The following is a 72,089-nucleotide window of genomic DNA, read 5'->3' as shown; positions in this document are numbered from 1 at the left end:
TGTAGCCTTCAAAGGCGTGGGACACATCCAAGCAGACGTTGCGAGAGCTGAAATAGCCACTATTCTTAAGAATGCTAAGAAACCCATTAGTAACATCAGCAAAAATGAACGCTCTGAACTCGCGAATTAAAAAAAAACAAAAGTGATATAGTCATCCTCTCAGCCGATAAAGGCAACGCTACTGTTATTATGGATAAAGATTCATACAACAACAAAATCCAGAATCTGCTCAACGATGGAAGTTACTCAAAAATTAAAAATGACCCTACCAATAGCCTAGCGATGAAAACCAACAAGATCATCACAAGTTCGACCTCCCTAATCGACCCAACTAAACGTCCCTCCCTAAATCCTTCTGCTGCAAGAATTCCTAGATTCTATGGTCTTTCCAAGATTCATAAAGAAGGCACCCCACTACGACCCATCGTATCCACGATCAACTCCCCTACCTATAGACTAGCCCGTTTTCTGTCAGATACCTTGCTGCCTTTCACTGGCAAGACCGCCTCAGCAGTACTTAACTCAGCCCAATTGGTCTCTATGGTCAAAGACGTTGTACTGTCCCCTGACGATATCCTTGTCAGCTTCGATGTGGTCTCTTTGTTCACCAAGGTCCCAGTACCTGATACCATTGAAACAATTGAAAATTTGGTCCAACATGGACTAGACGCCGATACACCTGTACCGGTTAGGCACTGCCTCAACAATACCTACTTTACTTGGAATGGCTCCTTCTACAAAAGATATGAGGGTACCCCCTGCGATCCCCCTTGTCACCAGTGATAGCCAATATTTTCATGGAGAAATTTGAATCAGACGCCATCCAGACTTCCACCCTCAGACCTTCCCTGTGGAAGAGATATGTGGATGACACTTTCGTCATTTGGCCACATGGCCTCCCACCTCTGAACCTTTTTCTACACCACATAAATTCCAGACATCCCGCCATCAAATTCACCATGGAAGTGGAGAAAGATGGCAAGCTACCATTCTTAGATGTTCTGTTTGAGAGGAGACCTGATGGCTCATTGGGGCATTCTGTCTACAGGAAACGCACCCACACAGATTCCTACTTGAAACCTGATTCCCACTACCACCCAGCCCAAAAGAATTCTCTCATCATAACTTTATACCATAGGGTTCATTGCACTTCGGACCAACATCACCTGACCAGTGAATTAAAACATGTACACCTGGCCCTCAAAAGGAATGGATTCTCTGACCGTACCATCCGCCAAGCTGTTTCTCCCTCCATACAGAAACAACCACTTGATACTCCGGTCAAAACCATCACACTAACATATATAGCAGGCGTTACTAAAAAGATTTCCAATATTCTAAACAAACACAAGATCTAGGTCCGGTTCAATACAGTACACAAAATTCGTGATCTTATGTCATTCCTGACTTACAGTACCCCGGGGTTTACAAATTGAGTTGTACCTGCGGTGATTGCTATATCGGGGAGACAAAGCGACATGTCTCTGGCCGAATTCGCGAGCACAAATCAGATTTGAAACACGGCAGAACGAATTATTCTGCCGTAGCTGATCACTGTTACAACGCTCTGGGTGATCACGATATAATTTTCTCCGATACCAAAGTTCTTTGCAAACCCACGGGTTTTTATCAGAGATTTGTTCACGAGGCAATTCAGATCTACAAACACAGACACAATTTCAACCGAGAAGATGGTTTCAAATTAAGCAACCATTGGAAAGATGTTCTAAATCGAACCAAACATTAAACAAATTTTCAATGGTATAGAATATTTTTTAAGTAGTGGTACCCCAACTTTCGCAGCTCTTAAAAATTCCCTTTTCACACCATCAATAGGTAAACTCCCCCCCCCCCCCGCGCCAACCGGCATGTGCACCCGCATGTACACCACCTCTACACCGTTCATCATGCTAAGTCGGCCAATCAAATGCTAATTTTTATGCTACTTCCTTTGTCAAGGCACCTTGTTTCCTCGCACACAGCTTAAAGGTCGGGGTCTGAGCGTGGCTGTGTTTCACTCCAGCGCTGTCCTCGAGACAGCCTGGTTCCTTCACCTGATGAAGGCCGCTTGTGTTGTGGCCGAAACGTCGTGATTTTTGTTGTTTTATTTTTTACCTACGTGATGTTACCGAATAGAACCAATGGATTAGGTTACTCTGATTTGAACTCGGTAGTTTAGACAGGACTTTCCTACAATCTCATTTAATGCTAACACAAAAAATAACACTTTATGATTGGAACCACTTTGATAATATGACTGTTTCTTCTGCTGATTCACTATCAGTCAAATGCAAGGCTAACCTAATTGCTAAATTCAACCACCTATCAAAGAAAAACCCAGTTCCACAGATCACAAAACTAGACGTGAACAAAATTGTTATCAATTAGAGTTGCACCCCGATTTCGGACAATCTGAAAACTGTATTGGCTAAAGGGCTAAATTTTGCTGTCACCCCAAAATATATACCAATAGATGATATCATTTGTCAGGTCGATGTAGCTCTCAAAGGTATAGGACACATCCAAGCAGACGTCACGAGAGCTGAAATAGCCACTATTCTTAAGAGTGCTAAGAAACCCGTTAGCAACATCAGCAAACATGAACGCTCTGAACTCGCTAAATTAAAAGAGAGAGATGATATAGTCATCCTCTCAGCCGATAAGGGCAATGCCACTGTAATTATGGATGAAGACTCATACAACAATAAAATTCAGGACCTACTCAATGATGGGAGTTATTCAAAAATTAAAAATGTCCCTACTAACAGCCTAACGATTAAAACCAACAAGATCATCACAAATTCGACCTCCCTAATTGAATCAACCAAAATTCCCTCCCTAAAACCCTCTGCTGCGAGACCTCCTAGATTCTATGGTCTTCCCAAGATCCATAAAGAAGGTACCCCACTATGACCCATCGTGTCCACGATCAACTCCCCTACCCACAAACTGGCCCGTTTTCTGTCAGATACTCTGCTTCCTTTTACTGGCAAGACCTCCTCAGCAGTACTTAACTCATCCCAATTGGTCTCTATGGTCAAAGACATTGCACTGGCCCCTGACGATATCCTCGTCAGCTTTGATGTGGTTTCTCTGTTCATCAAGGTCCCAATACCTGACACCATTAAAATAATTGTGGATCTGGTCCAACACGGACTAAACCCCGAGGTACCCACGTTGGTTAGGCACTGCCTCACCAACACCTACTTTACTTGGAATGGTACCTTATACAAGCAAAATGAGGGTACTCCCATGGGTCCCCCCTTGTCACAAGTGATAGCCAATGTTTTCATGGAGAAATTTGAATCGGACGCCATCCAGACATCCACCCTCAGTCCTTCCCTGTGGAAGAGATATGTGGATGACACTTTCGTCATTTGGCAACATGGCCTCCCAGCTTTGAACCTTTTCCTGGACCACATCAATTCCAGACACCCTTCCATCAAATTCACCATGGAAGTAGAGAAAAATGGCAAACTGCCATTCTTGGATGTTCTGTTTGAGAGGAGGTTTGATGGCTCGTTGGGACATTCTGTTTACAGAAAGCCCACCCACACAGATTCCTACTTGAAACCGGATTCCCACCACCACCACCCGGCTCAAAAGAATGCTCTCATCAAAACGTTACACCATAGGGCTCATTGCATCTCGGACCAACACCACTTGACCAGTGAATTAAAATTGGTACGGCTGGCCCTCAAGAGGAACGGATACTCTGACCGTACCATCCGCCAAGCTGTTTCTCCTACCACACAGAAACAACCACTTGATACTCTGATCAAAACCATCACACTACCATACATAGCAGGCGTTACAAAAAGATTTCCAAAATTCTAAACAAACACAAGATCCAAGTCGGGTTCAATACAGTACACAAAATTCGTGATCTGATCCCATCTGTAAAGGATGTCATCCCTGACTTACAGTACCCCGGAGTTTACAAATCGAGTTGTACCTGCGGTGATTGCTATATCGGGGAGGCGAAACGACATATCTCTGACCGAATTCGCGAGCACAAATCGGATCTGAAACACGGCAGAACGAATTCATCTGCTGTGGCAGATCATTGTTACAACGCTATGGGTGATCATGAGATTGTCTTCTCCGATACCAAGGTTCTCTGTAAACCTCTAGGTTATCACCAGAGATGTGTTCACCAAGCCATTCAGATATACAAATACAGGCATACCTTCAACCGAGAGGATAGTTTCAAATTAAGCAACCAATGGAAGGACGTTTAAAATCATACCAAACGTCAACTAATTTCTAACAGCAATTTCAAGTAGTGGTGTACCAAGCATATTCCTTCTGAACTTTCAATTTCCCTTTTTTCTACTTCCCCCTGACAGCACATTCTTGCCGATCTTAAATTTTTCTATTTTTTTCCGTTTCTATTGCACACACACAGTGACCCATCCCCCGCACCCTCTACACAACAAAAGACGGATTAACTCAGCCCCGCACCCCACCAAGGTCCCCCTACATGGCTCCTCCCACCCGCCCCCCCCCCCCCCCTTAACCTGCATTTAAGCTTTTCTATTTCCACGGTTTTCTACTCCGCATCTTACAGCACATTCTTGCCGATCTTTAATTTTTCCGTTTCTATTGCACACACACAGTGACCCACCCCCCACACCCTCTACACAACAAAAGACGGATTAACTCAGCCCCTCACCCCACCAAGGTCCCCCTACATGGCTCCTCCCCCCCCTCCCTTAACCTTTATTTAAGCCAGAGGTTTCCAGAGCCTCGCCACTTGGTGCAGCGATTTTTTGCTGTGACTGTTTCCACCTGAAGACGGAAGCTTGTGTTGCCTTCGAAACGTCGTGTTTAATTTTTTTATTTAATTTTAATTTATTTTTTACCTACGTGTCTTAACAGAATAAAACCAAAGATTATAAAATAAAACCCCAATTCAGGACCCTACTGTGACTCAGTGTGGATTTCTTGGAGTAAGTCTTTTATTATTATAAAGAATTACAGGGGCTGTTTGATGACACGACTAGGGAGCTGGCTTGCAATGCGGAGAACTTAATATTCAACTTGGATTCTGCAACCCTCAATGGCCTTTTTAAGTTCCATTTGTGCATGTAAAACTCGCACAAACAACCATACCCAGAAACCCATAGACTCCAACAGAGACCCACACATTCCTACAGACACTCAGACTCACACGGCAACCCCATAGATTCACACAGAGTCATTTTGACATGCACAGAGACCAATAGCCTCACACAGAGATCCATACACTCAAGAGACCCAAAAACTCACACAGAAATCCATAGATTCGCACAGAGGTCAATAGAATTTTAATCTGAATATTTATTTATACTGGATGAATCTGATGAGCTATAACGATCTGTTTTCACAGACGTCCAATCGGGCGGGTCAGAACATAACAAAAATACAATACAAAAACACGACAGGAAAGGTAAACAAATTGTTTAAATATATACAAATTAAACTGAACTGTTTTTATCTTACCATAGACTAAAATAAACCTGTTGGACTCGCACAGAGACCTTAACCACTAAACCTCGAACAAATAAAACCCTCTAAACCTCTAAACCCCATAACTATCTAAATCCCTAACCATTTAAACCCATAACCATCTAAACCGCTAATCCTCTCAAACCCTTTACCCTTAACCCTAACCCTCCAAAAACCCCTCACTCTCCAAACCCCTTAGTCTTTTAACCCTAACCTTCAAAGCCATTAAAAACCAAACCCTCAACCCTCTGAATCCCTAACCCTCTAAACCTTGAAACTCTATCCTTCTAAAACCCTAAATCCCTAATATTCAAAATACCAACCAATCTAAACCACAACCCTCTAATGAACTAACCCTCTAGACCCCTAACCCTCTGAACTCACAACCTTCTAAATCCTCAACTTCTAAAACCCTAACCCTCAAAACCCTAACGTTCTAAAACCCTAAATCCCTAATCTAATCCCAACACATTTAAACCCCAACCCTCTAAATAACTAACCCTCTAGATGCCTAACCCTTAAAACACCTATACCCCTAAAATGCTAACCCTCTAAACACATAACCCACTAAACCCCTAACCCTCTAAACCCATAAATGTTTTTTGGGGGTTAGCTTGTGTAACTATAAATGTGTCGTTAAACCAGCCACCACCCGACACAGCCAATTAGGAAAATTTGTCACATCAACAAAAAGTGCCATTTAGTGTTGGAGACTAACCCAATATTAGTTGTGAAAGTCTAGGTGTTAAACCCTCAACTCTCAAACCACTAAACCCCTAACACTCTAAATCCCTAACCCTTGAAACCCCTATACCTCTAAATCCCTAAACACATACCCTTATAACCTCCTCAACTCCTAACCATCTAAACCATTCAACCTCTAACAATCGAAACCCATAAACCTCTAAACACGTAACTCTCTAAACCCTCTAAACTCAAAACGTTCTAAACTCTAACGCTCTAAACACCAAATTCTCTAAAGGACTTTACCCTGAAGACTCCAACCATCTAAACACCTCACCCTTTAGAACCCTAACCCATAAACCCCAAAAACTCTTAACTGTCTAAACCCTTAACCTTCTAAACCAGACATGGGCAAAGTACGGCCCGTTGGGCTTTTTAATCCGGCCCGCCGAACGTGTACAAATATTATTATTAAATTAAATTTTACCTTTCTCCTGTAATGCCCCCATTTCCCCATTAGATGGTGCACTTTGACCGGGAGTTACGACATGTTTTTGTATTGTTCATGTTGGTGCAATTTGTTAAATTGCCTTGCAAATAAATGCTTTGCTACCTGTTAAAGGCCAAATCCTTTCATGTTATTATTTTTACATGACATTTATATTAGTTCACACAAACACTCCATCCATCTGTTCCTGGCCCGGCCCCTCTGTCAAATTTTAGAACCCATTGTGGCCCGCGAGTCAAAAAATTTGCCCACCCCTGTTCTAAACCCTTACACCCCAAATTGTCTAAACCCATAAACCTGTAAAACCATAACCCTTTAAACCCCTCACCTTATAAGCCTCTAATCCCGGAAACACCGAAACCTCTAAACCCATAACCTTCTCAAACTCGTAACCTTGTAAACCAAAACACCGAGCAATCAAAACCCATAAACCCCATAAACCTCTAAACACCGACAGTAACTCTAAACCCTTAACCCTCTAAACCCATAACCTTCTAAACTCTACCAAATAAAGACCTCAACCCCTTCACCCTTAAAACCCTATCTGTCTAAACTCCTCACCCTTTGAAATCCTAACCCAAATACCCCAAAAACCCCAACCCTCTAAACCCCTCACCCTCTAATCCCCTAACCCTCTACACCCTTAACCCACTAAAACCCTAACCCTCAAAACCCCTAATACGCTCAAACCCTAAACATCATAACCCTTAAAACCCCCCAAACCTCTAAACTGCTTACCCCCTAACAACCCCAAAACCTCTAAACCCCTAAGCCCATAACCTTATAAACTCCTAACCCTCTAAACCACTAACCCTTTAACAATCAAACCCCATAAACCCTCTAAACACCTAATTCTCTAAACCGAGAACCCTTTAAAACCATAACCTTCTAAACTGTAACCCTCTAAAACTCAACCCTCAAAACCTCTTTACCCTTAAAACCATAACGGTCTAAACCCATCACGCACTAAAATCCTAACCCATAAACCCCCAAACCTCTAACCTACTGAACCCCTAACCTAAACCCTTAAACACAAAATCTTTAAACCCAAAACCCTCTAAATCCTAACCCTCTTAACCCCTCTACCCTTAAAACCATAACCCTCTGAACCCCTAAACCCCTAACTCTTTAAACCCCTATACCCCTAATAGCCTAATCCTCTAAACACCTAACCCTTTAAACCCCTTTACCCTTAAAACCCTAACCCTCTAAACCCCTAACTCTAGAATCCCCTAAACCCCTAACACTCTCAACCCCTAAACCCTATAACCCTCGAAATACCTAAACATATAAACCCCTTATCCCCAAAATACCCCAAAACCTCTAAACCCATAACTTTATAAACCCCTAACCCTCTAAACCCCTAGCCCTTTGTGTAGTGTGTGGTGGGTGTCATGGGGTTGGTGGGTGCAGGGTGTGTGTGGTGGGTGGTGGGTATCACAGGGGGGTGTATGTGTGGAGTGTGCATGTGGTGGGTGTGGTGATAGTGGTCGTGGTTCACAACGATCCATGACCACCACCTCTACTGTGTGGTGGACCGGCCACCACACAGCAGCGCGCGTCGGAGGAGTGAACGGATGGTTCTCCCTATGCGGGCCAGGCCCCCTCGCTTCCTCTTCTCCTCCTGCATCACCATCGCCTGATCCTCTTTCCTTGTCATCTCCTTCTCCTCCACCACTATCTCCTGCACCACCATCTCCTCCTCCTGCTCCTTCTTCATCTCCACCTCCTCTGTCTCCCCCTCCATCTCCTCTTCGTCCTGCACCACCAGCTCCTCCATCAAGGTCTCCTCCTCCTGCACCACCAGCTCCTCCACCAGACTCTCCTCCTGCACCACCAGCTCCTCCACCAGGGTCTCCTCCCCCTCCTGCACCACCAGCTCCTCCACCAGTGTCTCCTCCTGCACCACCAGCTCCTCCACCAGGGTGTCCTCCTCCTCCTGCACCACCAGCTCCTCCACAACGGTCTCCTCCTCCTGCACCACCAGCTCCTCCACAAGTGTCTCCTCCTCCTGCACCACCAGCTCCTCCACAAGGGTCTCCTCCTCCTGCACCACCAGCTCCTCCACTAGGGTCTCCTCCTCCTCCTGCACCACCAGCTCCTCCACCAGGGTCTCCTCTTCCACCACAAACGTCAGCATCCATTTAGAGGCCAGGGCAAGCGCGGAGGATGGGGGCAGCGCCGGCTCCGCTCTGTAAAGAGATGCGCACGACACCGTTCCAACTTCCTGCTACAGCAGAGATCACAGCCCCCCCACCATCGTCCGCGTACGGACTAACTGTGTGCAGAGATAGATTAACCAGGCTAATAACGATGCTGCAATAATGCAGCATACCTTTGCCCATCGTGGGTCTGGTTACAGAATGGGCATTAGTCTTACGATATCACAAAGGATGAAGGGCTACATGGCAAAGATATGGCTGTCTCATTATTTGTCCTCACCCAGGAACCAATTATAAAAATACATCCGTATATAACCGAATGTATACGTGGGGTTTGAACTGTACATGTGTTCGTTTGCAGGCGGCAGGGCTGGAACTCATTCAAAGAGGGACCTGGGTTTGATTCCCATACTTGGGCCACTTTCTCCGTGTGGAATGTGGAGTGTGTTCTACCCCCTCCCCCCCCCCCCGTTTTGTCCTGCATTGGTTTCCAAAATCAGAATACATTATTTAGACTGGATGAAGAGGAATCCGATAAGCTATGAAGCTCTTCTTTCACAGATATGCAGTCGAGGCACACGGTCAGCAAGTTACAACAACAAACAAAAGGAGTGCAACGTGTAAAAATGTAAGCAAGTCACAAAAAATTGAGCACATAAGCACAAAGTACATAAAATCCTGCCAGATTTTCAACACTAAATGTAAACTTGGGCAAGGCAGCAAAACATCAACAAAAACAGCCCCAGACCCCTCCAAGACAACACACAGTCCCTCAATAAAATTGTACATTAAAATGTAACTTTCATTCCTTTGGGTTTGGCATTTTCCTCCACGTAACTGAACCCTGACACACGCCACGCAACCAGTGTTGGATGGACATCCTCGCCAGTGTTAGAAATTGAACCTCCAAATCATTCAATCGGGATCGCATAGCAGCAGTAGCAAAAGCAAATTTGTTCTGTACTGCAAACAACTTGGCAGGACTCTACTGAAAAAGAGTCTTGAGACTGAGTGAGGCTCATGCTGGCTAAATAAGGGTAGTAGTAATAAATATAAATACATTAACAGGAGCAGAGCCGTCCCCCGGGTACGGTGTACTGGGGAAACCGCCCCAGGCACCGTGCTTTTGGCGGCCCTGTGCTTCGATGTCACGGTGTCAGACGTCAAATGTCTTTTTAACACGTAGGTTTTCGCACCAGATTGGCTCACAAATGATGACATCACATTCACATTTATCACTATTTACGACCGAAACAGGAGTATTTCTCCACAATTCTGGCCGTCACCTTATGAGGCTGGTTGCAATCCCCGGCAAAATGTCGAAATCGAATAGTAAATGTGGTGGGTTTACTTTCCAACACTGGCGTGCTGATCTAGTAACTAATTGGCACATTTTGTTTACATGATACACCTTACTAATTGGCTGTGTTGGGTGGTGGTGAGTTTAACAACACATGTATATCTATGCGATCTAACCGAAAAAACCCCTGTATTGTTGCTAATACTTTCGATTTAATTGTGACTTGCCCCGGGCCCCACACCTCCCTATGGACTGCCTTGAACATTGGACAAGCAGCTCGTGGCTTACCGTCGCTCAGCAGCTCCAAAACACTGTACCCTGCCAGGAGCAGCAATGGTGGTGGCGGTGGCGTTGCTGTTGGTGCTGGTGGCCACGGTCCGGAGCCAGCTGTGACCCAGCGCCTGCGCTGGCGTCATACGACAATCCGGATCCCATCTGTTGAGAGACGCACGGGGGTCACACGCAGCGCACATGGTGAGAGAGGCGTGGTGAGAGGATTGACGTTCCTTCCCTTCTCCCACGAGGTCCAGGAATGCACGGCAGCAGCGGTAGTCTTGGTAGCAGCGTCAATCCTTCAATACGCAGTACTCTAAAAATGCCCTGAGCCTCGCACTGCCGAGGATCATCTTTAACGGACCTCCAAAGAGGGCGATCTTAACAAGGGTGGTACTGGTTATCGGCAGGTTAACTCAGCTCCACATCTTCCTGGTGATCGGTGGAGGGCGATCGTTGATCACCTTGGTGGGAGAAATCCTCATGGGGAGGGGGGAGGGAGTGGGGGATGATTCTTACCGCAGGCAGGAGCTGACAAAGTCAACAAACTCCGGGTCGTGGCTTTTGAGTGCCCCGTGAAGTGACAAGCTCCCTGGCACCCTTCTCTTGACTGGGCAGAACATCATGCCCAAACGATCTGCAGGAGACATGCACAGCAGGAGAAACACACAGTCACCAACCACCACTTTGCCCACCTACCCACTCGCCCACGCCCCTATTTACCCACCCACTCACCCAAGGAATTGAAAATACAAAGAGACCCCCCCCCCCATGGCCACCCCCCCAAAAAAACTACAACAGCTCCAGGCCACACCCTAACACTGAATCCGGTCGGATGCTCGCCCCACCCTTCAACTCACCAAAGTAGTGCATTCCGTCAGGAGCTGCATCCATCATGCATTTTGGAGGCAACCCGAGGATCTGCACATGGTTGAGATAAAGGCAAAAGTCACCCATGTAGCCGCAGCAGACTGTAGGGGCAAGTGTTTTTAGTAGTGAGTAGAAACAGCAGCAGCAACAGTAGCGGCACCTGTTGAGGGCTAGGACTGTGGCACACACAGAGAGGGGATGGTTGGCCATATTGAAGCAGGTACACACGGCACCAGGTACTCATTTGAGGCTGATTTGTACTAGGGGATGCCCAGTACCGGTTCAGATAATCCTCACTGATGTTGGCCGTGAATTGGAATCAAACTCGCATTAGCAGGTTTGTAGCTGAGCACGCTAACCGCTACACCACTGCTCCCCCCACACGTACAAGACACACACGTGTACACACATAAAACATACGATGGCTGCCATTCGCCAGATCACCAAGTAGCCAATCGCCCCCCCCTCTCCTGGCTCCCCCCCATAGCCTACAACTTCAAGAAAGGAGGGGGGAATCACGAGCGGGTGAACGCCCAGTTGGAAATACCTCCATGCAGCACGGGAGGTGGTCGTCGCAGCTGTCCGACTGGAATAAATTCCTGCCGGTCGCCAACTTCGCCACTGTGCAGCCCAGTGCCCACATGTCCACTGCACACGTTAATCTGTAGCCCAGCAATACCTCCGGAGAGAGGTATTGCAGGGTCCCACCCACATGCAGAGCTGCACAACAACAACAAATATATATGTAGGTGTGTGTGTATACTCACTGTGTCATGAACAGCATCGTTATCACACACTGTCACATGTACAGACACTAAGAGACTTGCACACACACACACACTGGAACACAGACACACCCACAGGCAGAAACTCACACCCAGGTGAGGTTACTCACGTTGCCTTTTCACAAAAAAGCTGGTGCCAAAGTCCGTGACCCTGACGGTGCCGGTTACGGGATCCTTGAGTAGAACATTTTCCTAAAGGAAGAAAGGCAGAAGGAATTCACACTCGGAGGTTACGCCGATAGCATTCAGCCAGCAGTGGATCAATCACGTACCACGGTACAAGCTAAACAGGGGAACTAGGTGAGGCGTAGCGCCGTCATCAACCTTGAGTCCAGTGCAACATTCGCTGTTTTCTGACAGCTGCCACTGGGGGTGCCCCTTTCAAATGCGTCAAGATGAGCGATGTTAGTCGAGGCTCTATAGACAACTTATCCTAGTTGCTCAGCTGCCCGATAACGAGTTACGGACCAAAAACCACGCTCGAGGGCGCATGGATTTCGTGACGCCTTCCACCGCGCGTTTGTCTTGGGAAGTTTTCCATTCACAGCATGGAAGCTGACAACGGGCAGCTGTCAGTTCAAACGCGTGTTTGGCACGTTTTGAAAATCATTCTTTTCAGCTCCGGTTTGTGTTTCCCAAAGTTTGGGGCAACGCTGTGATCTACATTGCTAGTTTTATCTGTGGTGAGTCCCCCAATAGCGACATGACTCTACACAACAGTTTAATTCATACCAGATCATCACCAGAGGTAACGTGACCCTGCTTCCTTCCAGATAGACGGACAGAGCTAACACATCGACCCTGTGACCAACGTGGTTAGTTTTCTCTATGGACCGAGTCCCCAATAATGACACAACTCCGGAACAAAGTCACGCTGAATGCTGTGTCCACTCACTGGCTTGATGTCCGCATGGATGATGCTCCTGGCCTTGGTGTGGCAAAGGAACTTGAGGATGCCCCTGGTGTAAGTTTTCACCATCCCCATGTGCAATTTCTGGAACCCCGCTTCCGTAATCACATCATAGAGGCTCTCCCTGTGAAAGAGGCAGCAGCAGCAACAACAATGACAACAACGAAGCAGCGTCAGTGTCATACCCTGCAATACTGCGTGGATTCTGATAACGACAATATTAATATTATATTTGCACATTCACGACTAATATGATTCATAGCTCAGTGTGGGTTTAGGTCATCGGTTTGCTGATGAACCAAATCAGTTAGCACATCTGTCCACTTGCTTTCATTGGCTCTGTTTCCGGGTGGTGGAATTATCCATTAGGAGATACAAACTCCACGCAGAAAGGCGTCCGAGTTGAGAATCGAACTCAGGGATTTTCACCGAGGGGCACAAGCGTCACCACTGCGCTGCAGCCAACCTGCTGATCGAGTGGAGGCGTGGCTATATAAAAGTGGGCAGGGCTGATTGAGAAAAGAGGAGTGGCCTCGTGCACCCGGGACACATGACAGCTCCACAGTACCGCAATGCGTGGGTGGCACAGGAATCCCAAAAGTAACATCTAGCCCCGGTGGTGTGACGTTACCACCCTCCCCTGGTGTGGAAGAGATCGGGGCTTTGATCCCGACCGTGACGCATGTATATTTTGAGTTTGCATGTTATACCCCTGGTCACGTGGATTTTTCTCCGGGTTCTCTGGTTTGTCCCTCCACATTTAGAAACTTGTGTTTAGAGTATTTGGCTGCTATACATTTCCACATAAGCCACTTTTTTTAGCTATAATTTGTAACCAGGCCGCTTGTGAAAAATAACTGATAGGGCAGTGGGCTTTACCTGTTAAATAAAAGTTTTAGTTTAGCTAATGTAGTTAACCACGCTATGGGGGGTGGGGGGGCGGTGGGAACACATGGTACGTACTTCAACAGCTCCAGGACAATGCAGTGGTGTCCTCTGAAGTCAAAATGGTTCAGGACTTTGATAACGTTGTACTCCTCATCACTGCCCTCGCCCTGAAGTTCCAGAGCCATCTGGAGCTCCTTTCTCTGAAATTTATCATCCTTGGAGCTGTGCAGAGAAAATCCACAAATGAATCATGACTTAGACTTGCTAAAGGAATGACCAGAAACAAATTCTATTCCGAATTAAATAAATAAATATGCGTTCCCCAAGTGTAATGGCATTGTGAGTTCCGATAGCGCGCTCATGGAAGGTTCCAGAAAGGATCGGGAAGAGGATCAAATAAGCAAGGGATAGAAGGGGGTTTGGGGTGTTGCCTGAACGTAGTGATTCCCTAATGTGTGAATTGAGCCGACTCCGAGCATGGCCCCAGCCACACTCAGGATTCCCAGAAGCTGAGCCAAGCCACGGCTGAGCCACTCATGTATCTTTAACAGCAGCTGAGCGGCTCAAGCCTGAGCCAAACCACGGCTGAGCGAGAGCTGAGCCTGAGTTTTAGAGACTGAGCCACAGCTGAGTCGTGACTGAATGTGGCTCTCACAGAGCAAGGCATTATAATGTGGAATATCATGGGACCTCCTTTGCCAGTACCAAAATATCAGAATAGATTTTCCATTTTTTTCTGGCAACAAAACAGGTGTTAAGATGTTAAAACACCAAACTGAAACCTTTTACAAGGAATCATGTCTGCATTAACCATAATACTTGTGGTCAGAATGCAAACAAAAACATACTCTGATAATATATGCATTGTCTTTGAAACTGATTGGTCCACACCAGAGACAGCTTTCTTTTGAGCCTCGTCTCAAAAACGATGTTAGACCAGAGGACGCCAAAAGGCGTACAGCACAAAGACAAGCGTTATCAGAGTAATGAGAGCTCAGGGTGAACGGCTACATCATGGACCTTCTTTGGGAGTATATTTTGGTATTGGCAAAGGAGGTCCCATGATGTAGCTGCTATAACGCAGAACGCACACGTTATAACACGGAACACGCCCGTTATGACATGGGACAACCCCATTACAGCGTGGAACACGCCTTTTATAGCGTGGAACGTGCCCATGATAACATGGAAGGCTCCCGTTATAACACGGACCGCACCCATTATAATCCGGAATGCTTCTGTTCTAATGCAGGAAAGCGCCCATTATAACGTGGAATGTGCCCGCTATAAAATTGCAAAGCTGAGCGGTATGACACAGTAGGCGGAATGCGGAATGATCACGTGACGTGACAGCATGCCCTCCGTTATTGATCTCTTTACATCACTGTGTGCGTGTATTTTATCTTGCAAAACTTTATCGTTACATTATATATGGGGATATTATGTTTGCTTAATGTGCTTTCCCTTAATGCGGCACTTTTCAGGAATGCATCTACCGGGTTAAATGAAGACTTAATGTAATGTAAGAGTGAACTGATCCAGAACAGGGGGAGAACATACAAACTCCACACAGGAGGAGACCCGAGTCAGGAGTCGAACCGGGGACCCTCTACGTGAGGCACGACTTGTCACCACCTCATCACACGGCCGCCCACAGCACTTGACGTAACAACAACGTCGTCCTTGTGACGACACCACTCTGAATTCTTACCTCAATGGTGATCTCAAGATCTTCACTGCCACCAGGGTGTTCATCTTGTGGTCAAGGCACCGGATCACCTGGCCTTGAGCTCCATCCCCAATCTTCTTCAGCACCTCATAGCGGTAGTGAAGGTGCTCATGGTGGACCTGCACAAAATTACACAAATTTAGACTGACTATATTTTGAAAATCACAACATGTGAGCATTATTTTACGAAATAATTGCTTTTATTAAGTATTTGGTTTTCTTAAATCTGTAATTGTGGAATGCTCTGATGTCTGCTGGCCGAGTCACCCTAAAAAAAGCTCTTTAGCTCAATGGGCTTAACTTGGGAAATAAACTTCTGATTGTGAAGTGTGTGGGAGAGTGCATGTGTGCTTTCTCTGGTTGGTTGCTGCTTAAATTGCAATGACAAGAAGCCACGAACCCCGCGACCGCTGCGCCCTGTGACCGCCCCCACGGCGGGGGCTTTGTGGCGAGTCTCACCGGAATGTAATGATGTTCGTGGTCGTCGTATCCATCGTTGTTGTGTCCCCGGGATCTGTTACGGAGCGCAAAGTACCATACTTCCTGTATGGCGACAAGCTCCAGCTTCTCCCGGTGGGTCATTTGTGGGCCAAAGAGAGCCAGGATTGCTGCAGGCAAGAGAATAACAACAGCTGTCGGTGATCTTTCATTTAAGCAGCACTGCCTCAAAAAGTCTCAAGATTCCTTTTCAGGAGGTTCCTGCAGATGCTTTACAGAGAATGGGGGCGACGCTGCTGCCATTACGTCTGCTGTGTGATCCCAATTTGAGGAATTTGCAGGGGATTTGGATGTTTTGGCCAATACCAGTTATGTCCGTATGTTAAACCGTGCTTCGGCAGCCCTGCTAATCAGAAGTGAGGGGGAAAGGCAACAAACTAACAAGTTCGCAAAAATTATTGATTTAAAAGTGCATCGCTCCAGTGGCTGCCTAATGTCGGAAGAGCATTCCAGATGACTGCAGAAGCACATCTGAAAGCGTGCCATGCAGTGATCATCTTTGTTCGATGTCCAGCTATATGCAGCTCTGAGGACATCTTAGGTTGCTTGGGTTTGAAAACGGGGTTAACGAATTAGATAAATATAACACAGGTATGCCAAGAAGGATTTTATGAAATAAGAATAGCTTTTACCATTTCTGGCACAAAAACAGGTGTTAATATGTTCAAACACCAAATAGATACCTTTTGCAAGGCATCAAGTCTGAATTTACCACACGTACTTGTTGAAAAATATGCAAACAAACATGCTCCGATAATATATGGGCATTGTCTTTGAAACTGACTGGCCCGCACCAGAGACAGCCTTCTTTATGACCTTGTCTCGTCGGTGTTAGACCAGAGAACGGCAAAATTCGAACGGTACATCACCCATGCAACATGGCCACCATGAAGTCCCCCATGCATCATGGTCACTGTGACGTCCCCCTTGAAACATGACCGTCGTGATGTCCCACCATTCAGCGTGGCCATCTTGACGTCACTCATTTCTATTCTTACCTTGTGGCGATTTGCTGTGGATGGAGCCGGTGCGCGCTGAGGACAGCGCACTCCACGTGGTGCAAGACTCGCCGTTACTCCGAGCCTCTCCAGCTCGGCTGATCTACACACACAAAAACAAAGGTCCACCACATGGGCTTGATTAAGATGTTGGAGCAAGTGCAGTGGGCGAGCACTGAGCCAGCATCTCTGACATCCTGGGCTCCACATTCAGGAGGGTCCTGCCGAGATGTTGCCAGTTCTCAGCGTTGGGATATTTGGCCAATATCAGTTGCCATGCTTGGATTTACAATGAAAGACGTGTGGATTTCGAGGTCACACGCAGGTCAATGGGATCGTTCAAACTGTTAAGAGGAGTGAGTGGGACTCGGGCCGGACGAGCCATGGCTAGGAGGGACAACAATGGCTCACGGTCAAGAATAATAACGGAGCGACAACCAAGGAACAGAACACATCAGAGAGGAGAGCCGCCAGAGAGATGGTGCGACGAAATCGGCGCTTGGCGGATTATTCCATCACAGGATGTGAGGGGTAGTAGGGTCTCAGGGAGGGAGGCGTTCATCCATCAGTGGATAGATAACAGCGCTGTAGATGCTCACGCGTAGACGGGCACGTACACCAACAGGATCTCGGAGAGACACTCTGATAGACCCGCACACACTTAGGCGGGCAAGGAGAAGCACACCCAGGTATACAGGTGACAGGTAGGCACACGCAGAGGGGAGAACACACGTCCACCCATACTTCACCACACGAGTCGAGGAGCCACATGTACCTCCATGGTAGCAACTTGCAGACGAGGGTGCTCAGAGCTCACGGTGTCTCTCGCGCGGTCCGGGTCTCTGCGTGGAGAGCGGCAGACAGAGGCAAGGGACACGCAGAGTTGAAGGGGCATGACACACCCACGTCTAAACCCACGTCACGTCACAATGCGGACTCTCATCAACACGGACTCACATCCTCACCAGTCACACAATACGAAAAATACAAAAAACAACAACTGCCATTCGCCACTAAGTAGCGGTGATGTGACCACGGCGCCTGTGCCAGGCCAGGTGCACTTTGAGACCACGTGAAGTGCCGAAGGCTCACTGACAGGCGGTCACAGGTCAGACCCAGGTGCCATGAGTTGTCTGACTGAGATGACTGTGCCAACTTGCTGCATTTTAGATGCCCGGCTCAAAGGTTGTTGTCGTGAGCGTTGCTCCTCTGTTCGGACACCACTACTAACACTACTCCTAACACCACCAACACCACCACTACGAACACCACCACTACGAACACCACCACTACGAACACCACTACTACGAACACCACTACTAACACCACAATTAACACCACGAACAAAGATCCCCCGTATAGCCTTAACAGACTGTTGGGGTAAGTGCTGTCCGCGAGCACCTATGAAGGCCGCCACGGCACACGAGGGGGTGGGTAGCCAACACCACGCCCGGCCGCCTTTGTCTCCCCAGTGGCAATGTTTGCACCTCGCACCAGATACTCATTTAAGGCTGAGTCAATCTAGGGTGAGGCCCAGGACCAGTTCAGATAATCGTCACCAATGTTGACTGTGAGCGGGAATCAAACCCAGGTCGCCAGGTTCTTAGCGCAGCGCGCTAACTGCTACACTACCCCACTAACACCATCACTAACACCACTACTAACACCACCACCAATAATACCACCAACACTAACACCACCACTAAGACCACCACGAACACCACTACCAGCACCAATAATACCACCATCACTAACACCACCACGACTAACACCAGCAACAAAAATTCCACCATCACTAACACCAACAATAACAATCGCCATTCGCCACTAAGTGGCGGTGATGTCACCACGACGCTTGTGCCAGGCCATGTGCACCTTGAGGCCACGTGAAGTGTCGAACGCCCGCCCGCTGGCAGGAGGTCACGGGGCAGACCCAGGTGCCACAGGTCGACTGAGTGAGATGACTGGCTGATGCACCACCTGTGCCCCTTACTGTGCCAACTTGCTGTGCTTTAGCCATCCGGCGCTCTGCTCGTTGTTGTGAGCGTCGTTCCTGCGCTCTCCGTTGTTGTTGGAGGGCGACTGCCTCCAACTGCCCAGTAGCGTCCTTCACGAGCCTCTTCCACAGAGGCCGATCTTGACACAGCTGGTACCAGTTATCGGCAAGTCCACTCAGCTCCACATCCTGCTGTACCACATCATTCTATCTCTTCTCTAGCCCGTGCTGCGTCCCTTCAGCCCCCTCGATCCGGCCAAATAAAAGCTGCTTGGGCATGCGGTGATTGGGCATGCGGGCTACATGGCCCAGCCAACGCAGCCTTGCCTGCCGGAGGAGCTCACTGATGAGGCTTTGTCCAGATCTTTCGAGGATTTGTGAGTTCCTCACACAATCCAGCCTGGTTAAACCCAGGATTGATCAGAGGCAGGCCAGCCTCAACGTTTCTAACCGGCAAAGATGTTCCATTAGGGGGGTCCACGTTTCACAAGCGTAGGGAAGGGAGGGAATGACTGTGGCTGAGAAGACCCGAAGCTTCGTGTGGAGCGACAGACCAGGTAGCTTCCACACAGCGTTACGCAACTGCTGAAAAGATAATGCCGCTCGACTGATTCGGAGTGAGACCTCTGCTGTTAAACCGGAGATGGTCATGAGCACACTGCCCAGGTATGGGAAACTTTCCACTCTCTCCACAACTGCCCCATTTACCGATTGGGAGTTGTGGAGGTGGAGTGCCCGATGGTACAAAATACTCAGGCAGGCGCTTCGTTTTGGTGGGGCTGATGGTAAGGCCCCACCTCTTAGTGGCACACTCCAGTTTTAGCAGCAGCGCCTCCAACTCCTCCTCTGAGTGAGCCGCAATTATCACGTCATCGGCATACATAACGTGGTTGACCAATAGGGAGCCATCCCTTGACGGCATCCGGGCATTGATCAGCCTCCCACTGTATCTGTACCAGATGGAAATTCCTCCGGTACAGCTACTGAAGGCCTCATGAACTACGTGGTCGAAATAGATGTTAAATAATGTTGGAGCCAGAGGACATCCCTGTCGCACCCCAAGGTGAACAGGGAATGGCTCCGACTCCCGGCAATGTAGTTTTACCCGGGTCCGCTCACCATAATGAAGGTCCTTAAAGATCGTGAGCAGCGGGTCAGGGACTCCGAAAGCACGAAGAACCCAGAGCCCAGGCCTACTGATGGTGTCATAGGCCTTTACCAGGTCAATAAAGCAGAGATGTAGGTCTTGTTGGAATTCCCTACACCTCTGCTTTAGCAAACGGACAGAAAATATGGCATCTGTGCAGGACCACCCTTTCCTGAAACCACATTGGGGCTCCGCAAGCCTCTCCTCAGCATGCCTGGTAAGGCAGTGTTGAATAATCCTTGCCAGGACCTTTCTCAGCACACTGAGGAGTGAGATGCCCCTGTAGTTGTTACAGTCTGTGCGGTCTCCCTTCTTAAAGATGGGGACCACCATGGCATCCAATCACCTCACTTACACCACCATCACTAATACCACCAACACCAACACCACCATCACTAACACCAGTAACACCACCACTATCACCACTACTAACAACCACAATCACTAACACCACCATCACTAACACAACTAACACCACCACCATCACGAGCACCCCCACCACTAATACCACCAACATTAACACCACCACTCCTCCCCCTGCCAGTATGGGACACCAAAGACAAAGATCCCCGTAGAGACTTAACAGGCTGTAGGGGCAAGTGCTGTTAGCCAGCAGTACGTATGAAGTCCGGCACGACACACGAGGGGGTTGGATTGCCAGCACCACGCCCGGCCGCCTTTGTCTCCCCAGTGGCGATCTTTACACACCACACCAGGTACTCATTCGAGGTTGAGTCGATCTAGGGGAGGCCCAGCACCGGTTCAGATAATCGTTACTGCTGTTGGCCTTTAGAGGGAATCCAACTCGGGGTCGCCGGGTTCATAGCGCGGCGCGCTGTCAGCTCTACGACCGTTCCACACACACACAGACTCACACAGAGACTCGCACACATACAGACTCACACACACAGAGACTCACACAGACTCTCACACACACATACAGACTCACACAGAGACTCACACACACACACAGAGACTCACACAGAGACTCACACACACACAGAGACTCACACACACACACAGACACAGAGACTCACACACACACACACAGAGACTCACACATACAGAGAGTCACACACACACAGACTCACACATACAGAGAGTCACACAGAGAGTCACACACACAGAGACTCACACCGAGAGTCACACACACAGAGAGTCTCACACACACACAGACTCACACAGAGAGACTCACACACACACAGACTCACACAGATAGACTCACACACACACAGAGAGTCACACACACACAGACTCATATAGAAAGCCTCACACACAGACTCGCACAGAGAGACTCACACCACCACCGCCACCACTCACCCTCAGCCCGGTTCCACTCCTGCTCTGGGGTCGGTCCGCGTCTCTCTAACGGCCAAACTGCCAGTCGGAAGCACGTGGCGCGAGACGCGGGGGTGGTCCAAGGTAACCACGCCCCCGTGACGTCAGAGCCATGAGCTCCTCCCCCTCACACCTGAGCTCCTCCCCCCCTGCCCCCCCTCGCGACCACGCCCCATGGTCCGCCATTTCCCTCCCCCTCGCTACCCCCCTGCCCCCCCTGCCCCTCCTCGTGACCCCCCTTCCCTCCCCGCCCCTCCACATTCGCAACCCCCCATGCCCCCTCACAACCCCCCATGCCCCCTCACAACCCCCCATGCCCCCTCACAACCCCCCATGCCCCCCCTTTTTCTCCACCTAACGAACCCCCTCTATGCTCCCCCTCACCCCCCCCTTGCCCCCCCTGCCCCCCCCCTCGTGACCCGCCCCCTCACCCCCCATGCCCCGCCCCCCTCCCCCGCTGCTACTTCCGCTTAGGCCGGGGCCGAGTGGAGGCGGCGCGCGCTGTGGATTGTGGGTGGCGAGCGGCTGATTTGGATTCCCGCTCACGGCCACCGTCAGTGGCTCGCGAAAGCTTCTGAAGCGGCGGCTCGCTGGGCCTCCTCTACGTCGACTCAGCCTGAAGGTGAGAACCTCGCGCGGTGTGTCCACATCAGCAGTGGCGGCGGCGGCGGTGGGGGGAGACAAAGGAGGCGCCTGGCCCACAGCCGTCACGTTCTGCTGAGTTCGCGGCGCTGCTTCAAGCAGAGCTCGGCCCTGCTGCTGCTGTTGAGAGGCACTCCCAGAGGGCCGTGTGGCTGATGGGAATTATAGTTGTGGTTAAATTATAGTTGTGGTTACAGTTGTTGGTCGTGGTTATTGTTGTGTGGTTGTTATTGTGGTGGTTGTGCAGGTGGTGGCACACGAGTTAACTCATAGCACCAGGGTCTAGCCCTCCTCTTGTACCTAGCCAGGCAGAGCAGTCAACCCATGGCACCTGAGTCTGGCCCGTGGCCTCCTCCTGCACTTAGCCTGGCACAGCCGTCAAACCTTGGCACCTGAGTTATTGTGGGGACATCACCGCCACGTAGTGGTGAATGGCGACTGTTGATGTATGTGGGCTTGTGTGTGAGTATGATGGTGAATGCGTGAGTATGATGGTGAGTATCATGGTGAGTGTATCATGGTTAGTTAGTAATACTGAGTGTGAGTTTGACTAATTCTCCCTCTCGCTGTCTCGGCTTTCCCCCCTAACTACCTCGCCTGGTGTACAGGAGGTTGTGGGTTCGACCCCGACGCTGATGCCTGCTGTATATTTGGAGTTTGCGTGTCTCTGTCTCTCCCCGTGGTCGTGTGGACTTTTTCTCCGGGTCCTCCGGTTTTTCCCTCCACATTTAGAAACATTCGTTTAAAGTTTTGACTTAAAACTTTAGTGACTGTGATGATGAGCCACTTCGTTGAGCTATCATTGGTGCCAAGTCGCTTCTGAAAAAGAGATGTTTAGCTGAGTGGACCTTAGTCTAGTTTTCTCTCTCCTTCCCGAGCACAAGAACAAGCAGGAGCAGGGGTAGGAGCATTCTCCACTTAGTGGTGGTGACGACACCACGGCGCTTGTGCCAGGATATGTGCACCACAGATATCCATCACATAGAGACCCATAGAGTCATCACACATAGACCTATACACTCACCACGCACATACCCTCAGACTTGCACAGAGAACCATAGACTCACCACAGAGACCCATAGACTAATCAGACAGAGAACCACAGACTCAAACAGATCCACAGACTCGCACAGAGCCTTATAGACTCACCAAACAGAGACATAAACTCACCAGACAGATACCCATAGACTCAATCGTACCCATACTCACACAGAGACCCATAGACTCATCACAGAAACCCATAGACTCAGAGAGAGACCCATAGACTCACCATACAGACCCATAGAATCACCACATAGAGACCCATAGAGTCATACAAAAACGCATAGACTCACCACACAGAGAACCACCGAATCAAACAGACTCGCACAGAGCCCTATAGACTCATAAAACAGAGACACATAAACTCACCACACAGAGACCCACGGACTCTCACAGAAACCCATAGACTCACCACACACAGATCCATCGACTCACAGAGAGACCCAAGGGCTCGCGTGTGTGGTTATTTAGTTGAAGGTGGAGGGGGATTACCAGCCCCTTGCACCCATCCAGAACTCCCTGTTGCCACTGTGTGGCTGCGAGGCGACGTGAGGTTTACAGCTGGTCAGGTTTGGCGCCCCCCCCCCCCCAAAATAGCATTTCTCACAACCACCACTGCGTTATCGACCGTCGCCATTCGCCAATAAGTGACAGTGACGTCACCACGGCGCCTGTGCCAGGCCAGGTGCACTTTGAAGCCACGTGAAGTGTCGAAGGCTCGCTGACCGGAGGTCCTGGAACAGACCCAGGTGCCATGGGTTGGCTGACTGAGATGACTGGCAGATGCACCACCTGTTCCCTGTACTGTGCCAAATTGCTGCATATTTATCATCCGGTGTTCCGCTCGTTGTTGTGAGCGTCACTCCTCTGTTGTTGGTGGAGGGCGACTGTCTCCAACTGCCCAGTAGAAGCGTCCTTCACGAGCCTCCCTCGCAGAGGCCGATCCCGACACCACTGGTACCAGTCGTCGGCAAAGCCCACTCAGCTCCACATCCTCCCGTACCGCATCAGTCCACCTCCACTCCAGCCCATGGCGTGCCCGCCCATCAACTCTCAACCACTTACACCACATATTCGTTAACGATGCGCACCCTAATCTGCCACTACAGTTGTGTGCAGGGTGTTGTGATGTCACGTAGTTAGACGTTTCTCCTGGTCCCCCCCCCCTCCGTTATAACGCGCCGTCTATCTATGGCCTCGTCGCATTGGCCTTCATGGACGAGTGGTGATGGTGTAAGATGATTCAGCGGTGGACACTGAATTACCGGGGCCCCATTTAACGTTCAGGTGACACGGGGCACGGTACGTGAAGAACCTCTTATCTGTCCTGTAAGCAGACTCCTCTGCGTGGGATATTTAACACCTCTTAATGCACAGACAACAGCCAACTCAGCCTTGCCTGCCGGAGGAGCTCGCTGATGATCGGACAGTGTCCAGATCTCTCAAGGATCTGTGAGCTACTCGCACACAAAGATCCCCCTTGTAGCCTTTAACAGACTGTTGGGGCAAGTGCTTTATAACATCATCAAAGGGGCGCTGCAATATGATGCAATCAAAATCACCGATCAGAGATTTTCCTATATATTGTCTTTGTTGATCGTGAATCGAGACTAATTGTATTGATTCCACTCAATCGATCCTGCAGCAAGCTCAAAATGTCCGATTTTATCTGCAATATTCTGCATTTCACAGATCATTCAAAGCAACGGTATTGATGCCCGATTTGTATGAGTGGGTGGGTGGCAGGGTGAGTGGGTTTGTGAGTGGGTGAGTGAGTGTGTGGGTGGCTTTAGTAGTTGAGCGGGTGGGTGAGTCAGATAATGAGGCACCGCAGTGGTGAGATGTTAACTCCCTCGCCCAGAATACAGGATGTAATCAATTCGATCCCGACCCTGAAGCTGTATATTTGGAGTTTTCATCTTCTTCCGTGGTCGCGTCGATTTTTTTGATTCCTTGGGGTTTGTTTTACACGTAGGCTTTCGCGACCAATATTATCCATAATAGAGGTTTTTTTTTTGGGTTAGATCGCGTAAATATATAAATGTGTCGTTAAAACCCACCACCACCCGACACAGCCAACTAGTAAGGGTTGTCACGTAATCAGAACATGCCAATTTATCACTAGTACAGCACACCGGTGTGTTGGAGAGTCAAGCCACAACATTTACAATCTGAGTACAACGTTTCGCCAGTAATTACAACTAGCTTCATCAGGCGACAGCCAGATTTGTGGAGAAGTAAGTCTGTTTCGTTCCTTATAAAGAGGCATAGATGTGGTGACCACACTTTGGCGCTCTTGATGCAAAGTGGGGAGGGGGGGGGAGATTAATGAGTCAACGTACATTATGCATGCGCATTATGCGAACCCTTTGCGCTTGTCCTTCCGGTCCATTGTGTGCATTAAAATAGCCGGGTTTTCCCTCCGCATTTCAAATCAACATGCGTTTAAAGGCTTTGAATGCAATAAATGTTTACGTGATAAGCCACTTCGTCGACCTATTATTTGTAATCAGGTCACTTGATATACCTCTGTGGGCCTTACCTGGTAAAATAAAAAAAATTGTTTAGTTTCAGTTTATTGGATGGTTGAGTGGGTAGGTGGGATTTTGAGTGCGTGGGTGTGTCAGTTGGAGATTGAGTGGGTGTCAGGGTGAGTGGGTGGGTAAATTGGTGAGTGAGTGAGTGTGTTTGAGATCCAGTGGGTGGGTTTGTGTGAGTGGGTGGGTGAGTAGGTGGCTGAGCCGGAGAGTGGAGTGCCATGGTGGCGAGATGTTAACTGCCTCGTTTTTTATAAACTAGGTCATGGGTTCGATCCCGACCCTGACGTCTGTATATTTAGAGTGAGTGGGTGTGTAGGTGGGTGCATAGGTAAGTTCTTGAGTGAGTGGCTTGGTGTGTTGATGAGTCAGTGGGTTAGTGAGTGAGTGGGTTTGTGAGTGGGTGAGTGAGTGTGTGGGTGGCTTTAGTAGTTGAGTTGGTGGGTGAGTCAGATAATGAGGCGCCACAGTGGCGAGATGTTAACTCCCTCGCTTGGTATATTGGAGTTCGTAGGTTCCCCCCAACCCTAAAGTCTGTATACATTTGGAGTTTGCATCTTCTCCCCATGGTCGGGTGGAATTTTCTCCGGGTTCTCCGGGTTGTCCCTCCGTATTTAGAAACATGCATTTATAGAATTTGGCTGCTATAACGTTCTACGTGAAAAGCCACTTCATTGAACTGTTATTTGTGGTCACGTGGCTTCTGAAAAATATCTATTTTGCTGTGGGCCTGACCTGGTAAAATAAAAAAATATTTTTAAAATGTAGTTTAGTGTGTGGATAATTGGGTGGGTGGGTGAGTGGGCAAGTGCATGGGTGAGTGCCTGGGTGGGTTTATGGGTACTGAGTGGCTGGGTGAGTCAGTGCCTGGATGCATGTGACGGTGGGTGTTTAAGTGAGTGGGTGACTGTGTGGGTTAGTGGGTGGGAGAGTCATATAGTGGGGGGGCACAGTGGCAATATGTTAACTACCTCGCCTCGTATACAGAAGGTTGTGGGTTCGATCCTGACCCTAATGCCTGTATATTTCCCTCCACATTTAGAAACATGTATTTAGAGGAGTTAGTTGCTATAAATGTATACATGATAAGCCTCTTTTTTGAGCTATAATTTTTGGCGATGGTGCTTCTGAAAACAATATTCATAGCTCAGTGGGCCTTACCTGGTAAAATAAACCTGGTTGAGTTAGTGGGTGGTTGAGTTAATGGGTAGTTTAATTATTGGGTGGCTTTATTATTGTTTGGTTGAGTGATGGGTGGGTGGATGATTAGTTATTTGCGTAGTGGGTGATTTGGTGAGTCGGTGAGTGGCTGAGGGAGTGGGAGGTGGTTGGGTGAGTGTGTGGGTTAGAAATGGAGTGGGTGGCAGGGTGAGTGGATGTGTAAGTGGGTGAGTGAGTAGGTGAGTGGCTGGGTAATTAGGTGAGTGGCTCGGTAAATAATTGAGCAGCTGGGCGAGTAGGTGAGTGTATGGGTGAGTGTGGGTGGGTATGTGGTTGGGTGAATGAGTGTGTGGGAAGGAGGTTAGGTGGGTAGTGGGTGGGTTATACATTGAGTGAGTGCGTTAGTGACTGGGTGAGTGAGTGGGTGGGTTAGCGATTGAGTGGCTCGGTGAGTGAGTGCTGGGTCGGTGAGTGGGTGAGTAGGTGAGTGTGTGGGTGTTAGTGGGTGGGTGATTGATGGGGTGGGTGTGTGAGTGAGGAGATGGGTGGGTGGGTTGGTGAGTGCATGAGGGAGTAAGTGGGTGGTTGGGCGTGTGCATAAGTGAGTGGGTCAGTGAGTGGGTGTGTGTAGATTAGTTTGGTATGAGATTGAGTGGGATGCTGGGTGAGTGGTTGAGAAGATAGGTGGGCAAGTTAATGAGTGAGTGGGTGGGTGAGCGGAGGGGTGAGTGACGGGTTGGGTGAGTGAGTGAATGGGTGAGTGACGGCTGGGTGGGTAATTTAACATGGGAAGTTGAGTGGGTAAGTTAGCGTGTAAGTGAGTGGATGGTTGAGTCAGAGAGTGAGGCGCCAAGGTGGTGAGATGTTCACTATTTTGCCTAGTATACAGGAGGTGGTGGATTCGATCCCGACCCTGTCGCCTGTATATTTGGAGTTTGTAAGTTCTCACCCGTGGTCGCCTGGATTTTGTTCTAGATCCTCAGGGTTTTCCCTCTGCATTTAGAAGCAACATGCGTTTAGAGGATTTGGCTGCAATAAATGTATCTGTGATAAGCCACTCGTATATCTATCATTTGTAGCCAGGTCTATTCTGAAAAGGATCTATATAGCTCAATGGGTCTTGCCTGGTGAAATAAAAAGTAAATTTCGGTTTAAAGCTTTCATGACTGCAAGGATTCATCTTCTTGGTTCTTTCGGTAAAGTCACGTAGAATGGGAATAAAATAATAAAATAAAATAAGACAATAAAATTCTCACGACGTTTTGGCCACAACACAAGTGGCCTTCTTCAAGTGAAGAGACAGGTCTGTCCGGAAGACAGAGCTTGAATGAACGCTGACATGCAAGGACCGCGTCTATTAAGCTGTGTGGGCGGAGTTAATATATGAATTTGCATGTTACCTGCATCACCTCCGGAGAGGAGGAGGGAGGGGGCTGGGAACACAGGCAGAGAGGAAACAAGAAAAGGGGCAAGTGCAACAGCCAAGGTGCGCTGTTGTGTCCTGAGTTGCCTTATGACTATGCTGTAAACTGGACTACTATATAATACAATATTATACCTTCCAATCTAAACTACATGGTATAACATCATATCATAGACAAATTCCACTTTTGAATTATGCAATACGTTACTTTACACTACCCTATACTTTAGATTATAAACTATTAGACTTGTGATATTACATTATGTCTTATTCTTTGAACCCAACTATATACCACACTGATGTATATTCATTATGCAATTACGATGCTATATATTGCCTTATGAGTTATGTTAAACATTACAATGTTATACTATTAATTATTATACTACATGTTGTAAACCATACCATTGACCGTGGTGTAAGAAGTATTAAGAGGCAGTGCCAGCAAAAGGGCTGCGGTCTGAAAATCACCATAAAATACAATCAATTAAGAACCGAAATGGTTTAAAACATCTTTCCAATGGTTACTAAGCCAGAATCCATCTTCTCGGTTGAAATTGTCTCTGTGCTTGTATATGTGGATGGCCTCATGAACGAATCTCTCATGGTAGCCGGTTGGCTTGCAAAGAACCTCTGTCTTGGAGAAGTCAATGTCATGTGAGCCCACTGAATTATAACAGTGATCTGCCACGGCAGAGGCGTTCGTCCTACCGTGTTTCATGTCTGCTTTATGTTCGCGGATGGGGTCCGATATATGTCGTATGGTTTCTCCAATGTAGCTGCTACCACAGAGGCACTTTAGTTTGTAAACGCCCGGGTACTGTATGTCTGGAACCACATCCTTTACAGATGGAACCAGATCACGGATTTTTTGTACTGTGTTGAATCGGACCTGGATCTTGTGTTTATTCAGGATTTTGGAGATATTTTTGTGACCCCCGCAATGTACAGTGAGGGAAAAAGTATTTGATCCTCTGCTGATTTTGTACGTTTGCCTACTGACAAAGAAATTATCAGTCTATAATTTTAATGGTCGGTTTATTTGTGGTGAAGGTTGTTTTGAAAACGAGCTATGTAGCTCATTGGGCCTCACCTGGTAAAATAAACATAATTCATTGTGTAGGTGAGTGAGCGGTGTGTGAGTGAGTGCATACGTGTGTAGGTGAGTGGGCGGTGGGTGAGTGAGATATTGGGTTAGAGATAGTGTAGTGGGTGGCTTGCTGAGTGGGTGAGTGGCTCAGTGGTTAAGTTAGTGGGTGGTTTAATTAATAGGTGATTTAGTTTGTGAGTGGTTGAATTATTGGGTGGTTGACTGATGGGTGGGTGAATAATTCCGTGGTAATGGGTGAGTAGATGAGTGGGCGGGTGGTTGGGTGAGTGGGGGATTAGAAATTGAGTGGATTGCAGGGTAAGTGGATGTGTAAGTGGGGTGGGTAAGTAGGTGAGTGGCTGAGGGAGTGGGCAGCTGGTTGGGTGAGTGGGTGGGTTAGAAATTGAGTGGGTGGCAGGGTCAGTTGATGTGTAAGTACTGGGTGAGAAGGTGAGTGGCTCATTGAGTAAGTGAGTGGATGGGCGAGTAGGTGAGTGGATGGATGAGGGAGTGAGTGGGTGGGTGAATTAGTGGGTGGGTGAGTGGATGTTTGGGTGGGTGGATGAGTGAGTGTGTGGGTAGGTGGTTAGGTGGTTAGTGTGTGCGTTAGAAGTTGAGTGGGTTAGTACCTGAGTGAGTGAGTCGGCGGGTGGGTTGGTGAGTTCGTTGTTGGATGAGTGGGTGAGTATTAGTGGGTAGGTATGTAGGTGAGTGATTGACTGTATGGGTGGGTGAGTGAGTGAAGAGATGGGTAGGTAGGTTGGTTGGTGGGTGCGTGAGTGAGTGAGTAAGTGGGTGCGTGAGTGCATACATGGCTAGGTGAGTGAGTTTGTGGTATGAGATTGCGTGGGTGGTTGGGTGAGTGGTTGAGAATTAATTTTGATGAGTTAGTGGGTGGGTGAGTTGGTGAGTGAGTGGTTGGGTTAGCGTATGGGTAAGTGAGCAAGTGGTTGGGTGAGTGTGTGGGGTAGTGAGTGATTGAATAAGTGGGTGAGTGAGGGGCTGGGTGGTTGGCTTGGGTAGTGAGATTGTGGGTGGGTAAGTGAGTGGGTGAATGGGTGTATTGGTCGGTGAGTGTGTGAGTAAGTTAGTCGGCACATGATTGAGCGGGTGGCTGGCTGAGTGCGGGAGAAGATGGGTGGGTGAGTTAGTGGGTAGGTGAGTTGGTGCGTGGTTGGGTGAGTGAGGGAGTGACTGGTGGGTGGGTAAGTTAATGTGGGAGGTTGAGTGGGTGAGTTAGTGTGTAATTGGGTGAGCGGGTCAGAGAGAGGGGTGCCACTATGGTGAGATATTAACTACCTCACTGAGTATACAGGAAATCGTGTATTCGATTCTGACCCTGCTGCCTGTATATTATGAGTTTTAATGTTTTGCCTGTGTCCTCGTGGATCTTTCTCCGGGTCCTCCAGATTTATCCCTCCACATTTAGAGTCAAGATTTGTTTAGACGATTTGGCTGCACTAAATGTCAGCTTGATAAGCCACTTCGTTCACGTATCAGTTGTAGCCAGATCACTTCTAAAATGTTTTATATAGCTCTGTGGTGCTTACCTGTTAAAATACAAAATAGTTTAGTTGTAGTTTATTGGATGGGTGATTGGGTAGGTGGGTAGTTCGGTGCGTGGGTGGGTTAGAGGTTGGGTAGGTGGCAGGATGAGTGGGTGGGTGAGTAGATAAGTGGCTGGTGAGCAGGTGGGTGGGTGAGTGCATGAGTTATAGATTAAGTGGGTGGATGGGTCAGTGTGTGATTTGGGGCATGAATAGGTGAGTGGGTGGGTTAGTGGAGTGTTGAGTGAGTGGGTCGTTGAGTTAGTGAGTGGGGGGTATGCAGGTGGGTTCGTAGGTAAGTGGTTAAGTGAGTGGCTGGGTGTGTTGATGAGTGAGTGGGTTTCGCGATTGAGTGGGTGCCAGGGTGATTGGGTTCATGAGTGCTTTGGCTGGGTGTTTGAGTGGTTGGGTGGGAGGCTGAGTCAGAGTGGAGCGCCAGGGTATCAGAATGTTAACTCCCTCGCCATTTGTATAGGACATCGTGGGTTCGATCCCGATCGTGACGCCTGTATATTTGGAGTTTGCATGTTCTCCCTGTGGTTGCATGGATTTTTCTCTGGGACCTCAGAGTTTTTCATGTATATTTAGAAATATACATTTAGAGGCTTTGGCTGCTATAAATGTCCACGTGATAAGCCACTTCTTTGAGCTATCATTTGTTTGCCATGTCATTTCCGACAAGGATCTGTATAGCTCAGTGGGCCTTACCTGGTGAATTTAAAATAATTCAATTGTAGTTGAACTATTTTAAGTGAATAGGTGGATGAGTGGGTCGGTGGGTTGGTGAGTAGCTGGTTTAGTAAGTGAGAGGTTGGATGAGTGGGTGGGTGGTTGAGTTGTTGGTTTAGAGATTCGGTACGTGTCAGGGTGAGTGAGTGGGTGGGTGGCTTTACGAGTGGGTGAGTGGGTGGATAAGTCAGAGAATGGGGCGCCATGGTGGCTAGGAGATGTTAACTACCTCGCCTGGTATATTGAACTTCGTAGGTTCGATCCCGACCTTGACGCCTGCTGTATTTTTGAAGTTTGCATGTTTTCCCCGTGGTCGTGCAGGTTTTTCTCCAGTTTCTCCAGTTTTTCCCTGCACATTTAGAAACATGAGTATTTTGAGCATTTGGCTGCTATAAATTTCCCTGTGATAAGCCACTTCGTTAGGCTATCATTTGTGGCCAGGTCGGTTCTGAAAAATAGCTCTGGTAAAATAAAAAATGGTTTCATTTATAGTCTACATAGGATTGACTTCCCAGGAAGTAACACTCATTGTATAAACCCCAGAAGAATATTGTTTTGAGTCACCCAAACCAGAATGTGAACTGATATATTCGTATTTTCAAGCGAGGTTCTCGGCCACAGACCACCTGGACAAATATGATGTAGTTTAGTTTGCATATGAATTATTACTTGGGGTTTGTTGACATGATAAAGTTAATGTTTTCTTTGACAGGTCTATTGTGTTGTACACTCTGACAGGGGCTCAGGCTTGTTGGGGCAGCATCTGGCTGAAATGCACCTTCACAACAGAAGATTGGAGAGAGGCTTCACAAGGAAGAGAAAACTATCGGTATTGAATCATGAAAATGTAAAACATGTGGAAAACTAGGCCCACCGATCCAACCCTAGCATCATGTCAACTATGTATTATGTTGACATTCCTTCGCACTGAGAGTAGGCATGCCAATGGGATCTAATGAATATGTGTTAACAGGCGATTTGTGTGTAAACAAACACACATTTCATACAGCTGTTTATTAATCGTAAAAATCAAGCGATTGAGCTAGTGAATGAGATACACACATGCTGTCATTATTTCATACATGAACACAACCAGTGAGCCAGCGGTCATGATTTTCCACACCTAATCACATTCATCTCTTTGTTTTAGCCATCTTTGTGATGAAGGGAACTGTATTGTTCATGTGTGTGCAATGTACTTTTATATGAATTATGTTGGGTAATATATGAAAGTCCATCAGGGCAAACTCTTCTGCAAAGGAGACTTAGAGAATTCAACATTGCATCCCTTTATATTTTTGCTAATCGCAATATTTTTCGATTCAAAGCTTTCGTGACTGCAGGAATTCATATTCTTGGTTCTTTCGGTAAAGTCACGTGGAAGGGAAATAATAAAATAGTACAAATAAAACATTATATAATAAAATTTTCACGAAGTTTCGGCCACAACACAAGCAGACGTCCTCAGATGAAGAAACAGAGCTGTCGGAAAGACAGCGTCTTAATGAACACTGGGCAGTGAACACTGGGCAGTGTTCATTAAGACGGTGTCTTTCCGACAGCTCTGTTTCTTCACCTGAGGACGGCTGCTTGCGTTGTGGCCGAAATGTCGTGAGAATTTTATTATAATATGTTTTATTTGTATTATTTCCCTTCTACGTGACTTTGCCGAAAGAACCAAGAATATAATCGCAATATGTTCAGGAGATAAATGTCAAGGTCTGCTAGCCAAAAGAAGGCTTTAGGAGAGAGTTCATGTAGTTTTGCTATTCAATCATTAAAGGGCTATAGAGTAAATGCTCAAATAAATGTTTTCAGCTAATTTTGTATATACGCTAGATTTACAAGTCTATAATGTACAGAAAATACCATGGTTGGCCAGACCATCGCTCGGCATCTGCATGTGACTCCTGGGCAGTTCAAGTGTGGCTCTGCAGAGGCGCTGCTAATTTGTAACTCTTCAATTAAACTTTATATGAAGTGAGAACAATCTGGTATCGGAGGCAGGCCACGAGTACTCCCAGGGCACTGAGATTTCTAAACTCAAAATTCCACAGCCAGTCGACACGAGTCAACTTCTGTATGGCTAATCTTTATCTCTTGTGGCTCCCGCGGCCATCTGAAGATTATGGTATGCTGCTGGTAGGGTCAGGAAAGTTGGTCACCCTTGGTATATATCTGTATATGGGTTGATGATTTTGTGCAATGTTCAGCTGCTCCGTCACGACAGGGGTCCCAGTCAGTTTGAGACTGCTAAATTAAGGTTCTCATGTGCTTTACAGATTTTGATAAAAATTTCAGTCTTGAATTTCTCCCAACAGGTATGGACCCTGGGCAGGAGGATGTAGAGTATGTGGGATTCATACGGCTATATGCTGTGGTTACATCCCACATGTGATCTCCGCTTTAAAGTCATGAAACTGGTTGTAGCCCATTTAAATTTTAATATACCCGTTTAACACGTAGGCTTTCGCGGCCAATATCATCCATAATATCGTTTTTTTTTGGGTTAGATCGTTGAAATATAAATTTGTCGTTAAACCCGCCACCACCGACACAGCCAATTCGTAAGGTTTGTCACATAAACAAAACATTCCAATTCGTGAAGGGCTCACAAGTGACGTAATCACATCTATCCCTCCAAGGAATGAAACAGGAGGATTTCTCTACGAATTTGGCTGTCCACCTAATGATGATAGTTGTAATTACTGGCGAAACGTCATACTCAGATTGTAAATGTTGTGGATTTTCTCTCCAACACTTCTGTTTGCTGTACAAGTAGCGGATTGGCATGTTCCGTTTACGTGACAACCTTACTAATTGGCTGTTAGGTGGTGGTGGGTTTAACGGCTCATTTATTTTTATGCGATCTAACCCAGAAAAACTATATTATAGATTTAATGTACCCTTTTGTTGAAGGACAGCCTGGGTGACCAAAGTTTTATAGGAACGGCAATAATATTTACTTGATTAAATTAGTTTTATCATGGAGCGGTGAAATCAGCTGTTGTTCAGATGTCAGTCTAATTAGTATTACATCGTAGAAATATGAGAGTCCTTTGTGTAATAGTCTATTAACCACTGATGATGGTAACATTGGTTTAAGGTTACATTTTAAGAAGAACTAGATTGGCGTACATTTTATCTTGCATAAGTACACAAATTTATAAAACAATATATTTGATTAAAAAAATGCATATATTTTCTTCCATTGCACACAGTTGTACCATTGATAACAGGGCACACAGTTACAACTGACATCACCAGATGTCACTCAAGTTCCCTCAGAGATCGATCTTGCATAACCAGTGTTCACATAATCAGTTATGTTTTCGCTAATTACCAATTACACTCAGCTGGGTTTGACAGACTTGTATGAATGTATGTTGAACTTCCTTTCCACCGTACGTAGCCAACCGTGCTAAACGGAGGTGTGGGAATTAAGTGCAGAACCTATCGTTAGGATCAATGCTGTTGTATTTTTTATGAGGATATCAATTGGTGGCTGAAATGAGATGTTCAAAGACTACACCATGATAATCGGTACATAACGTGAGTGTCGAATTATGTCTTAAGAATTACCCAGCCATTTGTACGTAAATTTCAACGTTGCTGGGTGACATCTTAAGTCCGTGTTCTTCATTGCAAGGCCCGCGGGCCGGTGGCAGTCCCTGGTGTCCTTTTTACTGCGACCCCTGACGTGCAGTTCCCGACAATACACACAAGTGAAAACACCCCATCATGCTGTCAAACCCCCCAATGGTTTTAAATGTGAGGTGGCTCTTTCACTGATAATGTCTTATTCGCGAAAGTGGCCCCCCTCCGAAAATGAGTGAATATCACTGTTTTAGGTCAAGGATTGGCCAAATAAAGTAGGTATTATTTGCTTATGTTTCTAAATGTCCGTAATAAAACTATATTTATGCCACCAGCTGAATGAGTGGCAGGAGGACTGGGTGACGTTCTTCTCATGGCAGCGACTGCAGCTTCAGCTGGACATGATAGAGAAGGACTACGGTGAACGGGAAACCCGCGAGCTCTGGTCTCGGCTTCAGGTTCGTAAGCTGTTTCACTCTCGCCCTTAACCCTTTCCTGTTCCGAGACGACTGCTCATTTCAGGATGGGTCTCGTTCACCGAATCTCGGGACGCGCAAGCGGTTCAGCGGTAATTTTATTTAGAGAGGCATAGCGCCGTTGTTTTTAAAGACATTGTACTCGCCACAGAGCACCGTAGCGACAGGACAGCACTCTGTTATAGCTGGTACCAAACTGTGCTACACACCTTCACGCACGGCCTTGTGGGATCCTCGGTACTAATAAAGTTTTTTAATATTTACTTCCTATTACGTTCCGATGACGTACACGAGATTCAGCGGTGAACGGGATGCACCCCGCAACTTGCAGTCATCTCGGAGCAGGAAAGAGTTAATACATGCAGCAGTGTAGCTCATCATGTGCACAGCCATATGGGAAACCCATTTGATCGCAGTGGGTTTTCGAGGTGACTTTAAAGGTAAAGTGGTGTTTCACACGCAGGCTTTCGCGACCAATATTATTCATGATAAAGTTTTTTTTGGCTTAGATCGTGTCAGTGTAAATGCGTCGTACACCCACATCCACCCAACACAGCCCATTAGTAATGTTTCTGACATGAACAGAACGTGCCATTTATGTTATTGCTTCGGCACTCTGGTGTGTTAGAGAGGAAACGCAGAACATTTTCAAACGAGTACGACCTTTCGCTGGTGATTACACCCAGCATCATCAAGCAATTGCCAGAAGCGTTCTGACTTCTGGCAATTGCCTAATGGCAATTGGAGGTGGGTGTACGACGCATGTAAATTTATGCGATCTAACTCGAAAACAACGTTATCATGAATAAAGTGGTGTTGTTTTTTGCGTGGTGTGCAGCTTCGGTTGGGGGATTTTTTCAGGGACGTAGAGGTGGTTCCGGCACTGCTCCACGGTGACCTATGGACTGGGAACGCTGCAGAGATTCATGAAGGGCCCGTGATCTTTGACCCAGCCTCCTTCTATAGGCACTCGGAGTACGAGCTTGCCATCGCTGGGTAAAAAAAGCTACAAACAACCAAAACAATAGCAGCAACTGCCGTTCACTGCCCTGTCTGTGGCATGCAAGGTTCATTCGTATAACCTCTGTGGCAAGGGCTGGCTCATTAAATAAATAACAGAGACCAGGTAGAGTTGTGGTTGAGATCTCTACATGCTGAGGTCTCCACCCTCTATATTTGCTAACTTACAAAGACTCATCCTTCCTTGCTAAGGCTTTTTGGGCAAATCCTGTTAAAGCTGATACGGTGCACAAAACAATAGTGGAACGATAAAACTCTTATTTATCCACGGCGCTTGAGGATGCTTGAATGTTCCAGAAACTCAGTTTGTCGAACAAGGAACCCGTGGTTCAGAGACAAGTTGCCACTGATGTGCTTTACCAGGAATCCAAGCTGAAGATAATTCATTACACGTCAAATGGAATTCAAACCCTCAGAGCTGGGATATGCTTCAGTGAACAAAAACACATTTGACATTATGTTTACTGAGCAGCCATTGGTGACCAAGTTGAGACCACAGCATTCCTGCCCTCAATTCGCAGGAACGTTTGTTGATAGATGGCTTACTGGATTTTGAACGGAGGACCTCAATGGCATTGGCTCGGTGCTCTGACATTGAAATTAACCTCGAGCCACTCAATTACCTGCATTACGTTGAATTTGTGAAAATGTTCATTTTGATTTTAAAGCTTTCGTGACTGCAGTAATTCATATTCTTAGTTTTTTCGGTAAAATCACGTTGAACTGAAACAACAAAATAATAAAATATATATAAAACAATAAAAAAAATTCTCACGACGTTTCGACCATAACTCAAACGGTCGTCTTCAGGTGTGTTGGTTCGCATAAATTATTTTTTAAACGGCGCATTTATTTATTTATAAAAACCGTTAGCGCCACGCGCAACGATTTGGCAGTTTACCCAGGACTAGTCCATCTATATTCTGAAAAGAGGAGGGGGGAGACGAAATTTTGTATAATGTATGCTGTCTGAAAGCCACTGTAAGCGTGAACAATCAATTAAGACCTGAAATGGTTTATCAAATCTTTCCAATGATTGCTAAGATAGAATCCATCTTCTCGGTTGAAATTGTCTCTTTGCTTGTATATGTGGATAGCCTCATGAACGAATCTCTCATGGAAGCCAGATGGCTTACAAAGAACCTCTGTCTTGGAAAAGTCAATGTCATGTGAGCCTACTGAATTATAACAATGATCTGCCACGGCCGAGGTGTTGGTCCTACCGTGTTTAAGGTCTGCTTTGTGTTCACGAATGCGGTCCGAGACATGGCGTTTGGTTTCTCCAATGTAACTACTACCACAGAGGCAACTTAGTTTGTAGACACCAGGGTATTGTATGTCCGGAATCACATCTTTTACAGACGGAACCAGATCACGGATTTTATGTAATGTGTTGAAACGGACCTGGATCTTGTGTTTATTCAAGATTTTGGAGATCTTTTTTGTGATCCCAGCAATGTAGGGTAATGTGATGGTTTTGAAAGGCTCCTCAAGAGGGTTCTTCTTCATGGTTTGAGTGATAGCTTTGCGGATTGTATAGTCGGAGTAACCATTAGCCCTAAGAGCTTGGTGTACGTGCTTGAGTTCACTGCTTGTGTGTTCCTGGTCGGATATGCATTGGGCTCTATGATACAGAGTCTTGATGAGAAAATTCTTCTGTGATGGATGGTGGTGGGAATCCGGTTTCAGATAAGCATCCGTATGGGTAGCTTTCCTGTAGACAGAGTGGCTCATTGAACCATCAGGTCTCTTTTTAATTAGGACATCCAAAAAAGGTATCTTGCCATCTATTTCGACTTCCATGGTAAATCTGATGGCTGGGTGTATGGAATTGATGTGGTCGAAGAATTGGTCTAGAGCAGGCCGGCCATGTGGCCACATGACAAAAGTGTCATCCACGCACCTCTTCCATAAGGTTGGGCGCAGAGTGGCAGTCTGGATGGCGTCAGTCTCAAATTTCTCCATGAAAATGTTAGCTATAACTGGAGAAAGGGGGGAGCCCATTGAGGTGCCCTCAGTTTGTTTGTAGAAAGTTCCATTCCAAGTGCAGTATGTATTGGTTAAACAATGTCTCACCAGGGGGTGTACCTCAGTGTTTAGTCCTTGATGAACTAAGTCTTCAATGATTGCAATGGTGTCAGGTACAGGAACCTTGGTGAATAAGGAAACTACATCAAAACTGACAAGCAGGTCGTCTGGGGACAGGGAAATACCCTTGATTGTCAATACCAGGTGAGTAGAATTTTGTTCTGAAGACGACCGTTTGAGTTATGGTCGAAACGTCGTGAGAATTTTTTATTGTTTTATATATATATATTTTATTATATATATTTTATTATTTTGTTGTTTCTCTTCAACGTGACTTTACCGAAAAAACTAAGAATATGTTGTTCATTGTTATGTTGTTCGTGCTGGAACAGCAGCATTGTAAGATTTTGAATGTTTGGTGTTGTTTGGGTACAGGATGTTCCAGGAGCTTTAGCTCTACGCTTCACTCATCCTACCACGCTCTCATCCCAAAGTCACAAGGCTTCGGCAAGAACCAGAAGCTCTAGCAACTCTTCCACTACCTGAACCACTGGAATCACTTTGGGACAGGATACCGAGGGTCATCCATCTCCACCATGCGCAGTCTCCTCAAGTGAATGAACGGTGCAGGAAATCGTGGGCTATGGTGTATGACTATAAAAATTCTTATCGGCCATGATATACATTGTTGAATAAAGGCCTTCCCTAAGCCACCACTCAATCTCACAAAACTAGTCCATTTAAATGCTGTGCAATGCCCTAGGCATTCCACGTGAGTGTGACCGGGGGTCCCTTTGTTCCACATCCTGGCCGTGATCTCCACGCGAAAACTGGGTCAGTTAATGTCCGAATCAGAATCTTTAATTAGGCTGGACGAATCTGATGAGCTATTAAGCTCTTTTTCACAGATGTCCAGTCGGGGCGAGTCAGAAAGTTACAACAACAAACAACAATACAAACAGATAGGAGGGCAAAGTAAAGGAACGCGAAGCAAATTTTGACTTAACTTTCGTGACTGCAGGAATTCATATTCTTGGTTCTTTCGGTAAAGTCACGTAAACACCAAACAAGAACAATAAAATAAAGACCGCTTGTGTTGCGATTGAAACGTCCTGGGTTTTTTGCTTTTATTATTTTCAATTTATTTTTTATTTGTTTTTTTATTGAATTTTTTTATTTAATTTGAATTTTATTTCTTGTTTTCTATTTACGTGACTTTACGGAAAGAACCAAGAATATGAACGCTAAGCAAGTCATGAAATAAAAATATATAAGAGTTCAAATTGCATTAGTGCATCAATTCCTGCCAAAAATTTTTTATCACCAAATGCCATTTTGGGCAAGGCAGCATAACAAAAACAATCCCAGATGTTTGACTAGTACCAGTTACAGTGTATGTTTTTGTTGTTGTTTTGCTATGGGAGTAAACCCTTGCAGAGAAAGGGACCAGAATTAGGAAAGCGAAGCCAGGCACTCCTTCAGAAGATGCCATGCACGGGCGTGACCACTGCACCACCCTGACGCCCAAACAAATGGAATTCAAATAATCTGCAATACTGGCAAATAAACCCTATTAGTATCAACCGAATGTCTGGACAATCTGACCCCCTCTACACAAGCAACAGCTGAGAGTCAACGCTGTGATGCTGTGCGATTGGTGCAAGCGACCCATCGTTGTGTTTTAATGTTGAGCGGTTAAACTTGCACTGTTGTGGGGTGAGGTCAAGGCCAATGGCTGCTTCCAGCGGTGTCAAGATCAGCGTTTTGAAGAGGCTCACGAAGGATGATACTTGGCAGTTGGGTGCAGTCTCCCTCCATTAACAACAGAGGGCAGAGGAGCGACGCTCACAACAATTGGCTGAGCACTGGGCGTATACAACGCATGAAGTCGGCAGCAAGTTTATCTCAGGGAGTTGACCCGCACACGACAACTGGGTCTGTCCCGCGTGTTCACGCTATAACGCGGTTGCCTTCATTTAGGGAACGCGCACCGCCATAAGGCGACTTGTGAGCGGTCGACGCCGAACTACTTTCTTGAGCTGCGCGGTTGAGCGAGACGAGACGGTAACGCGGCGGCGTCCCCCCAAGTTATTTGTAACCCAATTCTGACTGCGCGTGGACATTCATTACGGGGGAAATATTTTCGCTTAGCGCGGCACTTTTCAGGAACGCATCTACTGCGTTAAACGAGGACCCGCCGTACAGGTGCTGTGCACTGTACTCGGAATCAAAATCTGTTTTGACCCTGGAGAAATCCGAAGCGCTATCAAGCTCTCACTCACAGGTGTCCAGTAAGAGGCGGTGGGGGGGTCACCAAGTGACACGCAGCTTTACCGTGGAGTAGACCGCGAGGACGCCAACGTCACCTAGGCATCGCCGCCCCCCCCCCTCTGGCTCTGCCTGCCTCGCTCTGTGCACGTGAGGTGCCAACCACGTGACGCGGGCCACTGCGCGCGTTGCGTCACCGCTCACCGTGGGGGGCCCCTCCGCTACGTCCACATCGTACAGTCGCACATTCATTAATAGTCACACTCTTAATCATGTTTATGGTCATCGTCATTAAAGGTGAGTTTAATAATAATAATACTACTACACAATGTGTGCATTAATATATACGGCATGAATAAAACGCACCTGTAAATATCCTAAGTAAGTTTGACCTGACATTATTGCACAACAATTGCCCAGCCACCGTGGGATGTTTATCCTCCAATGTGTATCTGGCTCTGACCTGACTTATATAAAAGTGCAGCTCTGCAATTGCTTGGTCACACCACCACTGGTGAAAAGACCTTCATGAGAGCGAACTCTTTACGAGTATTTGGTCTACTTTTCCATATAACAATAGGGTTTACCCTTTCTGGCAATACAACAGGTGTCAAGATGTTAAAACACCAAACAGAATCCTTATTCAAGGAATCCTGTCTGCATTAACCACACGTACTTGTGGTGAACATGGAAACATGCTCTGATAATATATGCATTGTCTTTGAAACTGATTAGTCCACACCAGGAAGGTCCCATATTCTACTTTTCCACGTTGACCAGATGTGTTGGAAGAGCCGGCTGAAAGCCACACTTTGCTGCATCACACACGACTTGCCGATCAGCTAACTGTGGTGTACCCATTTAGCGACCTCTGGTCTGTGAGTTCAGTTTACTAACCATTAACAGCATGGCAGCTTTCTAATTGGCTTGTGTGACAATTAACCCATGTCATTATCTCTTGCACAGCCTGAAATAAGTTTTGGCGTCAGGGATGGAAATTATGACTCACCCACCTGCACCTGCCTTGTGCTCCCAGACACCTAAGGACCTTACTACCGCTGTGAGAAATTGACGGGCGTAGACTGCTGCATGGCGATGATGTATTCACGTCGTTCCTGCTGTTTTCCTCTTTTGCTAGGTGATGCAATTGGTGTGCCAACACCTCCAGATGCAGTTCCTGAAGGACGTGGGCATTCGGGACATGTTCGTTTTGCCTGCGAGTTTGTCCGAACACACAGGGAAGTCAGCCTGTTCATCGAGGTGCGTTTCCCATGTTTATTTCACTCGATTGGTCGTCTGTTTGCAAGGTCATGCTGTGCCCAGAGGTCACCCACTGAGTTTTTTTTACCGTAACATTACCGTCACTTGGGTTTGGTGATCGATTCAACAGGGCAAAAATATTTGTAAGAAGCGTAAACATGGCAACGTGATCATTGTCAGGACACGGTGGACCTTCAGAATGCCGAGTATGATCTTTAAATTTATCCTGGGCTGGTTCGGGGGATATTTGAACAATTTGAATATTGGGGAGATATCGTCTTGCTATGGGTCTGAGTGAGAAGTCTCCCAGCGGTTTTTTGAGTCCATAATCGAGATTTTTGGGTTAGAGCACGTAAACATGCACTCAATGATACACTAAATATGCACTATTTATTTATATATACAGTGAGGCAAAAAAGTATTTGATCCCCTGCTGATTTTGTACGCTTGCCCACTGACAAAGAAATTATCAGTCTATAATTTTAATGGTAGGTTTATGTGAACAGTGAGAGACAGAATAACAACAACAAAATCCGGAAAAACGCATGTCAAAAATGTTATAAATTGATTTGCATTTTAATGAGTGAAAAAAGTATTTGACCCCTCTGCAAAACATGACTTAGTATTTGGTGGCAAAACCTTTGTTGGCAATCACAGAGGTCAGACGTTTCTTGTAGTTGGCCACCAGATTTGCACACATCTCAGGAGGGATTTTGTCCCACTCTACTTTGCAGATCTTCTCCAAGTCATTAAGGTTTTGAGGCTGACTTTTGGCAACTCGAACCTTCAGCTCCCTCCAGAGATTTTCTATGGGATTAAGGTCTGGAGACTGGCTAGGCCACTCCAGGACCTTAATGGGCTTCTTCTTGAGCCACCCCTTTGTTGCCTTGGCCGTGTGTTTTGGGTCATTGTCATGCTGGAATACCCATCCATGACCCATTTTCAATGCCCTGGCTGAGAGAAGGAGGTTCTCACCCAAGATTTGACGGTACATTGCTCTGTTCATCGTCCCTTTGATGCGGTGAAGTTGTCCTGTCCCCTTAGCAGAAAAACACCCCCAAAGCATTATGTTTCCACCTCCATGTTTGACGGTGGGGATGGTGTTCTTGGGGTCATAGGCAGCATTCCTCCTCCAAACACGGCGAGTTGAATCATTCAGATGTTCATTGGCAAACTTCAGACGGGCATGTATATGTGCTTTCTTGAGCAGGGGGACCTTGCGGGCGTTGCAGGATTTCAGTCCTTCACGGCGTAGTGTGTTACCAGTTGTTTTCTTGGTGACTGTGGCCCCAGCTGCCTTGAGATCATTGACAAGATCCTCCCGTGTAGTTCTGGGCTGATTCCTCACGGTTCTCATGATCATTGCAACTCCACGAGGTGAGATCTTGCATGGAGCCCCAGGCCGAGGGAGATTTACAGTTCTTTTGTGTTTCTTCCATTTGCGAATAATCAAACCAACTGTTGTCACCTTCTCACCAAGCTGCTTGGCAATGGTATTGTAGCCCATTCCAGCCTTGTGTAGGTCTACAATCTTGTCCCTGACTTCCTTGGAGAGCTCTTTGGTCTTGGCCATAGTGGAGAGTTTGGAATCTGATTGATTGCATCTGTGGACAGGTGTCTTTTATACAGGTAACAAGTTGAGATTAGGAGCACTCCCTTTAAGAGTGTGCTCCTAATCTCAGCTCGTTACCTGTATAAAAGACACCTGGGAGCCAGAAATCTTTCTGATTGAGAGGGGGTCAAATACTTATTTCCCTCTTAAAATGCAAATCAATTTATAACATTTTTGACATGCGTTTTTCTGGATTTTTGTTGTTGTTATTCTGTCTCTCACTGTTCAAAAAAACCTACCATTAAAATTATAGACTGATAATTTCTTTGTCAGTGGGCAAACGTACAAAATCAGCAGGGGATCAAATACTTTTTTCCCTCAATGTATACTAAATTCTTCTGTTGATATGTAAACTCTGACTTTAACATAGCCACTTCCGTGACCAGTTACATGCTAATTCGTCACATTAACATTATGCTAATCTCCCAGTTACATGCTAATTTCTGACTTTAACATCCTGCTAATCTCTCACATTAACATAGCTACTTCAATGCAAAATTATTCTGTTGATATGTAAACTCCTTTGTCAAGGCGCTCTGCTCCTCCCATCCAGCTTAAAATACGCTGCCAAGCTTAGCAGTGTTCATTGGAGCGCTGTCTTTCCGACAGCTCTGTTTCTTCCCCTGAGGACGGCTGCTTGTGTTGTGGCCAAAACGTCGTGATAATTTTATTTTATAATGTTTTATTATTATTTTATTATTTCCCTTTTACGTGACTTTACCGAAAAAACCAAGAAGATTAATCCCTGCAGTCACGAAAGCTTTAAATCGAAATCAACACACGTGGTAGGAAACAAGTATCGTATGTTATAATAATAATATAAACATGTAATATTCACGGCAATGGCAGTGTTGTTCAGCGTGCTCTGCTGTGGAAGCCAGCCACATGAGTTTGATAACCAGTCATGGCTAGTATCAGTGGAAAGCAAAATCTGAACTGGTTCAATGCTTCGCTGACCCAGACTGAGCAGTATGGAGTACTAATAAGTTAACCCGATGATACATTATTATTTGGCAATGCTGTTGCTGCGTTGGCAGTGGTGCCCAAGAACAATTAACTAAAAAGCTCAACACATTAGTCAGTAATGTTGTGGCCTCAATAGACACAACATTATATGCAACGTTTCGGGCAATGGTCCGTCTCCCATTTGTACAATGAAAAAGGGCCATTGCCCAAAAGTCTACATTTTTCCATTTTTATTTAATTTTAAGGTCATTGTTATTTACGAACGTGTTGAGTTCCCATGATAATTAAGAACAAATTTTGGTAAGAAAAGTCCTGTTACTATGATGAATGTATCCTATAGACAAACATACAAATTCATCACAGGGTTGCCTAAAGCTTGCCAATAGAAAATAATGCCGATCAAGTTGTGGGCACCTGACATTCACTTGCCCTGCGGCCACTCCCTCAATGACTCGAGTCGCATTGACTCAGGGTCCCGCGGGTAGTTCCACGACTCGGTGGTCCAGGAGAGTGGCACGAGCGATGCGGGCATCAGCTGGGGCGCCACAGGGGCAGCCACGCTTCGAGTCACTCGCACAGCTCCCTGTTCAGCATGACGTGAACGCATTCCCAGCCTTCTGATCTATGTGGCTTTTCCGAATGAAGCAAATTGTCACTGATAATTTAGCACATTTGCTAAGCTATTTAAAAGTATATATAGCGATTCATTTTATATAGCGTCGTTCATGATAATTGCATCTCAGAATTGCTGAGAAGCCAAAGACCAAGCTGGAATATTGCAAGGGAGGTGAGCCTGCGCCAACAATTGCCCTGCATTTCTATATATGTCCAGATGTTGCCAGCCAATTAGTGAGTGTATATATGTGGAAGGAAACTGGAGCACACAGATAAGTCACTGCTGAGTGCATTAATCACCCTTTGTGACATTTGTTTGTTTTTAAGTAAGAGGAGAGCGGAGTTTTAATGCCATGTCCTGAATGGGCCTTCCACAACAAAGTCCTCATTCAGGATCCCAGTCCCACAACATTTCAAGCCTGCCTCTCAGTTCTACTGCTCTTTGCACTGAACATTTAAACCTACTTATTGGACCTTCTGATATGCCTTCTTTGGTATCATGACATGCCATTTCCTATACTGGGTCATTGTAATCAGCGCTCCATCATGCCTCCTTGTCAGTCAGTAAACTTCTAACATTGGTGTCGTGTGTGTCTGTTGCAGGGATACTCTGGGGGGCCCTTTGTTTGCCAGGACTCAAACGGCCGCTGGTTCCTTTCTGGAATCGCCAGCTGGGGCGTTGGCTGTGCACGGGCTTACCAGCCAGGTGTCTAGCGCACCGTCGCCAAGTTCATGGACTGGATTCACCAGAACATGCAGTAGTCTCTTACACATTTCTGCACAAGCAGAATACTATAGACCAGGGATATAAATATTATGGAAACTATACATCAAAATAATTAATTAAGGCAATAAATATATTTTTCAAAAACTGATTTAAAGTTAATGTTTAAAGGTTAATTTAATGAGCTGAATACTATATTTTAACTGCACCATAATGCAAAAATGATTTCCAAGTGAACACGGATTTTGGGTCAAATCAGAAAAGTCTTTTTTTTACATGCGTTGTCAATAGCGTTTTTAACTTTTGGGTTTGCCACACATGTCAACGGGCCTGGCAAAGCAAACATGAGCATGATGTTGGCATTGGCAGAAGATGAAGACAGAGCTGGCTATTTTTCAATGTTGCTTAATTCTTTCAAAACTGACACAATGGACAATGAATGCACTGTCTAAATATTTGGCCCAACCTGATTATACATGATAGCAAAGTGAGTGTTGTCCAAACTACGTATGATACATTTATATTCTTGTTTTATTTTCACCTGGGTCATCAACTCGCATCTCCCATACATTAATTGCCATGGATGTTGAGCAGTCGGGGTACTCAGAGGGGGTCTATTGGCCTTCTAGGGGACCACTGCAATGATCGGGGCATCCAGAAGGGATGATGAGTTCCACAGGGAGAACGTCCTTTACAGAGGTTGTCTTAGAGTATGTCCATGGCAAGGTTATTGGTGATTATCTTCACCTCCCCCGGTCAACACAGTCCATGAGTTTGTGAGTTTTGCTTTACTAACGACGTGAAAACAAGACTGGTTTGCACAAGGAGCCTGCAAAAAATTTAATTTAGATAACCTCATGAAATGTGCTGCATGGCACTTATCTGAGACGCCCCTTATCTGAGACGCTCCTGTGTAAATGGCGTGATATCAAAACCATTATTATAGTGAACTACATGACGCGTGTAAGAAAACTATATAAACATCTATTGGAAACATTTCATGAAAATATGTACAAAAATGAACACTTTAATAGTGTTTCATGGTATTCCAAAAATCATAGCATATTTGATTGGTTAAAATGGTTTACTGGTCGGGATGATAAATGGCAATGATCTTTCATCATGTAAAAGACTGTAAGCTGCTCTCAAAAATATATATATTTGAAGATCGTATTCACACTCTGCAACAGTCTATTTTCCACATCAAACCATAATGTGTCTGTCGACTGCAATTGGAAATTGATGCATGCTTAGTAGCAATCGGGTAAATAAACATTGAAATGTGTCACATGTTCGTGTCTGGTGGCTTTTTGCTTGAGATTAGGGATCTTGTGAAAACAGTTATAAGACTTTATATGAAAACCTCCTCCACAGAGGCCGATTTTGACACTGTTGGTACAAGTCATCAAAGTCCAATTAGCTCCATCCACATCCTTCTGTACCACATCATTCCATCTCTCTTCTAGCCTATGACACATCCATTTAGCCCCATCCAGCCAAACAAGCTGTATCATGGGACCTTTTTCCAGAATCAGTGTGAAAAATAACAAAAGGTTTTACCCTTTCTGGCAGTAAAACAGGAAGTGGTATTAAAATGTTCAAACAACCAATTAGAAACCTGTTGCAATGAATCAAGTCTGCATTAACCACACACGGTACTTGTGGTGAATATGCAAACAAACATGCTCTGATAATATTTGCATTGTCTTTGAAACTGATTGGCCTACACCAGAGACAGCCTTCTTTATGACCCAGTCTCACCACCAGTGTCAGACCAGAGATCGCCAAAAGGCGAACAGTACAAAGGCAATGCCACACGTATCGGAGCATTTATAGCTAGCCACCGTGCCCACCGCTCCCCACTCACTCGGTGTGCTAACCGCGGTGCCACCACTCCCCCCTCACACAATGTGCAAACCACTACGCCACCAATCTTCACATTCTCACACTGCGCTCACCGCTGCGCCACCGGTCCCCACTCGCATCTAGAATATGAATTAAATGTCCACAGTCATCGTTTTCTGATTTCTGGAATAATTGTGCCAGAAATAATACGAGTTGCATTCCATTCAACATTGGGAAGGGGTCTGCCCTTCGTTTAAGTGCCTGGCTGCTTACAGAATTGTCGCAGACTGTTTTGCCTCAGCAGCTTTCCTCTTTTCTCCTCCTGATGACGATCAAAACGTCGTAGTTTTTTTGTTATTTTTAAAAATTATTTTCTTTCAACTTATCTACGTGACTACCGAAAGACCCAAAGAATATGATTTCATGGATATTTATGAGGTCTGTTGCTGAGGGTTTCAAAGAAGTGAAGGCCTCTCTCAGTACATAAGAGTGAGGGGTTGTAGGTTTCGGCTTGGGTCATGGGTACGGGTTATTTTTTGGCATATTTTATTTATATAAAATCGAATTCCAATGTCGTGGATATTGTGATGTTTGGATTATTGACGGTAGAATTCATATTATTGCGAATATTTATTATATTCTCGTTTCATGCCACTGATTATTGATGTAAAAAAAGGTTCAAATTTAAACGGCATGCAAAGAAGGTTACAGTTAATTATGAAACAATTTGCAACTGTTGATTTATGTGTTGTAGTGTATGATTGTCTGCTCGACTCAATTTCTGAGGATCTCACGTTTATTTCTATATTATTGTACATTTTACAGTAGTGCTATAAAAATAAAATGAAAAAAAAATTATGTGAGATTTTCACCACAAACTAGGCTACAATGAATTTTGATTTAAAGCTTTCGTGACTGCAGTAATTCATATTCTTAGTTTTTTCGGTAAATTCACGTTGAAGAGAAACAACGGTTATGGTTATATTACAATGGTTATGATATTGTGATAATTAGATTTTCACCACAAACAAGGCTACAATGGTTATGATATTGTGATAATTTGATTTTCACCACAAACAAGGCTACAATGGTTATGATATTGTGATAATTTGATTTTCTGCCACCAAATTACAATTAGATTCGTTGCTTCGCATATTCCCTGATATTTTGTTTAGACCGCAAGCGTGTATCTATTTAAACTTTTGCTAACTAGCTTGTTTATGTCATCTAGAAAATGAATACAATTTTCACCATCATCGTTTTCTTATTTATGGGACAATTGTGCCCTAAATAATAGGAGTTGCATTACATTCAGATCCTGGCTGATGACGTAGTTGACTCCAGTCTGTGATGTCACAGTCATGTGGGTGGTACCTTTGACATCATGATGTCTATGACGTCATGCACCACGTGTCATTCATATTGGAAGAGCTGCGTTTATTGGTGGCTGTGTTTCTTGTCTCAGCTAAAATATGCGTGATATTATTTAGCCTCGTGGTTATTAAAGCCTCCACTACTGTTGATGAAACTGAAATTAATCTCAGCAGTTGTCAGCCTGCACATCATTTAACCGGTGAGCCTGAAAGGGGTGGTTTAAGGATTGTTTGCGTGTTAATGGGGTTTATTATTGAAGCTTTCAAGGGTGTGGGGGTCTCACTCACTACATGAGCATGAGGGGTTTGGGGGTTTAGCTTAGCTTAAGGTAACGTGTTGTAACAAATACTCTTACATATACAATTTTAGCATATGTTATCAGAAAATCAAACTGAAAGGGGTGGTTTAAGGATTGTTTGCGTGTTAATCCGGTTTATTATTGAAGCTTTCAAGGGTGTGGGGGTCTCACTCACTACATGAGCATGAGGGGTTTGGGGGTTTAGCTTAGCTTAAGGTAACGTGTTGTAACAAATACTTTTGAATATACAATTTTAGCATATGTTATCAGAAAATCAAACTGCAATGTCGTGGATATTGTGATTCTTGGATTCTTGACGGTAGAATTAATATTGATGTGGATATTTCTGACATTGTCGTTTTATGTGACTGATTATTGATGTAAAAATTAGTTTCAAATAGAAACGGCATGCAAAAGGTGAACATTAATCATTAAACAATTCCCAATTGTTAATTTATGTAGCAGTGTATGATCATCTGCTTGACACAATTTATGATTTTCTCTTTAATTTCTATAATATTGTAAATGTTACAATAGTTTTTTTCATAAGGTGCCATTTTAAAAATATAATTTTACATTGTCACCTCAAACTAGACTCAAATATTCATAATATTGTGGTAATTGGATTGTCTGCCATCAAATTAAGACAATTAGATTTGTAACTTGGAATATCACTTCATATTATGCTGTTTCTAAGATTGTTTAGACCGTAACCGTGTAACCATTCAAAACGTTGATAACGAGCCTGTTTAAGTCATCTAGATTACAAATAAAATGTACACAATCATCATTTTCTTATTACTGGGACAATTGTGCCCGAAATAATCTGAGTTACATTACATTTAACATTAGGAAGGGGTCTGCTGTTCAGGTCAGATCCTGGCTGATGACATAGTTGTCTCCAGTCTGTGTCACAGTCATGTGGGTGGTACCTTTGACATCATGATGTCTATGACGTCATGTACCACGTGTCATTCATATTGGAAGAGCTGTGTTTATTGGTCGCTGTGTTTCTTGTCTCAGCTAAAATAAACGTGAGATTATTTAGCCTCGTGGTTATTAAAGCCTCCACTACTGTTGATGAAACTGAAATTAATCTCAGCAGTTGTCAGCCTGCACATCATTTAACCGGTGAGCCTGAAAGGGGTGGTTTAAGGATTGTTTGCGTGTTAATGGGGTTTATTATTGAAGCTTTCAAGGGTGTGGGAGTCTCACTCACTACATGAGCATGAGGGGTTTGGGGGTTTCGCTCAGCTTATGGTAACGTGTTGTAACAAATACGTTTAAATATATAATTTTAGCAAATGTTATTAGAAAATCAAACTGAAAGGGCTGGTTTAAGGATTGTTTGCGTGTTAATCGGGTTTATTATTGAAGCTTTCAAGGGTGTGGGGGTCTCACTCACTACATGAGCATGAGGGGTTTGGGGGTTTAGCTTAGCTTAAGGTAACGTGTTGTAACAAATACTTTTGAATATACAATTTTAGCATATGTTATCAGAAAATCAAACTGCAATGTCGTGGATATTGTGATTCTTGGATTCTTGACGGTAGAATTAATATTGATGTGGATATTTCTGACATCGTCGTTTTATGTGACTGATTATTGATGTAAAAATTAGTTTCAAATAGAAACGGCATGCAAAAGGTGAACATTAATCATTAAACAATGCTCAATTGTTAATTTGTAATGCAGTGTATGATCATCTGCTTGACACAATTTATGATTTTCTCTTTTATTTCTATAATATTGTAAATGTTACAATAGTTTTTTTCATAAGATGCCATTTTAAAAATATAATTTTACATTGTCACCTCAAACTAGACTCAAATATTCATAATATTGTGGTAATTGGATTGTCTGCCATCAAATTAAGACAATTAGATTCGTAACTTGGAATATCACTTCATATATTGCTGTTTCTAACATTGTTTAGACCGTAACCGTGTAACCATTCAAAACGTTGATAACGAGCCTGTTTAAGTCATCTAGATTACGAATAAAATGTACACAATCATCATTTTCTTATTACTGGGACAATTGTGCCCGAAATTATCTGAGTTACATTACATTTAACATTAGGAAGGGGTCTGCTGTTCAGGTCAGATCCTGGCTGATGACGTAGTTGTCTCCAGTCTGTGATGTCACAGTCATGTGGGTGGTACCTTTGACATCATGATATCTATGACGTCATGCACCACGTGTCATTCATATTGAAGAGCTGTGTTTATTGGTCGCTGTGTTTCTTGTCTCAGCTAAAATAAACGTGAGATTATTTAGCCTCGTGGTTATTAAAGCCTCCACTACTGTTGATGAAACTGAAATTATTCTCAGCAGTTGTCAGCCTGCACATCATTTAACCAGTGAGCCTGAAAGGGGTGGTTTAAGGATTGTTTGCGTGTTAATGGGGTTTTCATTGAGGCTTTCAAGGGTGTGGGGGTCTCACTCACTACATGAGCATGAGGGGTTTGGGGGTTTAGCTCAGCTTATGGTAACGTGTTGTAACAAATACGTTTAAATATATAATTTTAACAAATGTTATTATAAAATCAAACTACAATGTCGTGGATATTGTGATTTTTGGATTCTTGACGGTAGAATTAATATTGATGTAGATATTTCTTACATTGTTGTGAGAATTAGTTTCAAATAGAAACGGCATGCAAAAGAGGTGAACATTAATCATTAAACAATTCCCAATTGTTAATTTACGTGTTACAGTGTATGATCGTCTGCTTGACACAATTTATTATTTTCTCTTTTATTTCTATAATATTGTAAATGTTACAATAGTTTTTTCATAATAATGCAGATACTCCTGCATTTTGTCTTGTTATTCAACAATTATTTAATTGATGGAAAACATTGTTTGTAAAGCAAAATTATGTAAATGCATTTACAATTAAATAATGTGCAACTGGACGCAATTATTTCGCATTCTAGTTTTTAAAAGATGCACAACCGGTGATAAAAGTAAAGTTAATCTCGTCAGTTGTGAGCCTGGTCTTCATCACATCTGAAAAGTGAGCCCGACACGGGCGTTTTAAAAATGATCAGGGATCGTTGTTAATAATTAGGGGTGAAAAGTTGTGGTTATGGGCTACAGGCTGAGTTTTAGTGTTTGGGGATAGAGTGAAGGGTTAGAGTTCACAGTAATAATTAGAGGTTGGAGTTTGCCATACGGGCAAGTGTGATACAGTTATGGTTTAGAACTTAGAGTTACGGTTGTGTATTAGGGTTTGTGTATTAAGGGTTAGTGTTCGGTATGACGGGTTAGGGTTGCCTATCAGGTGTTCGGGTTATGCTTGAGTAATAGTATTTTGATGTTTGGGCGAGGGATATTGCTCAGGTAATTCGATTGGTTGACCTCTGAATAGATTACCCGTTATGTTCCTGATTTCATCAGGTCTCAGAAGCTAAGCAGGGTCTAGCTTGGGGAGTGATTGGATGTCCTAGCATTGGGTGGCCACCACGTGCTATAAATGGTGTAATAGCCATTGTGAGCATTGGAGGGCAGTGCAGAAATATATTTTCTTTTGCAGTCTCCCCAACCTTCACCAACCCACACTGACCAGCGTTTTTAAGTATGGTTACATAACCCTCATCATCCATGAGGCATTGAGGGGCCTTTATCAACCAGTGGATTAATACAAATGGGTTCTACATGAACATGGTTAAGTCTGACGATTATGCTCAATGGAATAGTGGATTGGAATAAACATGTGTGAGTGGGTGAGTGAATGAGTGAGTGAGCGGGTGCACAAGTGAATGAGTTGGCAGTAAGCAAGTAAATGAAGGGGCTTGTAAATCAACATGCACAAGAGTGAGTGAACTGGTACTGTGAGTGGAAAATGGTAATAATTGACAGGATGAGTGATTAATTGAGTTGATAAATTTGATCCTTGTTCTAACCCCTCCAGGCCACCACCATCAAACAGACACAACACCTACAACATGGACAGACAACTTAAGTGGGCTGATATCTTGGAGCACTATGAGAGTAAGTTACATATACCTACATAAAATAGTTTGTTAGAATCAGAATATTTATATATTCTGGAGAATTCTGATGAGCTATAAACTTACTTTTCACAAATTACTAGGAAATGCAGAGGAGAACTCCATAATAATGACATTCAGCAGAACTGGCTTGGTGGGTAAGGGATTAGACACTGATCCAGCATGGCAGAGAACGTTTATTAAGCTCTGGGTTTCAGCAACCTATAATTAAACTAGGGTCTCAAGTTTATGGAATGAATGATCTTAACATGCTCACAAAAATATGACATGTAAAGTGTTAATGCCATGTGATGAATATTTCTCAATAGCAGGGCCTGTAGTGTGATAAGAGGTAACTAGAGGGATCTCAGAATGAGTTCTGTGAAATCTCCATGTGCTTCGTTCTCTAACCCATCACTCATCCTTTGAATGAAATGTCTGTGCTCCGTAGTCCGGAAGTCGCAGCTCCAAACGACCACGTGGGGGGACATTATGGACAGAGTTGACCCTTTCCCGAACCAAGGTGACAAGAATGGCGACCAAAAGGTGTGTATGTGGTCGGTGAGGGTCAAGGACACCGTCTGTACACGATAGCACACCATGCCACCACACGATAAAACTACAACATGACTACACATCACATCACCAAACCATCTCTCCACACCACCTTTCCCATCATACCACCCCACAATCCAGTCAATAACCCATCACAGAACCTCACCATGTGTCTACACCATCACATGACACGATCTCTCCATAACATTCCAACACATCACATCTAAATACCACCACATCATCTCCCGACATCACCCCATCTTGCCACCATGTCACGCCATATCCCACTCGTGCATGCACATAAATTGGCCTTTTTTTCAGGCAGTGACGCGACCTCTGTCTGTGAGCTCATTGGAAGGTGCTATTCCAGTTGCCCACGATGAGCGCTGCTGTTAGATTTTTCCAGATTATGGGCAGCTAGATCATTACAATGGAACATTCTGTGGCACCTATTGCCCGTGATGAATGTTAATAACAACCGCCATTAAATTATCGCAGTTGATCAAGGCCTCAATGGGGTTCGTGAGGTCTGTGGGGTCGATAGGTGTCTGTGGGAATATATGAGGGTGTAACATGTATCATTAGTTTGTAGGGTTTAGGCGAATTAGTGGTTAGGGCTACATTAATGCTGTGTTCAAAAGTACTGATTAGTAAAGGTTTGTTTTAACATCGGGTGATTGTGTATATGTACGTGTGTGCTCAGCATATTTGGATGAGTCAATATACATGTTTGCGTCCATGCATAGGTGTGTGAGTATGCATTTGTGTATGGGTGGAAATGCATGTTTGCGTGCGTGTGGGTATTATTTTGTGCATGTGTGTACATGTCTGAATGTTCCTGTGCTTATCGTTGCGCATATGCACGAATAGAAGCAGCTCAAGTGTAGGCGCCCCAAGAACCAGAGGAGCATTCGGGAGGTGAATAACCTCGGCGAGGTGAAGCCTCTCGAGGAGGAGAAGCGCTTCACCAAATTGAAGCACCACTGCCTCCGGACCACGGCCACCAGCACCACCACCAGCACCACCACCAGCACCACCGCCAGCACCACCACCAGCACCACTGCCAGCACCACCACCACCACCACCAGCACCACCACCAGCACCACCACCAGCACCACCACCAGCACCACCGCCAGCACCACCACCAGCACCACCACCAGCACCACCACCAGCACCACCACCAGCACCACCACCAGCACCACCGCCAGCACCGCTGCCAGCACCGCCGCCAGCACCGCCGCCAGCACCGCTGCCACCTCCTCCGCTACCGCTACAACCACCACTACCACTCCTGTGCAGGGCCCAATCACACTGCACATTGGAGAAGATGTCTTTAGAGAAGGAGCCGCTGAGCCAGGGTAAGCAACTCTGCGTGTGTCCTGTGTGTATTTATTATGATTGTTTACGCAGGATAAGCATCAGTGAGTCTCAAGACCTTTTTTCAGCAGGGTTCTGCCAAGTTTTGTTAGTAATCGGGAACAAAATGACTGTTGTTTGCGATCCTAATTGAGTGATTTGCATTGCTTATGTGGGTTCAGTTATGGGGAGAAAGCTGCAGAGCCCACCCAGAACAGGGGGAGAGAACAAACTCCACACAGAGAAAGTGGCCCAGTTGGGAATCGAACCCAGATCCCTCTAGTTATGAGGCAAAGATGTTCCAGCTCTGCCACCCGCACAAACACACAGACAATGCAAACCCCACATGTACATTCGGCGATAGAAATGTTCTTCATAATTGCTTTCTGGTTGAGACCACGTAACAATGTGGTAATATATTCACCATGTAACCCTACATCCACTATATTGTTGCCAGACTAATGCCCGTTTCCTGGCCAACTACCAAGTGTATTTTTACTGCACAAGGATAGCTGCCATTGGGAGGAGGGGGGTGCCCCCTTTCAAATGCATTGAGACGAGAAATGCAAGATGTGAGTGGCTCATCACGTGTAAAGCGCTCTGAGATGCCATCAAAGTCAAAGGGGGCAACTTAGTCGACCACAAATCACCATGGATATTTTTCCACAATCGTGCATGGGTGAAGCGGGCCAGCGATAGCGGGTTCATCACTCACTGCTTACAGTTCAGCTCTGGCGTCCTGCCCTGGGTATTAGTGCTGCTGCGTAAACCATAAAGACACGCACACCCTCTCCTTCATAGCACACGTTAAAAATATCCCCTGATGTCATTGGAAATGAATATGCCATTGTGTGCCAGGGATCAATTATAGTACACATATACAAATGTCACTGCAAGTTATTCCATTGGATTTACACAGCAATGCCAGCCGCTACTGTGAAACTACAGCAGTCTGTGTTAGATTCAGCAGCACCTTTCTTCGTGCTAGCCTTGCATTGAGAGAATGACAGCTGCAATGCCAAGCGTACTCACTGATTGTGATGTTTTGTGTGGTTATCAAATTCGAATTAATCCGCCACACAGTCCACCTACAGATTGTAAGGAGACGACTGTGATGTCTGCCATAGCAGGAAGGTTGAACGGTGTCATGCGCGTCTCTTCAAAGAGCGGAGTCAGCGCAGCAATCCTCGCAGGCCGTTGAAGAGAAGAGAGAGGTTGTGGAGAAGAAGATAAAAGAGGAAGTGAAGGAGGAGGTGAAAGAGGAAATGGAGAAGGTGGAGAGGGAGTTGGAGAAGACAAATGAGGAGATAGCGGTGGAGGACGAAGAGGACGACAAGGAGATGGAGGAGAAGATGGCTGTGGAGGAGGAAAAGGAGAAGATGGCGGTGGTGGTGGTGGAAGAGATGGTGATGCAGGAGGTCGAAAAGACGGAGAAAGAGAAGACGGAGGAGACAGAGGAGGCGACGGGGAAGGAGACAGAGGAGGAGACAGAGGAGGAGACAGAGTGGCAGGAGGCGGTGGTAGTGCAGGAACGAAAGGGCCTGGCTCGTGTGGCGAACGCGATCCGTGCGCTCTTCCGCAGCATGATGCTGTTTGGTTGCGGCCGGTCGACCGCACAGTTGGGGTGATGGAGGTGCCACTGGGACCGCAGCCGGGGAAGGAAACTGAGCAGCAGATGCCAGGACTGTACTGGACACTGACTGCTGCCAACAGACTAACTCTGTTAAGAGTTAGCATCAATCCAATGCATTATGTAATAATTATCATTGTTGTTTTTATTATAAACTTTATGACATAAACCTATGAGGAAACAATGTAACTTTGCATTGCTTGTGAGCGCTGCCTGGGTTGGTTCAATGTGCCTTGGCTCGTGTGCAGTGTCCCGGCTGTGTGTGCGGCGGTACAATGACAACTATGTCATGAGAGAAGTTTCAGGCAATGGCCCTTCTTCAGAACGTGTACAAGCAGTGGTGGGAAAAGATCATCAGGCGATTCGTCTGACACATCCACCCCTTCACTGCCCCACTGCCCCTCTGCCAAGCTGCTTCCGCTGTCCTGCTGCCCCTCTGCCCACTGCCCCATTGCCTCACTGCCCCTCTGCTCCGCTGCCCCACTGCTTTGGTGCCACTCTGCCCTAATGCCCCGCTGTTCCATTGCTCCACTTTCCCACTGCCATCACATCCATCACGAAGCAGCGAGACGTCCATACCACCTCATTAAATATTACCCTGATGTGCACGCAGAGAGAGAGAGACCCTCGTTTAGCATTGCATACTGGAGGGGGCTGCTGTGATGCAATGGCTCGTAAACTTCACTGGCAATGGAGAGATTGCTGGTTCCACCTTCTGGCACAGCAGTTGAAACAAATGGTCGAGTATCTGAAGTTCCCCTGCCTCTGTCCGCCAAACAGTACAACTGGGTACACCAAAATCGAGTAGCAAGTTGCGTGTGGTGGGTAAAAGTGTGGGTACTCCTTCCTCTTCAAAATCATCTGACGAGTATGGAAGAATAGACCAAAATATCGTTCAAACGCCTTTCTAGAGGTCTCTATTGTGTAAATTCTTCTTGCCAGCAGAGGCATGAGAAAGCAATTGCAGGACTGCTCCACAATACCAATTGTCTTGGCAAAGTATTTCAATAATGCTTCTTACTAAACAGGCTGCTTATGTATTTAACATGGGGGGGGGGGGGGGTGTTGATTGTTTAGAAATGGTCCAGTGGCTCAGAGGTCAGAGCACTAAAATGGGGTTGAATCCAGGCATTCACCTACGATTAAAGCAGGTTCTCAAGTCTGGTGAATTAATGGTCTCAGCGCGGTTGCCATTGACTGCACATTATAAACCATCACATTACTGCTTGGGTGAGTGGGAAATTGAGTAAGTGGGTGGGTAGGTGGTGGATGAATGAGTGCATCGGTGTGTGGATATGTGGGTGAGTGGATGGGTAATTGGATCAGTTGGTGCCTGGGTGAGTGGATGGTTGGTGGTTGAATGGGTGGATGGGTAATTGAATGAGTGGGTTAGTGTGTAAATTGGTGGATGTGTGAATGTGTTAATGAGTAAGTGGATGGTTGAGTTGGTGAATGATTAGGTGGGTGGATGAGTGAGTGGGTGGGTCAGTGAGTTAGTTTGAATGAATCAGTGGTTGAGTGGCTAATTAAATGAATGGGGAGCTGGATACATGATTTGGTGCTTGGGTGGGTCAGTGGGTAATTGAGCGAGTGGGTGAATGAGTATAGGGGTGAGTGGATTTTTGAATGAGTGATTGGGTGAATGGGTGAGTTCGTGAGTCTGTGTGTGAGAGGGTAATGGAGTGGTTGGATGTGTGAGTGGGTAAATTAGTGGGTGAATGAGTGGTGGGTGAGTGGGGAGGTGATTGAGTGAGTGGGTGAGTTAGCTGGTGGGCAAGTGGGTGCGTGGGTGGGTGGGAGAGCGGGTGGGTGAGTTAGTAGGTGGGTGAGTGAGTGAGCAGGTGAGTGAGTGAGTGGGTGGCTGGGTGAGTGGGTGGTTGAATGGGTGGGTGAGTGGGTGGGTGAGTGAGTGGGTGAGTGGGTGGGTGAGTAGTTGAGTGGGTGGGTGAGTGGGTAATTGAGTGAGTGGGTGAATAAGTACGTGGGTAAGTGGTATTTTAATGATTGAGTGATTGGGTGAGTTGGTGAGTGTGTGTATGAGTGAGTGAGTGGGTGGGTGAGTGAGAGTGGGTGGGTGGGTGGGTGAGGGTGAGTGGGTGGGTGGTAGATTGAGTGAGTGGATTAGTGGGTGGGTGAATGAGTGTGTCGATATGTGGTGAGTCTGTCCCTGGTGAGTGTCTCTGGTGAGTCTGAGGACCAGACACTGTTCTGACCATTCCGTCCCCTTCGAGCGCCTTGCTGGCCTTCATCGGGGCTCACTACCAACACGAGCTGCCCCAGATATGTATATAAGAATCAAAATCTGAATATGTAATCATACTGGAGGAATCCGATGAGCTATAAAGCTTTTTTCAGAGATGTCAAGTAGGGACGGCTTTGTACGTTACAGCAACAAACAATACAAAAAAACGATCGGAGTGCAACGTATAGGAAAAGTAAACAAATCACTAAACAAAGAATAAACTAAGCAATTTTTAAAAATATTATCAGGTAAAGTCCAATGAGGTATTAGCTTATTTTTCAGAAGCCACTTGACCACAAATGATCACTCGTGTCTGGGGGCAGCTATTGAAGGCTGAATTTCTTTCGCACCGTATATAGCCAACCGTGCTAATCGGAGGTGCCGGGGAAGGACACCAAAAGTATTAGGTTAGGGTCAGGGCTATAGGGTCAGGGCTATAGGGTCAGGGCTATAGGGTCAGGGCTATAGGGTCAGGGCTATAGGGTCAGGGCTATAGGGTCAGGGCTATAGGGTCAGGGCTATAGGGTCAGGGCTATAGGGTTAGGGCTACAGGATGTAGGGGCACTGCAGGTTCTCCACAAGGCACGTGATGCCCTCTAGTGGACAAACGCATAACTACAGCTGCTGCTGCAGCTCAAGGAACAAGATATCCGAGCTGTACAGCCTCCACATCGCCACTTCTCCACGCACACAATGCGAGTGGTGCTACTCAGCCGCACAAGCTTCTAAGAGTGCATCTCATCATCAACATTAACTCAACACAAGCAGCACCCTGAAACAGGCTTCGTCTCTCAGTGTCTCATCAGCAGTCAGGCTCGCTTGAACTGGTGAACTGCCAGATGTTACTGAGATGGGGGGGGGGGGGTTCCATGTGGAGGACGTAACCTGTTCATGATTATTGAGGGCGGCTGTTCGATGTGGAGTGACGTCACTTGTTCATGATTATTAGTGAGGGGGGGAGTACTGCATCTTGAGTGACGTCACCCGCTTATGATTATGAATGAGGGGTGGGGGTGTGTCCATTTGGAGGACGTCACCTTCTCATGAATATTAATGAGGGGGGCTGGTCGATGTGGAGTGACGTCACGAACGTTAAGGACATACATTCCTGGGTGATTACAGTAGATAAATAACAACAACCGCCATTCGCCACTAAGTGGCGGTGACGTCACCACGACGCTTGTGCCAGGCCATGTGCACCTTGAGGCCACGTGAAGTGTCGAACGCCCGCTGGCAGGAGGTCACGGGGCAGACCCAGGTGCCACGGGTTGACTGACTGAGATGACTGAGATGACTGGCTGATGCACCACCTGTGCCCCCTATTGTGCCAACCTGCTGTGCCCTAGCCACCCGGCGCTCCCCTCGTTGTTGTGAGCGTCGCTCCTCTGCCCTCCATTGTTGTTGGAGGGCGACTACCTCCAAATGCCCAGTAGCGTCCTTCATGAGCCTCCTCCACAGAGGCTGATTTTGACACTGCTGGTACCAGTCATCGGCAACTCCACTCAGCTCCACGTCCTCCTGTACCACATCACTCCATCTCTTCTCTAGCCCGTGCCGCGCCCGTTTAGCCTCCTCGATCCGGCCGAACAAAAGCTGTTTCGGCATGCGGTGGCTGGGCATGCGGGCTACATGACCCAGCCATCGCAGCCTTGCCCGCCGGAGGAGCTCACCGATGGGACCTTGCCCAGATCTTTCAAGGATTTGTGAGCTCCTCACACAATCCAGTCTGGTTAAACCCAGGATGGATCGTAGGCAGGCCTGTCTAAATGTTTCTAACCGGCGAAGATGTTCCATTAGGGGGGTCCACGTTTCGCAAGCGTAGAGAAGTGAGGAAATGACCGTGACCGAGAAGACCCGAAGCTTCATGTGGCGCGACAGACCAGGCAGCTTCCACACAACGTTACGCAACCGATGAAAAGATATTGCCACTCGACTTATTCAGAGTGAGACCTCTGCTGTTAAACTGGAGCCGGTCATAAGCACACTACCCAGGTATGGGAAACTCTCTACTCTCTCCACAACTGCCCCATCACCGATTGGGAGTTGTGGGGGTGGAGTGTCTGATGGTACAAAATACCCAGGCAGGTGCTTAGTTTTGGTGTTGCTGATGGTAAGGCCCCATCTATTAGTAGCACGCTCCAGTCTCAGCAGCAGCATCTCCAACTCCTCCTCTGAATGAGCAGCTATTACCAAATCATCGGCATACATAACATGACGATTTAAAGCTTTCGTGACTGCAATGATTCATCTTCTTTGGTTCTTTCGGTAAAGTCACGTAGAATGATAATAAAATAATAAATTGATAAAATAAAATAACACAATAATATTCTCACGACGTTTCGGCCACAACACAAGCGGCCTTCATCAGGTGAAGGGGGCGAGACTGTCTGGTAGGACAGCGCTGGAGTGAAAGAGCCACGTTCAGATACGGCCTTTAAGCTGTGTGAGAGGAACAAAGCGCCCTCAAATTTCAGCACCACGGATAGCTACGGGCCCCGTTCAGACGGACGAGTTCGCCCATGGTCGGAACAGAGGAGGGGGAGAGAAACAGCTGCGAGGCCCTAGTATGCTCCATGTTGTAAAACTATACCGTTAACCGTGGTGTGAGAGGTATTAAGAGGCAATGCTGGCAAAAGAGCTGCGGTCTGAAGGTCATCGTAAAAATACAATTAATTAAGAACAGAAATGATTTAAAACATCTTTCCAGTGGTTACTAAGCCTGAATCCATCTTCGCGGTTGAAATTGTCTCTGTGCTTGTATATGTGAATGGCCTCATGAACGAATCTCTCATGGTAGCCGGTTGGTTTGCAAAGAACCTCCATCTTGGAGAAGTCAATGTCATGTGAGCCCACTGAATTATAACAGTGATCTGCCACGGCAGAGGAGTTCGTCCTACCGTGTTTCGAGTCTGCTTTTTGTTCGCGGATGCGGTCTGAGATATGTCTTTTGGTTTCTCCAATGTAGCTACTACCACAGAGGCACTTTAGTTTGTAAACGCCCGGGTACTGTATGTCTGGAACAGCATCTTTTACAGATGGAACAAAATCACGGATTTTATGTACTGTGTTGAATCGGACCTGGATCTTGTGTTTGTTCAGGATTTTGGAGATCTTTTTAGTGACCCCTGCAATGTAGGGTAAGGTGATGGTTTTGAGTGGCTCCACAAGAGGATCCTTCTTCATGACTGGAGTGATGGCTTTGCGGATTGTGTAGTCGGAGTAGCCATTAGCCCCGAGAGCCTGGTGTACGTGCTTGAGTTCACTGGTAATGTGTTCCTGGTCGGAAATGCATTGGGCTCTATGGTATAGAGTCTTGATGAGGGAGTTCTTCTGGGATGGATGGTGTGGGAATCCGGTTTCAAGTAAGCATCTGTATGGGTAGCTTTCCTGTAGACAGAGTGGCTCATTGAACCATCATGTCTTCTTTTAATTAAGACATCCAAAAAGGGTAGGACGCACTCTTCTGCCGTGGCAGATCACTGTTATAATTCAGTGGGCTCACATGACATTGACTTCTCCAAGACGGAGGTTCTTTGCAAACCAACCGGCTACCATGAGAGATTCGTTCATGAGGCCATTCACATATACAAGCACAGAGACAATTTCAACCGAGAAGATGGATTCAGGCTTAGTAACCACTGGAAAGATGTTTTAAATCATTTCTGTTCTTAATTAATTGTATTTTTACGATGACCTTCAGACCGCAGCTCTTTCGCCAGCATTGCCTCTTAATACCTCTCACACCACGGTTAATGGTATAGTTTTACAACATGGAGCATACTAGGGCCTCGCAGCTGTCTCTCTCCCCCTCCTCTGTTCCGACCATGGACGAACTCGTCCGTCTGAACGGGGCCCGTAGCTATCCGTGGTGCTGAAATTTGAGGGTGCTTAGTTCCTCTCACACAGCTTAAAGGCCGTATCTGAACGTGGCTCTTTCACTCCAGCGCTGTCCTACCAGACAGTCTCGCCCCCTTCACCTGATGAAGGCCGCTTGTATTGTGGCCGAAACGTCGTGAGAATATTATTGTGTTATTTTATTTTATCAATTTATTATTTTATTATCATTCTACGTGACTTTACCGAAAGAACCAAAGAAGATACATAACATGGTTGAGCAATAGGGAGCCATCCCTTGACCGCACCAGGGCATCGATCAGCCTCCCATTATATCTGTACCATATGGAGATTCCCCCGGTACAGCTATTGAAGGCTTCACGAACTACGTGGTCAAAATAGATGTTAAATAATGTGGGAGCTAGAGGACATCCCTGTCGTACCCCAAGGTATACAGGGAATGGCTCGGACTCCCGGCCACGTAGTTTTACCCGTGCCCGCTCACCCTCATGAAGGTCCTTAATGATCGTGAGCAAAGGGTCAGGTACTCCAAAAGCACGAAGAACAAACCAGAGCCCAGGCCTACTGATGGTATCATAGGCCTTGACCAGGTCAATAAAGCAGAGATGTAGGTCTTGCTGGAATTCCCTACACCTCTGCTGTAGCAGACGGACAGAAAATATGGCATCTGTGCAGGACCGCCCTTTCCTGAAACCGCATTGGGGCTCCGCAAGCCTCTCCTCAGCGTGCCTGGAAAGGCGATGTTGAATAATCCTTGCCAGGACCTTTCCCGGCACACTGAGGAGTGAGATGCCCCTGTAGTTGTTACAGTCTGTGCGGTCTCCCTTCTTAAAGATGGGGACCACCAGGGCATCCTTCCAATCCTGCGTAACCTGTCAAGTGGTCCTGACTGTTGTTATGATTTCGATTTAAAGCTTTCGTGACTGCAATGATTCATCTTCTTTGGTTCTTTCGGTAAAGTCACGTAGAATGAGAATAAAATAATAATAAATTGATAAAATAAAATAACACAATAATATTCTCACGACGTTTCGGCCACAACACAAGCGGCCTTCATCAGGTGAAGGGAGCGAGACTGTCTGGTAGGACAGCGCTGGAGTGAGGGAGCCACGTTCAGATCACGGCTTTTAAGCTGTGTGAGAGGAACAAAGAGCCTTGACGAAGGAATTAGCATAAAATTTAGCATTGAAATGGCTGAATGATTAGCTTGTGACTGGTCACAGAAATAGCTATGTTAAAAGTTAAAGCATACACATCCGCAGAGGCACCCATTGTTAAAAGGAATTAGCATAGAATTTAGCATTGAAATAGCTAAATTAAGGCATACACATCCGCAGAGGCACCCCTTGATAATGGGATTAGCATAGAATTTAGCATTGAAATGGCTGAGTGATTCGATTGTAACTGCTACAGAAATAGTTACGTTGAAGTCAGAGCATACACATTCACCGAGGCACTTAGTACAAATCAAACAGGAGAATTTAGCATTGAAATAACTAGGCGAATTTAGCATTGAAATAACTGGGTGATTTGCTAGTGACTGGTCACAGAAATTACTACACATCTGAGCTATTCACAGTACTATATAGTGAACCAATAAAAACTAAAATATAAATTACCTTCATGTTATCAATAAACTCTATATTCTCCAATCAGCTAAGCTACCAACCATAAGTCGTTATATATCACAATGCTATATGGCGAAAAAATGGGTGGATTCTTACCCTCAAATTTCCGTACCACGGATAGCTACGGGCCCCGTTCAGACGGACGAGTTCGTCCATGGTCGGAACAGAGGAGGGGGAGAGAGACAGCTGCGAAGCCCTAGTATACTCCATGTTGTAAACCATACCATTAACCGTGGTGTGAGAGGTATTAAGAGGCAATGCTGGCGAAAGAGCTGCGGTCTGAAGGTCATCGTAAAATTACAATTAATTAAGAACAGAAATGATTTAACACATCTTTCCAGTGGTTACTAAGCCTGAATCCATCTTCTCGGTTGAAATTGTCTCTGTGCTTGTATATGTGAATGGCCTCATGAACGAATCTCTCATGGTAGCCAGTTGGTTTGCAAAGAACCTCCGTCTTGGAGAAGTCAATGTCATGTGAGCCCACTGAATTGTAACAGTGATCTGCCACGGCAGAGGAGTTCGTCTTACCGTGTTTCAAGTCTGCTTTATGTTCGCGGATGCGGTCCGAGATATGTCTTTTGGTTTCTCCAATGTAGCTACTACCACAGAGGCACTTTAGTTTGTAAACGCCCGGGTACTGTATGTCTGGAAGAGCATCTTTTACAGATGGAACTAAATCACGGATTTTGTGTACTGTGTTGAATCGGACCTGGATCTTGTGTTTATTCAGGATTTTGGAGATCTTTTTAGTGACCCCTGCAATGTAGGGTAAGGTGATGGTTTTGAGTGGCTCCACAAGAGGATCCTTCTTCATGACTGGAGTGATGGCTTTGCGGATTGTGTAGTCGGAGTAGCCATTAGCCCTGAGAGCCTGGTGTACGTGCTTGAGTTCACTGGTAATGTGTTCCTGGTCGGAAATGCATTGGGCTCTATGGTATAGAGTCTTGATGAGGCAGTTCTTCTGGGATGGATGGTGGTGGGAATCCGGTTTCAAGTAAGCATCTGTATGGGTAGCTTTCCTGTAGACAGAGTGGCTCATTGAACCATCATGTCTCCTTTTAATTAAGACATCCAGAAAGGGTAGTTTGCCATCTTTTTCGACCTCCATGGTAAATCTGATGGCTGGGTGTATGGAATTGATGTGGTCGCGGAATTGGTCTAGAGCAGGCTGGCCATGTGGCCAGATGACAAAGGTGTCATCAACGTACCTCTTCCATAAGGTCGGGTGTAGAGTGGCAGTCTGGATGGCGTCAGTTTCAAATGTTTCCATGAATACGTTGGCTACAACCGGAGATAGGGGGGAGCCCATTGGGGTGATTTAGTTCCATCTGTAAAAGATGCTCTTCCAGACATACAGTACCCGGGCGTTTACAAACTAAAGTGCCTCTGTGGGAGTAGCTACATTGGAGAAACCAAAAGACATATCTCGGACCGCATCCGCGAACATAAAGCAGACTTGAAACACGGTAAGACGAACTCCTCTGCCATGGCAGATCACTGTTACAATTCAGTGGGCTCACATGACATTGACTTCTCCAAGACGGAGGTTCTTTGCAAACCAACTGGCTACCATGAGAGATTCGTTCATGAGGCCATTCACATATACAAGCACAGAGACAATTTCAACCGAGAAGATGGATTCAGGCTTAGTAACCACTGGAAAGATGTGTTAAATCATTTCTGTTCTTAATTAATTGTAATTTTACGATGACCTTCAGACCGCAGCTCTTTCGCCAGCATTGCCTCTTAATACCTCTCACACTACGGTTAATGGTATGGTTTACAACATGGAGTATACTAGGGCTTCGCAGCTGTCTCTCTCCCCCTCCTCTGTTCCGACCATGGACGAACTCGTCCGTCTGAACGGGGCCCGTAGCTATCCGTGGTACGGAAATTTGAGGGTAAGAATCCACCCATTTTTTCGCCATATAGCATTGTGATATATAACGACTTATGGTTGGTAGCTTAGCTGATTGGAGAATATAGAGTTTATTGATAACATGAAGGTAATTTATATTTTAGTTTTTATTGGTTCACTATATAGTACTGTGAATAGCTCAGATGTGTAGTCATTTCTGTGACCAGTCACTAGCAAATCACCCAGTTATTTCAATGCTAAATTCGCCTAGTTATTTCAATGCTAAATTCTCCTGTTTGATTTGTACTAAGTGCCTCGGTGAATGTGTATGCTCTGACTTCAACGTAACTATTTCTGTAGCAGTTACAATCGAATCACTCAGCCATTTCAATGCTAAATTCTATGCTAATCCCATTATCAAGGGGTGCCTCTGCGGATTTGTATGCCTTAATTTAGCTATTTCAATGCTAAATTCTATGCTAATTCCTTTTAACAATGGGTGCCTCTGCGGATGTGTATGCTTTAACTTTTAACATAGCTATTTCTGTGACCAGTCACAAGCTAATCATTCAGCCATTTCAATGCTAAATTTTATGCTAATTCCTTCGTCAAGGCTCTTTGTTCCTCTCACACAGCTTAAAAGCCGTGATCTGAACGTGGCTCTCTCACTCCAGCGCTGTCCTACCAGACAGTCTCGCTCCCTTCACCTGATGAAGGCCGCTTGTGTTGTGGCCGAAACGTCGTGAGAATATTATTGTGTTATTTTATTTTATCAATTTATTATTATTTTATTCTCATTCTACGTGACTTTACCGAAAGAACCAAAGAAGATGTTGTTATGATGTCATATAGGGCAGTCTGTGCACCAACGCCACCCTCCCTCAGCATTTCGCTTGGGAGATCATCTTTGCCCGCTGCCTTTCCTGGTCTCAGACTCCGGATTGCCTTCAGTACTTCCTCAACAGATGGCACTTCAGCCAGCCACTCACAGGCGGTGACTTCTTCCAATATTTGAGGCACCGCAGCCTCAGCAGAGTCATCTTCACTTTGTGCCACGATTTTTTCCTGTCTGAGGGATTTGCCCTCCCCCAGGACCTCACAGAAATGCTCAGCAGATCTGCAAACCTGTTTCACCGGGGGGCCAGAGATTGGATCACCGTTTTTTCCCCTAATGATGGTAATAGGTGTGGCGCTGCAGGTTACTTTTTTGATGGAGTTAAATAGAGATTTGTGATCGTGGGCCACTGAGGCAGACTCCATCTCCTCAGCAACCCGCGACCACCACCCATCCTTGCAGCGCCTCACGGCTCTCCGAACCTCCGAGCGAAGGCTGCGGTAAGCCTCCTCATTCTCTGACGTGGGATTCTGTAGCCGATGACAGTGGGCCTGTCGCTTTTTCTCAACCATCTTGAACGCCTCCTCTGTCAACCAGGGTCTCTGGGGAGGTCTGGACCGCGTACCCAAAGCAGCCATTGCAGCTGCATGAGTCACAGTCCTAAACCTCGCCCATTTACCCTCGACATCAGGAGGAGTGGGGGACGATGCCAACCCCAGCCGCAGGCGATGATGAAATTCTCAGTAGATATATGGGCCCTGCTTCACCCACCCACCCATTCACTCCCTCATCCATCCACTCACCTACTCACCCATCCACTCACTTACTCAATGAGCCGCTCACCTTCTCACCCAGTACTTACACATTAACTGACCCTGCCACCCACTCAATTTCTAACCCACCCACTCAATTTCTAACCCACTCACTCACTCAACCAGCTGCCCACTCCCTCAGCCACTCACCTACTTACCCACCCACTTACACATCCACTTACCATGCAACCCACTCAATTTCTAACCCACCCACTCACCCAACCACCCGCCCACTCATCTGCTTACCCATTACCACGGAATTATTCACCCACTCACCCATCAGTGAACCACCCAATAATTCAACCACTCACAAGCTAAATCACCTATTAATTAAACCACCCACTAACTCAACCACCCACTAACTCGACCACCCACTAACTCAACCACCGATCCACTCACCCACTCAGCAAGCCACCCACTACTATATCTCTAACCCACTATTTCACTCACACACCGACTCACTCACCTATCCACTTATGCACTCACTCACCCACCTCCCACTCACCTACACACTAAACTAAATCTAAATTATGTTTATTTTACCAGGTAAGGCACACTGAGCTATATAGCTCGTTTTCAAAAAAACCTTCACCACAAATGATAGCTCAACAATTTGGCGTATCACGGATACATTTATAGCAGACAACTCCTCTAAATGCATGTTTCTAAATGTTTAGGGAAATAGAGACGCAACAAGGTAGGGATTGAACCTAGAAGCTCCTGGATACCAGGCAAGATAGTATCTCGTCACCATGGCGCTTCGCTCTTGGACTCTCTCACCCACTCAAACACCTACCCACTAACTTAACCACTCACTAACTCAACCAGCCACTTACTCAACCACCCACAAACTCAACCACCGAGCCATTCACACACGCACGCACTCACCATGCCACCCACTGTTGTTATTCTGTCTCTCACTGTTCAAATAAACCTACCAATAAAATTATAGACTGATCATTTTTTTTGTCAGTGGGCAAACGTACAAAATCAGCAGGGGATCAAATACTTTTTTCCCTCACTGTATATGTGATAATCCACTTTTTTCCTGTCATTTGTAACAAGGTCGCTTTTGAAAAAGATCTATATATCTCTGTGGGCCTTAGCTAGTACGATGAAAAATAGTTCAGTTTTAGTTTATTGAGTGGGTAGGTGTGTGATTGAATCATGGGTGGTTGGGTAGGTGGGTGAGTAGGTAAGTGGCTGGGTGAGCGGGCGTGTGAGTGTGTGAGTTAGAGAGTGGGTGGGTGGATGGGTGGGTTTGTGAGTGGGGGAGTGAATAGGTGAGTGGGTGGGTGAGTGGAGTCTTGAGTGAGTGGGTCAGTGATTGAGTGAGTCGGTTGGTGGGTGGGTCGTAGAGTTAATGAGTGGGTGTGTAGGTGGGTGCACAGGTAAGTTTTGGAGTGGCTGGCTGTGTCCATGAGCGAGTGGGTTGGCGGCTGAGTGGGTGGCAGGGTGACTGGATTTGTGAGTGAGTTTGTGAGTAAGTGTGTGGGTGGCTTTAGTAGTTGACTGGGTGGTGAGTCAGATAATGAGGCGCCACAGTGGCGAGATGTTAACTCCCTCGCTTGGTATATTGGACATTGTAAGAAATAAAATAAAACCCCTCTTATGGATGATATTGGTCGCGAAAGCTGACGTGTTAAACTGGTATATTGGAATTCATAGGTTTGACCCCAACCCTGATGGCTGTATATTTGGAGTTTGCATGTTCTCCCTGTGGTCGTGGGCATTTTTCTCTGGGTTCTCTGGGTTTTCCCTCCACATTTACAAACATGCCTTTATAGGAAATTAGCTGCTATACATTTATATGTGCTAACCCACTTGGTTGAGCCATCATTTGTGGCCACGTCGCTGCTGAAAAAGATCTATATAACTAACTTGTAGTTTTTGTTTATTGAGTGAGTGAGTGGGTTCCTGGGTGGTTGGGTGGGTGGGTTTGTGGGTGTTTGAGTGAGTGGGTCATTGTGTGAGTGGATAAGTTAATATGTGAGTGGTGAGTAGGTGAATGTGTGGGTGGTTGAGTGAGTGGGTGTTTGGATAAATGGTTGGGTGACTGGTGGGTGGGTAATTTAGTGTGGGAGGTTGAGTGGGTGAGTTAGTGTGTGAGTGGGTGGTTGAGTCAGAAAATGGGTCACTACGGTGTTGAGATGTTAACTACCTCGCAAAGTATACAGGAAGTCATCAATCCCAACCCTGAGCCTGTATATTTGGAGTTTGCATCTTCTCCCGTGGTTGCGTCGATTTTTCTCTGATTCCTTCGGGTTTGTTTAACACGTAGACTTTCATGACCAATATCATCCATAAGAGGTTTCTTTGGGGGTTAGATCGCGTAAATCTATAAATGTGTCGTTAAAACCCACCACCACCCGACACAGCCAACTAGTAAGGGTTGTCACGTAAACAGAACATTCCAATTTGTAACTAGTACAGCACACCGGTGTGTTGGAGAGTCAAGCCACAACATTTACAATCTGAGTATGACGTTTTGCCAGTAATTACAACTAGCTTCAGCAGGCGACTGCCAGATTTGTGGAGGCGTTCACCCTGTTTCGTTCCTTATATAGAGACGTAGATGTCGTGCCCGTCTTTATCATTTGCCTGTTATCAATTTAAAAGTAGAAATAGTTGTTATTATTGTTGTAATTACGTTATAAGGAGAAAAAATTGTGATTATTTCGTTAAAAGAAGAAATAAATATTGTTATCAAGTTGTAAGTGGAAATAATAATTATTGGTATCATTCGCCTGTTCTTACCATTCGTCTGTTCTCATTCGCCTGTTGTTCTCATTCGCCTGTTGTTATCAAGTTATAAGTAGAAAGTTATTATTGTTATCATTCGCCTGGTGTTGGTAGCGCACGTCTCTAATCCAGCACTGTGGAAGGTAGCGAGGGTTGGCGAATCACCGCACAATGATGTTGTCAAATCCCCTTCCCGTGGGCGTCAAGGTGCTATAACCTGACTCGCCAGGAGAACGCAGTAGAGCAAGTGGACTAATCACCATCTTCACCTTGTTGTATATCTGTACAGGGATAGAGTGTTTCACCCTCGCACGCATGGGTTTTCTATGGGTACTCCGGTTTCCCCCACGTGTATAAACACTCGTAATTAATTGGCGCATAATGCCTCCATAGAGGACTGCAGAGCTTGGACAATCGTTGGTACTGGCTCACCACGTGGCTTCCTTCCTGCACGTGTGTGGTTCCTCATGCCTCTGAGTCGTTCTTGTGCGCGCTAATAAACTTTAAATAATTACTATTATTCACCAGGCGGTCGTGTTGCAAGCCTGTAATCCAGCAGTGGAAGGCAGCAAGGGTTAGTGGACCACACAGTGAATGTTGTGAAACCCCCTTCCCATGGGCGTCGAGGTGCCTTCTCCTGGCTGGCTGGCCAGGAGAAGACGGTACAGAAATTGGGATAATCGCCATCTTTGCCTGTACGGTTTAAAGTGCTGCCCCCTCGTATGCGTGGGTTTTCTCCAGGTGC

The 72,089-nt window shown here is 45.9% G+C and overlaps 1 protein-coding gene across 4 annotated transcripts; it reads left to right on the top strand.

Annotated features, from left to right (window-relative positions):
• The first annotated feature begins 22,040 nt into the window (after positions 1-22,040).
• On the top strand, positions 22,041-47,600 carry LOC142923879 (fructosamine-3-kinase-like). 4 transcript variants are annotated; one of them, XM_076064847.1, is made up of 6 exons: positions 22,048-22,198; positions 32,459-32,575; positions 35,679-35,801; positions 36,658-36,815; positions 39,303-42,395; positions 46,192-47,600. In XM_076064847.1, the coding sequence occupies exons 2-5, from the start codon at positions 32,519-32,521 to the stop codon at positions 39,319-39,321; spliced, it is 357 nt and encodes a 118-aa protein (XP_075920962.1). In that variant the 5' UTR covers positions 22,048-22,198; positions 32,459-32,518; the 3' UTR covers positions 39,322-42,395; positions 46,192-47,600. The 4 variants fall into 4 exon arrangements, 3 of the variants coding, with proteins under 3 accessions (XP_075920961.1, XP_075920960.1, XP_075920962.1); XR_012940927.1 differs by lacking the exon at positions 32,459-32,575 and having other exon boundaries at positions 22,041-22,198; XM_076064846.1 differs by lacking the exons at positions 39,303-42,395; positions 46,192-47,600 and adding an exon at positions 38,981-39,055 and having other exon boundaries at positions 22,044-22,198; positions 32,485-32,575.
• The last annotated feature ends 24,489 nt before the right edge of the window (positions 47,601-72,089 follow it).

Source organism: Petromyzon marinus, unplaced genomic scaffold (assembly GCF_048934315.1).
Source record: "Petromyzon marinus isolate PM22_M1 ecotype Great Lakes invasive population unplaced genomic scaffold, UKy_Petmar_22M1.pri1.0 PM_Scaffold_8, whole genome shotgun sequence".
In the NCBI taxonomy this organism is placed as follows: Eukaryota; Metazoa; Chordata; class Hyperoartia; order Petromyzontiformes; family Petromyzontidae; genus Petromyzon; species Petromyzon marinus.
Note: the sequence above shows the minus strand (reverse complement) of the source record. Positions and strands in the feature narration are given on the sequence as shown.

What these genes read in the sequence shown, in the direction of transcription:
- LOC142923879 (XM_076064846.1), top strand. Translation starts at nt 32,519, where the DNA reads ATGCACCTTCACAACAGAAGATTGGAGAGAGGCTTCACAAGGAAGAGA. An exon ending in CAAGGAAGAGAAAACTATCG is followed by an intron (nt 32,576 to 35,678) that starts GTATTGAATCAT and finishes TTATGCCACCAG; the next exon opens with CTGAATGAGTGGCAGGAGGA. An exon ending in AGCTCTGGTCTCGGCTTCAG is followed by an intron (nt 35,802 to 36,657) that starts GTTCGTAAGCTG and finishes CGTGGTGTGCAG; the next exon opens with CTTCGGTTGGGGGATTTTTT.